Source organism: Bos taurus, chromosome 19, assembly GCF_002263795.3.
Source record: "Bos taurus isolate L1 Dominette 01449 registration number 42190680 breed Hereford chromosome 19, ARS-UCD2.0, whole genome shotgun sequence".
NCBI classification, from domain to species: domain Eukaryota; kingdom Metazoa; phylum Chordata; class Mammalia; order Artiodactyla; family Bovidae; genus Bos; species Bos taurus.
This window is the reverse complement of record NC_037346.1, coordinates 10,174,394-10,246,482: the sequence shown is the minus strand read 5'-3', so window position 1 is coordinate 10,246,482 and position 72,089 is coordinate 10,174,394. Positions and strand designations below refer to the sequence as shown.

The 72,089-nt window shown below is 38.7% G+C and overlaps 1 protein-coding gene across 3 annotated transcripts; it reads right to left on the bottom strand.

Moving 5' to 3' along the window:
• Positions 1-15,062: 15,062 nt before the first annotated feature.
• On the bottom strand, positions 15,063-65,770 carry GDPD1 (glycerophosphodiester phosphodiesterase domain containing 1). Of its 3 annotated transcripts, XR_003030725.2 has the most exons (11): positions 65,193-65,769; positions 48,911-48,953; positions 34,939-35,074; positions 32,591-32,636; positions 27,078-27,196; positions 26,472-26,561; positions 23,103-23,236; positions 19,195-19,254; positions 17,487-17,538; positions 16,160-16,387; positions 15,063-15,233 (listed from the first exon to the last, which is right to left on the bottom strand). XR_003030725.2 is itself a non-coding variant. In XM_024980440.2 (10 exons), exons 1-10 carry the CDS (start codon positions 65,332-65,334, stop codon positions 16,218-16,220), a joined length of 876 nt encoding a protein of 291 aa, XP_024836208.1. In that variant the 5' UTR covers positions 65,335-65,770; the 3' UTR covers positions 15,063-16,217. The 3 variants fall into 3 exon arrangements, 2 of the variants coding, with proteins under 2 accessions (XP_024836208.1, NP_001421984.1); XM_024980440.2 differs by having other exon boundaries at positions 15,063-16,269; positions 17,485-17,538; positions 65,193-65,770; NM_001435055.1 differs by having other exon boundaries at positions 15,066-16,387; positions 65,193-65,467.
• Between the last annotated feature and the right edge of the window lie 6,319 nt (positions 65,771-72,089).

Genomic DNA, 72,089 nt, shown 5'->3' with positions numbered 1-72,089 from the left:
CAGGGATGGGGGAGCCTAGTGGCCTGCCCTCTATGGGGTCGCACAGAGTCAGACATGACTGAAGCGACTTAGCAGTAGCAGAAAAAACCTAAATGTCCATTGACAGATGAATACCTAAAGAAGATGTGCCATAGATCACACAATGGAATACTACTCAGCCATAAAAGGAATGAAATTATGCCATTTGCAGCAACATGGATCGACCTGGAGATCATCATACTAAATGAAGTCAGAAAGAGAAAGACAAATTCTATGTGACATCCCTTATATGTGGAATCTCCAATATGACACAAATAAACTTACCTATCAAGTAGAAACAGACTCACAGACACAGTGGCTGCAGGGGAGGAGCAGAGGGATGGATTGGGAGTTTGGGATTAGTAGAAGCAAGCTGTTACATATAGAACGGATAAACCAAAAGGCCTTACTGTATAACTTAGGGAACTATATTCAACAACCTGTAATCAGCCATAATGGAAAAGAATATGAAAAAGAATATGTGTGTATATATATATATATATATATATATGAATCATTTTGCTCTGCACCAGAAATTAACACACTGTAAATCATCTATACTTCAATGAAATAAAAAATTTATTAAGTTACTTTACTGGAAAAAAAGAAAGTGCGGGGAAGCCTTGAAATTTTGCATTGAAGATATTCATTTATTAAGTTTCGGTTGTGCTGGGTCTTCGGCTTTCTCTAGTTGCAGCGAGCATGGGATTGTTCCGGTGCGCGGGCTTCTCACCATGGTGGCTTCTCTTGCTGGGAGCATAGACTTGGGTGCTCTGGCTCGGTCGTTGTGGTCCATGGGCTTAGTTGCTCTGAGGCATGTGGAATCTTCCAGGACGAAGAGCCTGTGTCCTCTGCATTGGCAGGTGGATTCTCAACCACTGGACCACCAGGGGAGTCTGAAAATCTGCATTTCTGACTAACTTCCCAGGTGAATCGGTCAGGGAATGAATAGGAAACATGCCTAGTCAAATTAGACTAGTCTGAGTATTGTTTAATGAGAGATAATTTACAAAGGTATGAGGAGACCGCAAGGATAGTAAAACGTCTGAGGACTAGTCATAGTGCTCTTACCACCCAAAGAATGAAGAAAGCTTGGAGCTGTTACTGGAACCTGAGAGGAAAGGGTTCTGGAGACAGAGCCATCATGAAGTAAGCTTGCCCTCAGACAAAGGACTCAGCCAGCCCAAATTGGTTTTATGGAAAGGAACCTGAGAGCAATACCATGCACTCTCTCTGCTCTGTCAGGTCTCATACTGGGGCTCCCCCCTGGCCAAGCAGGAAGGAGACTCCAGCTAGGCATAGGGATCCGGTAGCATTTTACCTGTAAGGTTTGACTTCTTCTGCTAGAAAAAATTAAAGCATATGTAATAAAATATTAACAGTTGTCAATCCTGGGTCTTAGATTCACAAATTTTTAATGTTAGTTTTTATTTTTATCTGAGATCTCTGAATTTCCCAGAAAAGTGGTGGTAGCTTTCCATCTGCTTCCATGTTGAATGGTTTTGGTCACTGATAGAACATCAATTATTGATTCCTATCTCCACATCACACTGTTTAAGTAACACTACTACATATAAAATAGATAACTAATAAAGACCTACTGTATAGCACAGGGAACTCTTCTTAATACTCTGTAATAACCTATATGGGAAAAGAATCTAAAAAAAGAGTAGATATATGAATAACAGTTTCACTTTCCTATACAGCAGAAACTAACACAACATTTTAAATCAACTATACTCCAATTAAAAAAAAATCAATACATACATTTGATGTATGGAAATTTTCTTTTCTGCAGCTTTTATTTGGAAATTTTACTTTTCGGAGGATCATAATACAACCTCCCCTTTATCTGGTTTTTGACATTTTTCTTAGCACTGAATAGTGAATTGAAGATAAATTAAAAAAATCAGAGTGGGTACAAAGGTTAAGATGGAGAAAGAAATGGAAGCCCACTCCAGTATTCTTGCCTGGAGAATCCCATGCACAGAAGAGTTTGGTGGGCTATAGTCCATGGGGTTGCAAAGGGTCGGACACAACGGAAGCGACTTAGCACGCACAAAAGTTAAGAAGACCCAATCACATCAGTTCTAGCTGACTTTATAAATTCCCCCAGTTTCAGTTTCATCTAAGAAATGGAGATTTGATATTGTAGTATCAACTACTCTACCAGATTATTGTGAGAAAACATGAGAATATAAAATGTATGTTAAAGTAAGTAAAATCTAAATAGTTATATAAATGTAACATATTATCAAAACTTTTGAACTCACTGTTACTTGAATCTTAATTTGAATTTAAATTTTTAAAAAGGCATTTGGTTGGGTTTTTTTTCCCCCTTCTCTAGCAACCTGTAGGCTTATTTGCTTTCAGCTGTCTATGTACATTTCCAAGTAAGTATCCTAGGAAACTGGGAGATACACAGCAGTTTCTGACAATCCGTGGCCAGACTTGATTTCCTGTTTCAGTCCCGCTAGTTGTGGCCAGCGGGGGCTACTCTGGGTCACGGTGCGCAGGCGTCTCATTGCGGCAGCTTCTCTTGCGGTGCACGAGCTCCGGGGTGCTAGGACTTCAGTAGTTGTGGTGTGTGGGCTCGCTAGCTCCGAAGCATGTGGGATTTTCCCGGACAAGGGATCGAACCCATGTCCCCTGCATTGGCAGGTGGATTCTTAACCACTGGACCACCAGGGAAGTACACTGCCCTCCCCCCACCCTCATACCTCCTGGTACCTTCATCTTGTACTTTAAGCCTCAGAAAATAAATTTCTGTCATGCAAGCCCGCCAGTCTGTGGTATTTTGCTATGGCAGCCTGAGCAGACTAATACACTACCTTTAGTTCTCCTATTTTCTACTAAGTGCAAAACTTCCCAGTGTTTTATACTCCCAGTCTACCTTGAAGTATGAGAAAAATACCTTTCCCTCCTCTTCTCTCAGCTCTTGATTAGCTGCTAACTAGACCGTGCACCAAAGAAGGCAAGAATTTTCTACACGGTTCACATGTATCCATCATCCAGGCTCCTTGCCTGCCAGGCGTTCATAAATACTTGTTGAATAAATTACAGCCTATTTAGTCTTGAAAAGGATCTTTGCTCACGTCTTCTCTCCAATATTTCTAGCCTGTCTCCACTAGCTGCTTCTGCTTTTCACACATTTATAAACCTCTTCATTCAGGACATATCTCGCTTGACACTGCTGCCTTTTCAAGTGTCTTGGTTCTCCAGTTTCTTTGCATACATGGCTCACCTTTACCACTTTCCCATTCAGCCCTCTTCATCCCTTTGCAATCTGGTATCTGTTCCATCAACTCTAGGAATGAATGAATCCCAGTTAGGGAGGCTCCTTTTAAACCAGATGCAGTCATCCTGTCCAGCCCTCGCCTTCCTAGACCTCAATGTTCTGATGGGGACATTGCTGATAACCACTTTCTTGTTTATGAATTTATTTTTTATGGCTGTGCTGGGTCTTTGTCGCTCTGTGGGCTTTTCTCTAGTTGTGGTGAGCAGGGGCACCTCTCTAGTTGTGTGAGGGCTTCTCACTGTGTTGCTTTCTCTCGTGGAGCACAAGCTCTAGGATGCACGGGCTCCAGGAGCTGCCACATGCGGGCTCAGTAGCTGCAGCTACCACTCTACAGCGCAGGCTCAAGAGTTGGCACACTTGCGGTTAGTGACCCTGCAGAACGTGAGATCTTCCCAGATCAGGGATTGAACCAGTACCTCCTGCATTGGCAGGTGGATTCTTTACCGCTGAACCACCGGGGAAGCCCACCACTTTCTTATTTTAAAAAATTATTTAGAAAAAATAAAAATAAAAAATTATTTAGGCCTTTTTTTTTTTTTTTTAAACTCCACCTCTCAGCTAACAGGATCTTAGTTCCATGACCAGGGATCCAGCTCAGGCTGTGAAAGTGTGGAGTCTTAACCACTGGACCACCAGGGAATTCCCAACACTTTCCTTCTTAACTTCTCTGCTTTCCTGTGGTTGAGGACACTGTGCTTGTCTACTTCTTATTTCTCAGTCCCCACTCTCTCTCTCTGAGCATACTCTAAGGCGTAACGCTCGCCTCCCTCTTTCCCCACTTACTTTCTTCAAGAGTTTTTTTTTTTTTTCCTAATTCAAGTTATCAACTCTTTTGTTAGTGACTCAAAAAAATGACAGCTGAATTCATTTCATGTCCAAGGCAGAATCTCAAGCCTCAAGTTAGCACTCAGAGTATCCCAAGAGCCCCATTATGTTTCTCTAATAGGAACACATTCCCATTTCCCAAGATGACTATGACAGAAAGCCTCCTATTTTCTCAAAACTTTTGTACCCCATTCTCCATTCTCAGTTTTAGCAAAGACCTTGGCTCACCTGACATCAAGAAATTAGAAACCATTGGATGAAAACTCTAATCTTCCCACCAACAAAGAACAAAGCTGGGCTTTTATTTGCACCTTCAATTTGCCCCTTCGTTCTTTCCATTTACGATGGAGGAAGTCTTTCCATGAAAAGCCAAAGCCAACCTCTTCACTCTGTTCTATCCCTCTCCTGTGTTTTGTTTGTTTATAGTTTTTGGCTGCGCTGGGTCTTCGTTGCTCCTGGGGCTTCTCTCTCGTTGTGGTGCACGTGCTTCTCATTGTGGTGGCTTCTCCTGTTATGCAGTGTGGACTCTGCTGGGTTTAGACATCTTGTGGTATGTGGGATCTTCCCAGACCAGGATCAAACTCAGGTACCCTGCATTGGCCGGTGGATTTTTAACACTTGGACCACCAGGGAAGCCCCTTCTCTCTCCTCTTCTTTTTATTCTTAGTACCCACCAAGCTTTTTCCCGCCTCAGGGCCTTTGCATGAGCTTTTCCATCTGCTCAAAGTGCTCTTCCTCCTGTTCTTTAATTGGTCCATTCCTCTTGCTTTAGATCTCAGAGTAATTGCTACCTTCTCAATGAGGGCTACCTTGACCATTTTACCTAGAATAAACTTGACTTGTTATTCCTTGTCTCAGTCCCTTGTTTATGTTCTTCATAATATTTGCTTCAGTTGAAATTAATTTTTGTTTTTATTCTCAAACTGAATGTAAGATCTATGAGTCTATATACTATTTCCATATATCTTGCTTACCATTATATTAATAGCTCCAGGTCTAATAAGTGACTGACCTATAGGAGTTGCTTGATAAATACCTACTGCATAAATATGTGATAATATTGATTTCCTACTTCCTCAGAAGAGGGAATTCAGTGATTGGAGGATAGGAAGGGGAAAGAGGAATTTCACTGTATTCCCTTTTGTACTCTATGAACCAGTGACTATATTATCTATTTGAAATAAATTGCATTAAAACCTGATAGCTCAGTTGGTAAAGAATCCACCTGCAGTGCAGGAGATCCCAGTTCAATTCCTGGGTCGGGCAGATCCACTGGAGAAGGGATAGGCTACCCACTCCAGTATTCTTGGGCTTCCCTTGTGTCTCAGCTGGTAAAGAATCAGTTCACAATGCAGGAAACCTGGGTTCAATCCCTGGGTTGGGACGATCCCCTAGAGAAGGGAAAGGCTACCCACGCCAGTATTCTGGCCTGGAGAATTCCATGGCCTATATAGTCCACAGGGTCGCAAAGAGTGGGACACAACTGAACGACTTTCACTTTCACTTTCAAAATTAGGAAAAAGAAAGAAGTTGTATTGTTCCAGTCTAGAGATGATGATGGCCTGTACGAAGATGGTGACAGCGGGTTGAAAAGAAGTAAATATATTTGATATCTAGGATCTCATGACTGTTTGGGTGTGAGGGAGTGAGCACTTCATGGGAAATAGATGGGGAAACAGTGGAAACAGTGTCAGACTTTATCTTTTTGGGCTCCAAAATCACTGCAGGTGGTGATTGCAGCCATGAAAGTAAAAGACGCTTACTCCTTGGAAGGAAAGTTATGACCAACCTAGATAGCATATTCAAAAGCAGAGACATTACTTTGCCAACAAAGGTCCGTCTAGTCAAGGCTATGGTTTTTCCAGTGGTCATGTATGGATGTGAGAGTTGGACTGTGAAGAAAGCTGAGTGCCGAAGAATTGATGCTTTTGAACTGTGGTGTTGGAGAAGACTCTTGAGAGTCCCTTGGACTGCAAGGAGATCCAACCAGTCCATTCTAAAGGAGATCAGCCCTGGGTGTTCTTTGGAAGGAATAATGCTAAAGCTGAAACTCCAGTACTTTGGCCACCTCATGCGAAGAGTTGACTCATTAGAAAAGAGTCTGATGCTGGGAGGGATTGGGGGCAGGAAGAGAAGGGGACGACAGAGGATGAGATGGCTGGATGGCATCACTGACTCGATGGACATGAGTTTGAGTGAACTCGGGAGTTGGTGATGGATAGGGAGGCCTGGCGTGCTGCAATTCATGGGGATGCAAAGAGTTGGACATGACTGAGCGACTGAACTGAACTGAGGGAGTGAGATATCCATATTAGTTCTTATATGATGAACATATAAGAATGTTCATCACAGCAGTATTTATAATATGAATAATTGGAAACAAATTTCCAACGACAGGGAAATAGTTCAGTAAATCATGGCACATCTACGTGTTTAAATGGCATTCTACTTTTTTAAAACAGAATTTATAACATGGAAAACTGTTCATGTGATATTAACCAGAAAAAAAAAAAAAAAAACACCTGGAAAGTACATATATGGTGTGATCAAGACCATGTGTAATCCCCCAAGGCAGGACTGCCCTGGTGGTCCAGTGGCTAAGACTCTGTGTTCCCAATGCAGGGCACCCAGGTTTGATCCCTGGTCAGGGAACTAGATCGTACATGGCACAACTGAGAGTTTGCATGCAGCAACTAAAAAGATCCCATGTGCTGCAACTAAGACCCAGTGTAGCCAAATAGGTAAAAAATAAATATTAATAAAGAAACTTCCCAAATTATGTACTGTGAAAAAAAATCAAAGAAAATAAAGCAAAAAGTTAATTTAAAAAATGTTTCTGAGTTGTGGAATTATGAATTTTTAAAAAAGGTCCAGATAATTTCTGGATCATATCCAAAGCAAAGCCATCCTCCCTCTTTCCTGATTTGTTGGAAAGAAGTGGTTAAGCAGACAATCTGGATTTTTTGGCAGTTAAATGTTTCTCTCCTCAAGAATTTGGAGAAGAGTCATCTGCTAAGGCCTGAACATCAAACAATTCTATATTAGCTAGAAAGGGTTTTTTTTTTTTAAATTATTTTAAAAATAATTGCCTTAAAATTATTTTAAAAATAAAACAGTGGTTAAAACTCTATGCTTGCAATGTAGGGGCACAGATTCAATCCCTGGTGGGGAATTAAGATCCTGCATGTCCAGGCACAGCCAAAAAAAAAAAAAAAGTTAATCTCAGTTATAGAAAAATTAGAAGATTTAGACAAGTAAAAATAAGTCACTCGTAATTCCATCACCATAAAACCACGACTAACACTTGGGTAGCTATCATTGACTTTTTAAATGGATATATATAAATATTTTTTGATCACAGAGTATATGGTCTTATGATTTAGTCTTTTTACTCAATAATATCTTACATCAGTAGATATAGGACATCAATATTTTAATAATATCATTTGGATTTACCATAATTTATGCAACCAGTCCCTTCATGTTACATATTTAAGTTGTTTCTGATTTTTCACTATGTATGTGTTCCTTTGGGTACTTATCCTGTTATTTTCATAGTATATTCCTAGCAGTGGAATTTTGGAATGAAAGGATATATCTAAAGATACTGTCAAATTGATCCTCAAAGTTTTCTGCAATTTATATTCCCACCTTCAGTTCATGAGTGCCTGTTTTCACAGGCTTTCACTCCTGCCCTTGTAAGAGTCAGAAATTGGTATCTCACTCAACGTTATCTTAATTTACAGGTTTTTGACGAGGTGAAACTTTTTTTTTGTTTGCTGATGGTTTATATTTGTGAATTACCTGTTCATATCCCCAACTCACTGACTGTTCTTGAAAAGTTTTTGACCATAAAGGACCATAAATCCTTGAGGAACTGATTGAAAAGGGCTTAGAATGAGGAAAGAAGAGAAGGAGGTTCTACTTAAGGCTGAAGAGAGAAAGATCTTCAATCAAAGATTATAGAAGCAAACAAAAAAAATTTTTTTGTAGGAAACTTCTTTTTATAAGTCAAAATTTATGTGAAACTCACATAGGAAACAGAAAACAAGTGGAACAACACTTGTGAAACCTGCTCAGCTATACTTGCTCAGTCCCGTGTTAGCATAATCATCCCAGCAGAAGGGCTTCAAGAAACGAAAAACTAGTCCATGCATATTTGTTTCCAAATATCTGCACACATTTCTCCAGATTATGAGACTCAAAAGATTTTAGAAACACAAAGTGAAACAGTGATTAGACTCAGATGGTTTGAAGTCAGACTGCATGGGTTTGAGTATCAGATTGGACTCTGATTAGCACTGTGAATTGGACAGGCATTTAGACTCCACTCCTTTTTAAAAAGGACAAAATAATACCACCCACCTTGTAGGACTGACACAGGAATTTTAATGGGATGATATACATACAATCAGATCAGATCAGTCACTCAGTCGTGTCCGACTCTTTGCAACCCCATGAATCGTGGCATGCCAGGCCTCCCTGTCCATCACCAACTCCCGGAGTTCACTGAGACTCACATCCATCGAGTCAGTGATGCCATCCAGCCATCTCATCCTCTGTCGTCCCCTTTTCCTCTTGCCCCTAATCCCTCCCAGCATCAGAGTCTTTTCCAATGAGTCAATTCTTTGCATGAGGTGGCCAAAGTACTGGAGTTTCAGCTTTAGCATCATTCCTTCCAAAGAAATCCCAGGGCTGATCTCCTTCAGAACGGACTGGTTGGATCTCCTTGCAGTCCAAGGGACGCTCAAGCATCTTCTCCAACACCACAGTTCAAAAGCATCAATTCTTCGGTGCTCAGCCTTCTTTACAGTCCAACTCTCACATCCATACATGACCACAGGAAAAAAAACAGCCTTGACTAGATGAACCTTTGTTGGCAAAGTAATGTTTCTGCTTTTGAATATGCTCTCTAGGTTGGTCATAACTTTCCTTCCAAGGAGTAGGTGTCTTTTAATTTCATGGCTGCAGTCACCATCTGCAGTGATTTTGGAGCCCCCCAAAATAAAGTCTGACACTGTTTCCACTGTTTCCCCATCTATTTCCCATGAGGTGATGGGACCGGATGCCATGATCTTCGTTTTCTGAATGTTGAGCTTGAAGCCAACTTTTTCACTCTCCACTTTCACTTTCATCAAGAGGCTTTTGAGTTCCTCTTCACTTTCTGCCATAAGGGTGGTGTCATCTGCATATCTGAGGTTATTGATCTTTCTCACGGCAATCTTGATTCCAGCTTGTGTTTCTTCCAGCCCAGCGTTTCTCATGATGTACTCTGCAGAGAAGTTAAATAAACAGGGTGACAATATACAGCCTTGACGTACTCCTTTTCCTATTTGGAACCAGTCTGTTGTTCCATGTCCAGTTCTAACTGTTGCTTCCTGACCTGCATACAAATTTCTCAAGAGGCAGATGTTCTGGTATTCCCATCTCTTTCAGAATTTTCCACAGTTTATTGTGATCCACACAGTCAAAGGCTTTGGCATAGTCAATAAACCAGAAATAGGCGTTTTTCTGAAACTCTTTTGCTTTTTCCATGATCCAGCAGATGTTGGCAATTTGATCTCTGGTTCCTCTGCCTTTTCTAAAACCAGCTTGAACATCAGGAAGTTCACGGTTCACATATTGCTGAAGCCTGGCTTGGAGAATTTTGAGCATTACTTGACTAGCGTGTGAGATGAGTGCAATTGTGCGGTAGTTTGAGCATTCTTTGGCATTGCCTTTCTTTGGGATTGGAATAAAAACGGACCTTTTCCAGTCCTGTGGCCACTGCTGAGTTTTCCAAATTTGATGGCATACTGAGTGCAGCACTTTCACAGCATCATCTTTCAGGATTTGGAATAGCTCAACTGGAATTCCATCACCTCCACTAGCTTTGTTCGTAGTGATGCTTTCTAAGGCCCACTTGACTTCACATTCCAGGATGTTTGGCTCTAGGTCAGTGATCACATCATCGTGATTATCTGGGTCGTGAAGATCTCTTTTGTACAGTTCTTCTGTGTATTCTTGCCATCTCTTCTTAATATCTTCTGCTTCTGTTAGGTCCATACCATTTCTGTCCTTTATCGAGCCCATCTTTGCATGAAATGTTCCTTTGGTATCTCCAATTTTCTTGAAGATATCTCTAGTCTTTCCCATTCTGTTGTTTTCCTCTGTTTCTTTGCATTGATCGCTGAAGAAGGCTTTCTTATCTCTTCTTGCTATTCTTTGGAACTCTGCATTCAGATGCTTATATCTTTCCTTTTCTCCTTTGCTTTTCGCTTCTCTTCTTTTCACAGCTATTTGTAAGGCCTCCCCAGACAGCCATTTTGCTTTTTTGCATTTCTTTTCCATGGGGATGGTCTTGATCCCTGTCTCCTGTACAGTGTCACGAACCTCATTCCATAGTTCATCAGGCACTCTATCTATCAGATCTAGGCCCTTAAATCTATTTCTCACTTCCACTGTATAATCATAAGGGATTTGATTTAGGTCATACCTGAATGGTCTAGTGGTTTTCCCTACTTTCTTCACTTTAAGTCTGAATTTGGCAATAAGGAGTTCATGGTCCAAGCCACAGTTAGCTCCTGGTCTTGTTTTTGCTGACTGTACAGAGCTTCTCCATCTTTGGCTGCAAAGAATATAATCAATCTGATTTCAGTGTTGACCATCTGGTGATGTCCATGTATAGAGTCTTCTCTTGTGTTGTTGGAAGAGGGTGTTTGTTATGACCAGTGCATTTTCTGACAGAATGTGGTCCACTGGAGAAGGGAATGGCAAACCACTTCAGTATTCTTGCCTTGAGAACCCCATGAACAGTATGAAAAGGCAAAATGATAGGATACTGAAAGAGAAACTCCCCAGGTCAGTAGGTGCCCAATATGCTACTGGAGATCAGTGGAGAAATAACTCCAGAAAGAATGAAGGGATGGAGCCACAGCAAAAAGAATACCCAGCTGTGGATGTGACTGGTGATAGAAGCAAGGTCCGATGCTGTAAAGAGCAGTATTGCACAGGAACCTGGAATGTCAGGTCCATGAATCAAGGCAAATTGGAAGCGGTCAAACAAGAGATGGCAAGAGTGAATGTCGACATTCTAGGAATCAGCGAACTGAAATGGACTGGAATGGGTGAATTTAACTCAGATGACCATTGTATCTACTACTGTGGGCAGGAATCCCTCAGAAGAAATGGAGTAGCCATCATGGTCAACAAGAGAGTCCAAAATGCAGTACTTGGATGCAATCTCAAAAACAACAGAATGATCTCTGTTTGTTTCCAAAGCAAACCATTCAATATCACAGTAATCCAAGTCTATGCCCCAACCAGTAACTCTGAAGAAGCTGAAGTTGAACGGTTCTATGAAGACCTACAAGACCTTTTAGAACTAACACCCCAAAAAGATGTCCTTTTCATTACAGGGGACTGGAATGCAAAAGTAGGAAGTCAAGAAACACCTGGAGTAACAGGCAAATTTGGCCTTGGAATACGGAATGAAGCAGGGCAAAGACTAATAGAGAGTTTTGCCAAGAAAAATGCACTGGTCATAACAAACACCCTCTTCCAACAACACAAGAGAAGACTCTATACATACAATAAGAAGGAAAAAATAACTAGTAGACAAACAAGACCAATGTATTTGTATTATTTTTCATAAGCAATGAGTTAAAATTATGGCTGTTTTTTAGAACATTTATTTATTTATTGTGGTAAAAGTCACATAATATAAAACATGAGACCATCATACAGAGTGAAGTAAGTCAGAAAAAGATATATTGTATATTAACGCATATAGGCTGGATCTAGAAAAATGGTACAGATGAACCTATTTGCAAAGCAGAAATAGAGACATAGATGTAGAGAACAAACGTTTGGATACCAAGTTGGCGGGGGGGTGGGGGGTGTGGATTGGGAGACTGATATTGACCTATGTACACTACTATGCCTGTTTTGCTAAGAGTTCTCTATCAAAAGAAAACTTTTTGATAGTTTTGAAAGAAAAGGACATGAATGAGTGGGAAAGAATGTTATCATTCAACCTCACTATAGAATGAATCATGCTATTCACAATGCAGGCAGCCTCTGGTGGCATAGCAACCTATTCAAATTGCAAGCAGAATACCGAGAAGGAACTATGTAAAATCACATCTAAAGTGCTAAAATGTACAGTACCTAAAATGTACACAAAACCCTAAATCTATTCTTCCAGACCTATCCTTTCATCTTTAAGGCTAATATGCCGAAATTCAAATGATTTTCTGTCATTTCAGAGAGTATCCAAAACATACCATTTTTACCACCCAGTGGCTTCCCCTGTCTCCAAGTTCCCCATTTTCCTGCAGCTTTGGAGTCAGTAGTGAACTTCCCCTTCTCCTTTTAAACTCACCTAGTCACCAACTCATGCGAAGAGTTGACTCATTGGAAAAGACTCTGATGCTGGGAAGGATTGGGGGCAAGAGGAGAAGGGGATGACAGAGGATGAGATGGCTGGATGGCATCACTGACTCGATGGACATGAGTCTCAGTGAACTCCGGGAGTTGGTGATGGACAGGGAGGCCTGGCGTGCTGCGATTCATGGGGTCGCAAAGAGTCGGACACGACTGAGCGACTGATGTGATCTGAGTCACCAACTCTTACTACTTCTTCCCTTTCAGAGATGTGTAGATGCATTGTTTCTTTACTTACGTGGCCACCCCTTTCATCTGGACCCTTATTACTTGATTCCTGGATTGCTGCAAGTTTCCATCCGGTGAACTACTGCCAAAATAATTTTTATGCAATCTCATGTTAATTGGATCCGTATAGCCTTCTGACCTGGTGTCTGGACCATTATCTGGTCTCGGCTTATGTTATTTCAGATTATAGGATGACCCAACTCTTCAAACATTATCCTGTCAGTGACATACAAAAGAGGCAGGAAAGCTAAACATCACTTTAGCTTTATGAATTGTCTTGGTATGCTCCCAGCATCCTGAACTCTTTGCCTCCTTGACCTCTGTAGTCCTGATCTTGTTTTGGTGCCTGGCCTCTGACTGCTATTTACATTTTCCTTGTGGTACTGAAATGATAATGTTATATTACTGCCCAGCCATTTCAGTTCTTAACGTCTTAAGTTTAGCCACCTACTTGACACACAACTTTCAATTCACAATGAATTCTTCAAACTCGTATTCATGGCTCTCTCTCCTTAACTGAAAAGGAAATTTTTACTTTTATCCATGGTGGATCTTTTTTTTTTTTAAGCTTTCCAGGGCCACCATGTTGTACAACTCAAAGCAGAATCATTCATAATGTATTTTGTGTTAATGGTTTCTCATACTAGAACACACTACTGTAGTGGGAATTTCTAATAATGTACACTCACAGCCTTGAGAAATTTCATAGAAATGGCACCTGAAAAATCAGCATATATCAAGAAACTGTGTTGATGATGTATCAACAATGATGAAAAACATTTTTCATGTTTTTCTTAGAATAATAGCCTTCTTACAGACCCCAAGGCCAGACCCAGAAGGGAGTATGACTGGAGTCACGAAAGCATGGACCTTGGAACAGCGGGTCGGCTTTAGGTATGTACACCGCCTACACACTTGCTGACTGTTCCTGAGACTATCCCACGAGGGAATGGCCTGGGGTGAAAACAAGATCTGGACTATGTCAGTGCAGTGTCTTGGGAAAGATAGATCAAGGAAAGTTTTGTACTCTGCAGTCAGGAGTAACAGCTGGACTCAGAGTGGACTCTGCACCTCAGTCCAACAGAGGCTGCAGGCCCCCTGACCCATTGCACCAGATTTCGTGTTCTGCTCTCATTCTCGTCGCTCGCGGCTGGATGCTTAGGGCAACACACTACGATTAATATTTTGTCTTTTCCTAACCCATTGCAGCGATTTTATCTCTACAGTTGTGGTGACTAGATGGCCACCTATAGCCAAGGCCCCACCCCAATTTCTAGAACCTGTCCTGGCCAGAAAGGGGCGGTTGAACATCTCTGGTACTCAGTACCAACTTAACCTTCTAATTAGTCCAACGTTATACTCTGTTCTTTCAGTCCTATTAAATGAGGTTTTTTCCAAGCTCTGGATCCTAGTTCTGCTAACTTGTGTCCTGTTTTACCTGATAACATGCCTCAGACCTAGTCCTACAGAGAAGCTCTTGCTACTTCAAAGTAAAATTTCCTCAAACCAACCTGCCAACTGTTGTCCACTGGCATGTATTTAGGATTCTGTTGGTATGCTGGACTAGACCTATAGCAGGCCTATCAAATCTAGTGCCACCGTTATCCCAGCAAAAGGATCTAATCACATCTTTGACCACCTCTCTGGCCTTCATGCTGTGTGCCATGCCTAGCAGTACGTCGCATTAGGAAAGGATATTTAACATCTTTTAAAATGTGATGCCCCAATCAGAAAAGCAATATTCAGATATTATCTGATGACAAATGTGAACTCTGTTGTTATAGACTATACTTTTATTAAGTGAATTGAAGTCACCTTGACTATAAAATCATCAAACTTTTAAAACATGATTTTCTGAACATCTTTACTATAGTGGGTACTTTCTCTTTTACTGATTGACACAAAATATATGCTGGTCCTATAATATGAACTGCATCATAACTGAATCACAACAAAGCAAATTTGGAACAGGGAAACTGTAAAAAAGAATTATATCAATGATGATCAAAAGCATCTCTAGCAACTATAATCATACATTATATAAGTGAAAGTGAAAATGACAGATTTAATGGATTACCTGCCCAAGTTATTTATTCAAATGCCAAGAGGCAATTTACCATAAAAGTGTTTCCATATTTTATTTTCCTTATATGAGCGAGAAGTCTCAGTGTGTTTACTTATATTATCAATTTACCACCTCATTAAATTCTGGAAAAAAATTATAAAGCATATTTGGAATTATAACGGCAAAAAAGAAAACACCAATAAATTCTTTTGTTCTTGAAATTTTTATTTCAGTTTAAACAAAAAAGAAATGTTACTTATGTCATCCAGGGACAGGTGGGACAGTATGATTATCCTTCATAACTGTTAGCTGGCAAAGTCCAAATGAGAGGTGGAATCTAGGTCTAAGATGCTTATTGTTCCAGGTTATATTTACCTTCCAAAGAGACAATGAAAATAAGTCAAAAAGATGATAAACAGATTTACATGAAGTCACACTAGAAAATCTGAGAAAGTGATGTCTAATGCTTTGAGAAATTCTATTCCCACTTAATACTCAGAAGAATAAATTCTTAAAGATCAGGAGCAAGTGGTTTATCCTATAAGTATTAGACACAATGATATGCACTTTCATCAGTTTGTTCTGATTATTAGGACTCAAGATGTTATTTAAAATCTAGATGTAGGCCCAGACAGTTGGTCATTGCTAACAATGGAAAATGTACATTTCGTTAGAGAAAACAAAAATCTGACTATTAGCATCTTAATTTACAATTATTAAGTCCAATTTTAATTTTTACCAAAAAAAAGAAATACAGCAGCAATTGTTACACACCTGAAAAAGATTCCAAATAGAATGTCCCTATTGACAACAATCAAGAAATTCGAATTCAGTCTACAGATTTTATTTCTGATCATTTAACAAACTTTCAGTTATTTCTTTGAGTCTGCCTCTGTTAACAATGTACAACTTGTCAGATAATTACATCACTGATTTCCAAGCTCTCTTTCCACAACATTTTTCCCCTGTAACTAAGGTGTACCTAGAAATAATGAGACAACCTGAAGAGCTGTAATGACCCTCAATAATTCTGTCTTACTAACTAGTTGATCTTATTCCAGTGAAGGCTAATTTCAAATTTATCCAACAGCCTTTGATTTCAGAATTACTTATGATAGTAGAATACTGCATCAAATACAGAAATCTTGATCAATAATCTTCTACTTACATCTCATAAACAATTATCTTTCTAAACAAACTATTTAAAAATGTAAAATATGCAATATTGTTTAAAATAAATATACAATATATAGTTTCTACATTCTCGGACAGGCTTAAAAATGAGGTAATAAACACTTAACTGATTAAACCTTTTACCATTCTGGAAATGGCTTAGGGAAATAATGAAAACATTTTTTCTTAGGTCTTTTCATGTTTTCTTCGAATGCTTCTGAGTACATCCTTTTCTAGTCTGAAAAATTATGTAAAAAATCCTTAAGCTTTGTTGGATAGTCTGTCATCACCCCAGTTGCTCCCAAATCAAAGGCTCTTTTGTATTCCTGCTCTTCATTTAATACCCAAACGTACACCTGAAAATTAGAAAAATGAGAAGTATAAGAAGAAATGTTAAAACAGCAAATTATCTTTATGTTAGCATGCATCCACTACAATCTCAGTACACTTAGAAACAACCTTTTAATAACGTGCAACTTAAAGTTTTTCTGGTAAGTGGTCTGAGGTGACCTCTAAAAATGGTCCGCCAATCATTTAACCCAGAAAACTCCACAAAATCATGTAAATCAAGAGGTTCAAATCTTCACGCTCCCTTTAAGAACACTTGTGAAACTGCCCAGCCCATTAAGGGTATGCATATCTGGAAAACCACCAAGTATTTGAAGGATGTCACTTTACAGAAGCAACATGCGTGCCATTCCATCATTACAATGGTGGAGGTGCTGGGTATGCGCAGGCCAAACAGCGGGGCTGGACACTGGGTCAGGGGCCCAAAAAGACTGCTGCATTTTTACTGCACATGCGCAAAAATGCAGAGAGTCACGCTGAACTTAAAGGCTTAGATGTGGACTCTGGATGTAGATGGATTCTCTGGTCACTGAGCAATTCTGGTGAGCAAATCTCCCAAGGCGTGGGTAGGACTTACAGAGCTCATGGTCAGATCAGCCCAGACATGAGCTCTCCCTGCCCCACTGAGATGACCCTTACTGAAAAAGAACAGGTGATTGTTCCTAACCCAGAAGAGGAGCTTGTACAGAAGAAAAAGATACCCAGGGAAAAACTGAAGAAATAAATAACTTATGGCCTCGGAATAAATGCTGCAAAAGAAAGAAAGAAAGAAAGAAAGCAGCAGCAGCAGCAAATAAAAGCCAAAAACAAAAAACTCTGCAATTTTAAGAAATCATTGAGCCCTTTAAACAAATCCCACTTTGCTCACTAAATATGACTATCCCACCCTCTGGCTTCAGTTCTCACCTACCTATAGGTGAACTCTAGCTACTGAAACACCAATACTATCTTGTTAACTATAAGGCAGAGCTTAAGGTCTTCATATGAGAACCAGTAAAAGCAGCAGAGTTAGGACCAAATCAAGTTAGTCAGAAGTTACTGCCCTCTAAACTTGTGTTGAACTGGTAAACTATGCTCTTTCTAGAATGCATCATTACAAAAACTTACCTGAATCCCTCGGGCAGTGAGGTGGTCAAACAGAGCTTTTCTCATTAGTAAACTAGAAAAGAAAAGCATAAAAGATTTAGGTACTCAGTCCTAAGGAAGGACTACAATTAGTCCTCAATTCTAATTCAGTCAGTTTAGAGTTTCTAATCCCTACTTGGATTTAATCCTGATGTTTCAGCTCTAGAAGCAAGGGACGGCCTCAAGCAGTAATAGCTGTTGTGGATGGGTTTATATCTTAACTGCTGGATCTCCTTTCTGCTCTTTGCTGCCACTCTTCCTGAAGCAGCTCAATGGAGACCAGGCTTCCTCACTTCTCCTGCTGGCGCCGTACTGAGTGAGAAAGAACTAGGGAGTCTGTGTTCTAACTTCCCAAATCAAAATAAGGCAGTGAACGTGGGTCAAATTCTATACAGTCACAGTCCATTTACAAAGTGAATTAGTCTTTTGTGAGTTATCTTAGAAACGTAATGTTCATTAATTACGCTATCCTTTATAAAGAAAAAAACGTTTTTTTTTTTTCAGCTCCAAATAACTTAAAAAGTGAACTTTTAGAATACAAGTCACTTGAGCAAGATGAAAGCTTTTTGTACTGAAAAGTTATACATATTATTTCTATTCTGTTTAGTCTATTAGAATGATTAAGTAGCAGAAATGAAAAACCATATGCATTTAACACCAGCTAAAATGCATCCTTGGGGATTTCCTGGTGGTCCATGTTTAGGGGGCATAGGTTCAATCCCTGGTTGGGGAACTAAGATCCTGCATGCCATGTGGCAGGGCCAAAAAACAAAACAAAACAAAACAGCATCTTTAAAAACTACAAATGACATCAGGAATAAAGCAAAAAAGAATAAACCCTGTGGCACAGAGAAAAGATAAAACTAGTTTTCAAACTCTGAAAGAGGAGCTAAGGAAAAAAAATGCTTGTGATTTACGACTATTATTTAAGCATTCAAGGCATTCAAGGTTCCACTTTCTTTTTCCTTTGGCCGTGTTGGGTCTTAGCTGTGGCCTGTAGGGTTTTTTAGTTGTGACCCCTTAGTTGCGGCTTGTGGGATCTGGTGCCCTGACCAGGCATGAGCCCAGTCCCTCTGTGCTGCAAAGGAGCATGGAGTCTTAGCCGCTGGACCAAGGTTCCAGTGTATTTTATTTGTTTTCAAGGTTCTATTTTAAAGCAATATGGAGGTAGGTTTTACCTAAAATTACACTCAACATGTCTTAGACTTTAAGGCATTTTCTCTAAAGTAGATGCCCACTGTACAGGTGGGGCTTCCATCCTGCTGTTAAGTCTCAGTGTAGCTCTTCCTTAGAAATGCGCCATTAGTCAATCTACACTCTTACATGTGTTGTGTTGCTGTACACGCTTCTTTTCACCATGTTGTTGAGTGCAGGCTAGTGGAAACAGTGAGTAAGTAGCAGGGGACGGGTATACATCCCAGGTCTGCTACTGACACGCCACGTATATCATTTAACTTTGGGTAGCCAGGTGCTCAGTTTTCTCCTGAGTTTGATGAGATTATCTTTCAATTCCTCCTAAGGTTTCATGACTAGTAATTAAGCTAGTTCTAAATGATTTATACACATCCATTTGTACAATGTTCAACTCATCCTGGTTACAAATTACACATAGAGAGTCTGCTCTAGATTATAAGCATCATATTTAAGAGTTAAAACAATAATATGTATATCAAGAAACTAAAATTCTTACATATCAGAAAGCCAGATGAGAAACTTCTGACTTCTGGACATGGTGTGTGGTTCTTTCAGCCTGAGGGAAAATAAAATTTAAATTAGAAACACAGGAATATATCAGTGTGATAAAACAAGTTCAAGAACAAAAATCAGTGCCTTGATTGTACTTGGTATATGCTTCAGTTCAGTGCAGTGGCTCAGTCGTGTCTGACTCTGCGACCCCATGGACTGCAGCACTCCAGCCTTCCCTGTCCACCACCAACTCACGGAGTTTACTCAAACTCACGTCCATCGAGTTGGTAATGCCATCCAACCATCTCATCCTCTGTCGTCCCTTTCTCCCGCCATCCATCCTTCCCAGCATCAGGGTCTTTTCCAATGAGTCAGTCTTCGCATCAGATGGCCAAAGGACTGGAGTTTCAGCTTCAGCATCAGTCCTTCCAATGAATATTCAGAACTGATTTCCTTTAGGATGGACTGGTTGGATCTCCTTACAGTGCAAGAGACTCTCAAGAGTCTTCTCCAACACCACAGCTCAAACGGATCAATTCTTTGGCATCAGCTTTCTTTATAGTCCAACTCTCACATCCATACATGACTACTGGAAAAACCATAGCTTTGACTAGACAGACCTTTGTTGGCAAAGCAATGTCTCTGCTTTTTAATATACTGTCTAGGTTGGTCATAACTTCTCTTCTAAGGAGCAAGCGTCTTTTAATTTCATGGCTGTATCTGAGTTAGTCACCCATTCCAGTCCATTTTAGTTCACTGAGTCCTAAAATGTTGATGTTCACTCTGGCCATCTCCTATTTGACCACTTCCAATTTTTCTTGATTCATGGACCTAACATTCCATGTTCCTATGCAACATTGCTCTTTACAGCATCAGACCTTGCTTTCATCACCAGTCACATCCACAACTGGGTGTTGTTTTTGCTTTGGCTCCGTCTCTTCATTCTTCCTGGAGTTATTTCTCCACTGATCTCCAGTAGCATATTGGGCACCTACCGACCTGGGGAGTTCATCTTTCAGTGTCCTATCTTAAAATCTGGGAAAGGACAAAATTAAATTAGAACAAAGCCCATTTGGATTCTCTATTTTCATGATTTCAGGCTAACTTTTTGCTACACTCTTCAAAGTTTAAAATTTAAAAGTTATCTTTCTGGAGATCCCGGGTACCCAGAACCCATGTTTCTTCCTTTTTTGGTGAGGCCTCTTTCTCTTGCCTTTGCTGTAATTCTGTATGCAGTAGATGTAAACACATAGCCAAACTTCACTATGTACTAAAAGATATTTGGGGTTAAAAATGAGATTAAAAAAAAAACCCCTAAAAACACTTTTTTCCTTTCACTTTCAATGTTTGAAGACCTAGGTGCATCCTTTTAAGACATGTTTCCTACTGAAAGAGTACACTTGACTTTCAGACCTACAATGAGTTCCTTCAGCCTCTCTGATGCTGAGAGCATCAGCTGTGTCATTAACTTTGGGCTGTGCCCAGAGGCTTCTCTGACTAGTTAAGTCTTTCTACTGTGAAGACTGTTCAGCCTCTTTTGGAGTTATAGTGCACAGTGATTTTCATTCTCCCCAGATCTTGATTCTTGTTTCCTTTCTAACTCCTTTTATCTACACTCTTAGGATTATTCTGAGTCTCCCAACTTAAATTCTTTTTTTTTAATTTATTATTTATTTTAAAATTTATCTTTAAATTTTTGGCTGTGCTGGGTCTTCATCGCTGTGCACAGGCTTTCTCCAGTTGCTGCAAGCAGGGACTACTCTCTAGTTGTGGCACGCGGCCTTCTCGTTGCAGTGGCTCCTCTTGTTGCAGAGCACAGGGCTCTAGGTATGCAGGCTTCTCGTTGCGGTGGCTCCTCTTCTTGCAGAGCACAGGGCTCTAGGTATGCAGGCTTCTCGTTGCGGTGGCTCCTCTTGTTGCAGAGCACAGGGCTCTAGGTATGCGGGCTTCTCTTTGTAGTATGCGGGCTTCTCGTTGCAGTGGCTCCTCTTGTTGCAGAGCACAGGGCTCTAGGCATGCGGGCTTCTCATTGCAGTGGCTCCTCTTGTTGCAGAGCACAGGGCTCTAGGTATGCAGGCTTCTCGTTGCAGTGGCTCCTCTTGTTGCAGAGCACAGGGCTCTAGCTATGCGGGCTTCTCGTTGCAGTGGCTCCTCTTGTTGCAGAGCACAGGGCTCTAGGCATGCGGGCTTCTCATTGCAGTAGCTCCTCTTGTTGCAGAGCACAGGGCTCTAGGTATGCAGGCTTCTCGTTGCAGTGGCTCCTCTTGTTGCAGAGCGCAGGGCTCTAGGCATGCGGGCTTCTCGTTGCAGTGGCTCCTCTTGTTGCAGAGCACAGGGCTCTAGGCATGCGGGCTTCTCGTTGCAGTGGCTCCTCTTGTTGCAGAGCGCAGGGCTCTAGGCATGCGGGCTTCAGCAGTTATGACACGTGGGCCCAGTAGTCGTGGTTCATGGGCTTAGCTGCTCCTTGGAATGTTGGAATCTTCCCCACCCAGGATCAAATCCATGTCCCCTGCCTTGGCAGACGGGTTCTTAACCACTGGACCACCAATGGAGTCCTTAAATTAATTTTTTCTCTTTTCAGTTTTTATTTGAAACTTTCTAAATAAACTCCTTGTATTCTCCTAACTCTACCTGAGGTAAAAAGTTCTAATCGCAATTTCAGGAATCCCAAGAATTAAAAAACTTGAAATATTAATTACCTCATTAAACACAAACTATTACGTTGCCTTAGGAAGTATTCACTGTCTTTCATTAAAAAAATATACAAACAATATTCTACCACTGTCTTAATCCATAATCACTTTTTAAAGAAAAAAATTAATCCTATGAAATCTGTTCACATCTGTAATTTAATAACATTTCCTTCTAAAAGGAACACCTGCAGATGATCTCGAGAGCACAACAGGCCATTCTAGACCAGAGGAAAGCGAAGTAGTTTAGGGATAAATGGCTAGGAACTGTTTTAATTTAGCAAATGAAAATAGTTTATTTGTAGACAAGAAGCAATTTCTGTTGTTTCATCTAAGAAACAGCTACAGAAATTGCTAATAAATACTATTGTAATCAGGAATAGATAAAATAAGCATACACATAACTAACAAACTCAAACTGGAAGACAAGCATGAAACACAGATGCTGAGTACAAGAGTGCTGACCAACTGCTTTTTCTTACTGATATTTTCTAATGATTGCTGTATGTTCAGCTTGATTTTTTATAGTTCTGTGGGGATGAAAAAAGTTCTCATGCAGGTGAAACCACATTTAAATGATCTCCCCAGAAGCTCCAGAGAAATTTACAGCTAGGAATGACATTCTAAGCATGTGAGATGAAGATCTTTGTTAAATAAAAATGATAAAGATAATTTAACGATAAAAGCTATCATTTATTGAGGGCTTATTTTTTGCCAGGCAATGCTCTAAGTGTTTTATACATTTTTACCTTCGTATTAACAGTAAATTAGTGTGTAAAAAGCAAGGCTTTATACCCAGTAGAGAAGTTACACAATTATGAAGTATCCGAGAATCCCTTGGACTACAAGGAGATCAAACCAGTCAATCTTAAGGAAATCAGTCCTGAATATTCTTTGGAAGGACTGATGCTGAAGCTGAAGCTTCAATCCTTTGGTCACCTGATGGGACGAACTGACTCACTGGAAAAGACCCAGATGCTGGGAAAGGTTGAAGGCGGGAGGAAAAGGGGACAACAGAGGATGAGATGGTTGGATGGCATACCAACTCGATCGACATGAGTTTGCGCAAGCTCTGGGAGTTGGTGATGGACACTGAGTCGGTGATGCCATCCAAACACCTCATCCCTCTGTCGTCCCCTTCTCCTCCCATCTTCAATCTTTCTAAGTCTTTGTCTTAGTTTTCCAGTAATTGCTAACTGATGAAAACAGGGTAATCACTTACTTCAATATGATAGAAGGCATTGGGATTTCAAAAAACTGTTCTCGAATGGGCACAAAGGGCAAGAGGCCAGTGAAGAACAGGCCAAGAACGAGCAGCACACGTTGTAAACTGAAGAGTATAGGAATTTCCGAATTCTAAAAGACACAAACAATATCAGAGGATTATTGCACAACCTTCAAAATTTCCCAAGACTGTATCTTGACATCTGTTTAAAGTATTCCCTAAATCATCAACATCCACTTCCAAATACACCACACTTAGAAATGACTGGTCCTCGACAAATGGGTCAGGATCTATGCTGGAGTCCTACAGTATAAACCGATACTCAAGTTTCTCCATTCTCCACTCTCCGCTTCTGCAGCACCAGTCCTGTCTGTTGGTGCTAGTCTTTATCACCAGAGATTAAACATATCAGATTTAATGGAACGAGATAAAGAAATAATGATATGAAATATTCAGTAACCTTCTACATACTCAATAACTATACGTATTTTTAAAATAGGATATGATACAGATATATGTTAATAGTGTTACAAATATTCACGTTTTCATCTTGCAAAACTGAAACTCCATACTAATATTAAACAAATCCCCATATTCCCCTCCCCCAGATCCCCCATGTCTATCTTTAAAACAAATAAAAATTTTAATACATTTGAATGTTTCTGTATAAAATATATTGAAAAAAATCATGCAAAAACATATTTTATTTAATATTCAGTCACTTAAAAATATATATTTATCAGCTACTTAGCTGTGATACAGGGGATGTTTTTTGTGGCATGCGGGATCCAGTTCTCTGACCAGAGACTAAACCCAGACCCCTGCAGTGGGAGTATGGCGTCTTAGCCACTGGACTACCACCAGGGAAGTCTCCATCCACTCTTTTTTAGATTTCTTTCCCATTTAGGTCATCACAGAGCACTGAGTAGAGTTCCCTGTGCTATACAGTAGGTTCTTCTTAGTTACCTATCTTATACATAGTAGCAAATATATGTCAGTCCCAGTCTCCCAATTCATTCCACCATCCTCCCCTTCTTTTATATTTTTAGCTTCTAGCATCTGGGAATTAAAGAGCTAATATGAAATTCTTATACATCGTAATTTAAGAATTATAAAAGATGCATGAATTACATAAGCATGTTCATAGTACAAATGACAATTATTGTTGAGACATTCTTCCTTAGGTGTTTGAAAATTACTGCTGAAATCTTGGGAGTTTTTAAATTCTAAAATGACAGAAGCCCAGAGATGTCTAGAAAAATACGTGAATCAAGGGGAATGTTCTGTGATTCTGGGCCAAAAGTGAACATGTTATTTTGAAATAATTATAAACTCACAGGAAGTTGTAAGATTATACTAGAGTCCCATTTATTCTTAACTCAGCTGCCCCATCTGTAACCAGATGTACCAAAACCAGGAATTGACAGTGATATATTACTGTTAGACTGTCCACCTTACTCACTTTTCAGCGTTTTTAAAACTTGTGTTCATTTGTGCATGTGTATAGTCAGATGCAGCTGTAATCCATGTATAGATATGTGTAATCACCACCAGTCAAGACACAGAACTGCTCCATCACAACAGAGAATTCCCTCCTGCTACCTCCTTAATTAAAAAATTTCATGTGCACCATTTTCACTTTACTGAGATAAATGCCCAAGAGTAAGATTGATGATTATATGCTAAATGTATGTTTGGTTTTCTAAGAAACTACTCATTTAATTAAGAGTGGCTATTTTATTTTACATTCCCACTAGCAATGCATGTGAGATGCAGTTTCTCCTCATCTTCTCCAGCATTTGCTATTATCACTGTTTTTAATTTGAAAAAAAAAATTGAAAAAAATGATGTAAAAAGGGGCTTCTTTGGTGGCTCAGATGGAGAGGAATCTGTCTGCCATACAGGAGACGCAGGTTCAATCCCTGGGTTGGGAGGATCCCCTGGAGAAGGCAACAGCAACCACTCCAGTATTTTTGCCTTGAGAATCCCATGGACAGAGGAGCCTGGCCAGTTACAGTCCATAGGGTCGCAGAGTCAGATACGACTGAGCAACTAACACACACACACAAAGATCAGCAGGTCATGAAGTCTCCAGTATATTATCTTGCTTTTGTCTCAGTTCTATATTCTTGGGGATCTGAAGTCACTCAGCCCATTGATTATTCTGTTCTGTCCTTTTGTACACAGATAAATAAAACTTATTACTTGCCTTAATGAGAACCTCATTACTTTTGATTGTACTTTTAATTATAATGGTGCTGATTTTGGATCTATGCTTTCCTTCTTTGCCAGGAAGGAAGGCCTTTTCAAAAGAATTTTTTGTATTTCAGAACTGTACCTTGTGTTATGATATTCCTACTGCATCATCACTTGTATTCTGAAAGAGAATCTTCAATGCTTAAGATTTTTTAACTGTTTGTATTTCAAATCCTCTTAGCTGACTATGAGCTAAATTTTCTTGTAGAGGCTTAGTATACCATTTCAAAATACATCCAATTTTTATAGATATATTTTCTTCAAACAGAAGCATTTCAATTGGTGGATGGCTGTAATTCAAAATACTACCTGATAATCTTTTCATACTGTCCATCCTAAAGGAAATCAGTCCTGAATATTCATTGGAAGGACTGATGTTGAAGCTGAAATTCCAATACTTTAGCCACCTGATGAGAAGAGCTGACTCATTTGAAAAGACCCTGATGCTGCGAAAGATTGAAGGAGAAGGGGACGACAGAGGATGAGATGGTTGGATGGCATCACCGACTCAATGGACATGAGTTTGAGTAAACTCTGGGAGTTGGTGGTGGACAGGGAGGCCTGGTGTGCTGTAGTCCATGGGGTTGCAAAGAGTCAGACACGAGTGAGCGACTGAACTGAACTGGATTGAACCTGATAACCATGATTTAACTCTATTTGGGAAGTAATGTAAAGAAAAGCTTGAGTTGTAAAGTTGAAGGACTAAATACTTTCCTTCATTCAAAATTATGCAAAAAAATTTTGCTTACCTAACAAAAACCAGACACTAAAAGACACACATATATACATAATAAAATGAATAACATGTTGGCAAACAACTAATATTATCATGTGAAAATAATAATTCTGTGAGCCAGTCCAATCATAGTGAACTTAATTGCAAGGTCCATTATCTACTAAACCTTCTATCTATAAATTCATTATGTCTATTAGTAAACTTCTGGTTAGCTGCTTCCATCCAATACTATCTGTCTTTGTAACAAGGCTATATGAAATAAGATATTTTAAAAAAATTATGGCTATAATTACTTAACTTTTATAGACATATAACAACAACAAAGATCATTCTGTATCTTTTTTTTTTCATTCTGTATTGTTTTTGAAGCTTACCTCTTTGTAGCACTTTTCTACAATTTCATAGCTGGCGTTACCCCACACTGTTATGTGTTCTCGTCTGTACTGCTTCACCAATTCCGAAACCTACATGTGAAAATTCAAAATTTTATTCATGTGACTCTTTGTAAATCCACTTACGTGATTTTACTTATAAAATGGATTACAACTATCTGCTGGTGCATAGTATAAAATTTTGAAAGAACTGATCATTAAATTCAGATTATTTCATAAAGTACAAGAAATTACATCTACCACTATATGATTTATCTAATAGAATACAACTGTTTAGTAACTGGACATAAACTAAGTACAAATGAAACAAGTGAAACTGGAAGAAGTTAATTACATAAATGCCACAGCCATGGGGGTTCACAGGAGCTCACGCTTATCTCAGTGACTGAGACATGACAAGTCACTCTGAAAACAGGCTTTCCTACAGTAGAGTGATCTCTTCTACCAGGGTAGTATTTAAAACAATGCTGGTCCCTAGAGTATCACATTTCCTTGAACATTATCAATCTATGCAGGCACCTGCACTAGCCGTATTTAGTTCGTGAAATCGGATTGCAACACGCTCAGAGGAGGCAATGCCTTAAGTACCTTCTTAATCAGCAAATTGTTGTTGACTTTGATATCGATGTTAATGGGAGTGTTAGGAAAGGCCTCAAAAACTTCCTTCAGTAATGGAATTCGGTTATCTTTTCCTTCACATTGGCATGCTGAGAAAGCAAGATTTTTAAATGTATTTTTAAAAGATCACTTTTTTGATGATTAGAAAGTTAAGAGTATGCAGTCATAACAGGACATTTACAAAATGATGCAAAGTATAAAGAAGAAAAGAAAAATCATCTAGAAATCCAACAAGTTAGATACAACCACTGAGACCATTTGGTGTACTTTCTCTCCTCTTTTTTCCCTATACATAATCTAATGATGTTATAATATAGTGTCCCTTCAGGTTTTAACTTGATCTTTTCACATAAGTAAAAATAAATGCTAGTATACTGTATTTATAATTACGATGAAAAGTTTTCCATTATACTTTTTGAGATAACTGTAGATTCACATGTAGTTTTAAGAAACAATATAGAGATTTATGCAGGGTTTACCCAGATTTCCCAATGGTAACCTTTAGCAAAACTGTAGTATGATATCATAACCATGATATTTACATTGATAGAATCCACGGATCCTATCCTGCAGTTATTATTTTAAATAAATTTAAGGGTTTAAAATTTAACCAGTCTCCTTGAAGGATAACATAATCTGTCACTCCAAAATATGCCATTTTGGCATAAGGAATCTTCTGAAGCAGAGGCAATTGAGAAGAAGCAGATACAAGAAAAGTTCTCTATGCCCATCCTCCATCTGCCTAAAAACAAGACTAAATTGTGCAAAAAATAAGCAACAACCCTCGACCCTTATCAGCACCAAAGGACTCGATATAACAAACTACTGATTAGTCTTTATCTTCCATCAACCCCCCATATTTACCCTCCCACCATTTGCCACTCTAGACATTCAAAGTCCTTTTTTCCTTTGTCTTATCACTTCTCTGAAAATTTACTGGATTTTGTTTGCTTGTTTAAGATGCTATATAAACTCAAGTTCTAGCCATACCTTTGAGTATTCATCCCTGAGTTTCCTCCATGACACATACACATTAGTAAACTTCTGTTTTTCTCATGTTAATCTTTTTTGTTACAGAGTCTAGATGAGAAACTAAAAGAATAGAAGAAAAAAATTCTTCCTCCCCTAGACCTTACTACTGGAAACTGAGGTTGTTTCTAAAGTTTTGCTATGATATCATCAGTAAATTTTTCAGACTGTGAATAATATGGTTAGGCAAGGGAAATGCATACTAATTCAGTAATGGGTTGAAGAATTATATCAATGCAGTTATTCAAAGAAAACTGAGTCACAAAAAATTAGAAGAGGATTTTTAATCATTCTTTTTATTTTCTGAGGGTTATTTTATTCTTTCCTTAGTTCCATTTGCTCTAATTACTTATATAATATACTATACATACTATATAACTATTATAAAATTTCCCCTTCCATCTGAAACTTCAATTCCACTAATGCATGAATAACAAAATTGTCAAAGATCCTTTATTTCATCCTTATTGTACAGCAAACCAAAACAAACAAGCATATCAAAAAAAGTAATTTGAGTCTAAGTTCTAAAACTTTTTAAAACACAGGCTCGTGTGAAAAGCAGCATGGGAATGGGAAAATTAAAAAAAAGAAAAAATATGTTATCATTTGTCTATTCTGTGTTCTATTCTTACTGCCTTTTTACTATGCCTTATAATTCAGATGGGGCCCTGGTTCATTCTGATGGGACTGTTAATCATTTGGCTTTGTCTCCCAGACACAGAGAAAGCACATAACCTTTCAAGCATAAAAATATGGACCACAGGAGATGTTGCCTAAAACGGATCCTGTACTTTTGAACTTATCAGAGGTCCATTTTTATGTGAAGAAGATGTGCTTGAGAACAAAGCTAACATGATGAAAATGGAATAAAGAAATGGAAATAAGACACAGACAAATTATTGCTTGAGCAACTGGAATCATTTATGTTTGAAGGCATATAACCTCTAGACTTTTTAGTTATGAGAAAACAATAAATTATTCTTGTAAACTTCTCTTAAACTATTTTCAGATGGATTTCTAGTACTGATAACTCAAAGAGTTTGGACTTAGACTACAGAACTGAACTATAAAAATTAATTATGTTAATATACAAAAATTTAGCTATAGTTTTTATCTAACCAGCCACCTTCCTTCCCTAGGAAAATTGCATCTGCTGCATTCTAAATTGTTCTGATTGGGTTGTCAAAAACAGGCCTTCTCCCCACTCACTCTCACAAGTAGGCAAATGACCTAGGTCTGCCCAATCATAACAGCCTGTCCAATCATAACAGCCTGTCCCTTTATCCACATGACTAGTTCAAGATGGACACATGATCCAAGTCTAGCCAATCAGTGCCTTTCTCTAGAACCTTTCATAAGTAAGGTCACAGTACAGGCAGGGGTCACAGTACAGGCAGGATGTGAATTTATAGTTGTCAGTGATCACATTCCTGCCACATGCCCCAAATCCATCTATAGTAAAAGAAGACCCAAGAGAAGCAGAACAATGGAATAAAGCAAAAGAGTCCTTTTATGTGCCCAAGGATCCCATAATGTTTAATTATGATCCTCTCTAGGATATGGTCCTATAAACTGGTCTCTGTTACTTATAATTTAAAAAGTCTGAACGTGATGTACTATTTGTACAGTCCAATATGGCAGCCACTGGCCACATGGGGCTATTTAAATTAAGATGAAATAGGGAACTTCCCTGGTGGCCCAGTGGTTAAAAATTCTGCCGTTTTATTACAGGTGGCGTGGGTTCGGGAACTAAGATTCCCCCATGCTGCATGGTGTGGCAATAAATAAATAAATAACATGAAATAAAATTTAAAATTCAGTTACTTGGGTATACTAACCACATTTCAAGTATTCAACAGTCACATGTGGCTATTGACTATTGTATCATACAGTACAAATGTAGGACATTTCTATCAGTATAGAAAGCTATATTTAGGCAACGCCATTCTAGCTAAATTTTTGTTAGCTTATTCAATGTGGAAAAATTAATTTTGCAGTCGAAAGAATTACCATAGACAATAGCTATTCACACCTAAGTAAGATGTACGCAAGGTTCAACTTGGAAAAAGGTCAGACAAAACTAACTTTGGAAAAGCAACATGACACATTACACAATAAGAATAATGTTGAATCAAATAGTGGGAGGGAAACAAGGAAATGAAAACGTGCTAAGAGAATGTGTGCTAACGTGATATGAAGATATTTAAATTAGATGACTCAGTCAGCACAGAATAAAGAGTTGGAGGAAGAAGTGTGTACCCAATATTGTTCAGGCAGAGAATAACTAGCGGGGCAATACTACCAAAAGGGAAAGAGGAAAATAACATGAAAACATGAACACTACATTCAGAGTGTACCATAGGACGTGCTGGTGGATGGAACACATGAAATGGCTCTGGAGCATACTAGAACTTTCAAACAGATCACTACAGTCAAATCTAGATCCAAACTACGTAATTTTTATGGAAAAGAGGTTATTTTCAAGTAAGCATGACAGATAAAAATAAACCCTTTAGTTAACACATTTTCATGTTCCTTCTTTAAGTTTACTTTTTAATGTAGCCTGTGGTACATCAAAGCACCTGTAAAAAGAAAACACTCAATTCTTCCTCACCTAAGTTGTGAACCACAAAGCAAGCAAGAGGCCTAAAATCTGTATTCCTCTGAGAGTTGATTCCCTCTCTCCCTTTTGCTTTCTCTCCCTTCCTCCAGTACTTGAAGAAAACAACAGTTCCAGCAGGGGAACAGAAGAGGAAAAAAACTGAACAACTTTCTGCCTAATCTGAGTCAAGTTTTTACACTACCATATATGTCTGTTTCAAATACAAAAAACCTCACGTGTGAGGCACAGCCTTTAAGCTAATTATGATATTACTTGAATACAATATGAATGAAGGATAATTATTGTTAATCATTAAATCTGAGAGTACATGGCATTGCTACTAACATGCGATTTGAAGAGACTCTGTAGCTACAGGGGCAGTATAGATAGCTGAACACTGGCCTGGTAAGGAGAAGACCTAGTTTCAAGTCCCAGGTCTGTCATTTTCTTGTTATATGACCTTAATCAAGGAAATTTACACATTTAGGATTCAGTTTACTTTCTGTAACAAGAGGAGACAGGGTTAGATGATTTCAAAGGTCTCTTCCCATTCAAAAGTTTTATGACTTATTTGGGATATATAAAACCAGGGGAACAAATTTTTTTTTTTCTTAAAGCATCTTATAAACTTTGTGAGGCTTTGGCTTTGCTCTCTACAAAGGAAAACTTGGGAAAAACTTCACTTAGGAAATTTTCTTAACTTTTCCAAGTCCACAACTGACACCAGTACTGAACAGCTCTGCAAGTTATAATCCTACTAATTATAAGAATGAAAGGTGTTTCATCAAATCAGCAAAAGCTTAATGATACTTACTTGGAAGGCCAAGTCAAAAAACCCCCCACAAACATCACATTGAAACGTCCTGTAGAGACAGCCCATGCAAACAGGTTTCTGATTTTTATTTGGCTCTCTAAGGTTTCTTCACGGGGTCGCAAAGAGTTGGACATGACTTAGTGACTGAACAACAGCAACAACAAGGTTTCTCAATCAAGGAGAAATTATACTGGCCAATTTTAAGTTTAGCTCACAGAGTGGTTACAGGTCTTCTTGAAAATTAGTATCAACAAGATCCTTGACATTTAACCAAGGTTTCAACTATATGTAAGCTTTACCAAGGACCATGACAAGAACATCATGCAGTTTTCCTGAGTTACATGTGAGTCAACTCAAAACATGAGGTTGGATTGTCAAGGGAAGGGCGCTCAGCACCTGTAACTCGAGGTGGTGTGTTTTCCATCCTAATGTAACTAACACATCGGACCAAGGGACATGTCTCTTTGTGGGAAATGTTCCCTCAAAAGAAAAAAAACAACAACTATGTTGCTGATTAGAAAATGAAGATGACTAGGAAATGGACGGTTTATTCGACTAACGGAATTCTTTTACTGATTTAAAATATGGAGTAGCTAAATAACATAGAATGAAAAAATTACAGAATCGGCAAGGATCTGAAAGGGGTCCCTTTAATTTCTTTTCATTCTTCTTATTTATGATGGATTATTTACTACAAGTTATAGTAATATTCTAGAATTTGAAGCTTTAGAAGTGCAAAGTATCCCTAATAATATATGAGTTTCTCATAATTAATATTCAGACTTAAATGAACTAAATTTAGATAGAATGAGTCATTAATAAATCTTTGGGCATCATCATCTCAGGTTTAGATATCCATCAAGATTTCAGATTTGTAGGCCTGTACAAACAAGCTTTGAGGGAAGACTTTTAGTTAACACTTCTTATCATAAATTATTACACATGTATTTCTAATTCTCAGCATAAATGAATACACTTAGTATATTCATAAATGAATATGCTAGTGTAAGCATTTTGTCTGCAAATGTAAATTATTACCTTTTTGAAATGAGACATCCAGTTTGCCAAGGTAAGGTGGGAGTTCCTTTAAAAGATATGATTGAAAAAAGTTAACTCTCAAAAAATAAAACGTATTTTAGCATCTTACATTAAGACATAAAGATTTGCTTCTTTGAAAAAGACAAAAATGAAATCTACAAATGTTTATATAGTAAACTCTTTAGCAGAATAGCCCCGGCAGCAAATTGACCGTATAATTACTGACTTTCGTGACTTACAGGAAATCTGTACTGATACAAACCATTTGTCAATAATAAATACACAAAGATCTCAGTAGAAAAATATCAGCAACAGACAATTCAAAGGGAAAAAAAATCATAAAGAAAAAATCTTCAAACTCATTAATAAGGAAATGCTAATTAAAATTTAATCTAGCAAATCAGGAAATTCTTTGTTTAATTATAGTGCCCCAAATGGTAAAGGTGTGGCAAAATGGAAATTCTTGTAATATCAGATAGAAAAAGTCTTTTAAACACTTTAAAAATCCAAGCTGGCAACAGCAACTTTCCATATATATTAAGAAACTATCAGGGATTCCCTGGTGCTCCCACTGGTTAGGACTCTGTGTTTCTGCCTCGAGGTCCTGGGTTCAATCACTGGTCAGGGAACTAGGATCTCACAAGTCACATGGCCAAAAAAACCCATAACTACAATATTCCTAATTTTTTATCCAATAATTTCCCTGCTGAAAGTTAATTTGTGTGTGTGCGTTAGTCGCCCAGTCATGTCTGACTCTCTGCAACCCCATGTACTATAGCCTGTCAGGCTCCTCTGTCCATGGAATTCTCCAGGCAAGTATACTAGAGTGGGTTGCCATTTCCTTCTCCAGGGGATCTTCCCAATCCGGGATCAAACCCAGGTCTCCTGCATTATAGGAGATTCTTTACTCTCTGAGCTGCCAGGGAAGCCTGAGAACTAATTTGGTGAAATAAATTTTTTATTAAAAAAATTTTTTTAAATGTGGACTATTTTTAAAGTCTTTATTGATTTGTTACAATATCGGTTCAATATTAGTTTTTTTGGCTGCCAAGGCATGTAGGATGCCAGCTTTCCAATCAGGGATTGAACCCACACTCTCTGCATTGGAAGCTGAAGTCTTAACCACTGGACCACCAGCGAAATACCAGGAAATAATTTTAAATATACAGAAAATTTTATCTTTACAAAACTTTATCTTTACATGCATATAAATAGATGTTCAGGGCAATGTTATTCCTAATGGTGAAAGTAGAACTAATTCAAATACCCAACAAATTGGAATGGTTAAAAATAACAATATATCCACTCAGTATAATAACTTCAGTCATTTGAAATGTTTATGAAAAATAAGCATAGAATCTGAAAAGGCTAAATACTGTATGATTCCAACTATATGATACTTTGGAAAAAACAAAACTATGGAGACAATAAAAAGACCAGTCATTGTCAGGGGCTGGGGAGCAGGAAGGATGAATAGCTAGAATACAGAGAATTTTTAGGACAGGGAAACTATGCTGTATAACATTATATTAGTGGATACAAGTTATTTTCATGTATGTCATATCAACGCCTGCAGAATATGCAACATGGAGAGTGAATCCTAATGCAAGCTATGAACTCTGGGTGGTGACGATGTGTCAGTGTAACAAATGCGCCACTATGGAGCAAGATGCTGATAGTCGAGGGAGGCTGTACCTATGCTAGGTCAGGAAGGATTTGGGAAATCTCTACATATTCTGATTAGTTTTGTGCGGATGTAACTGTTCTAAAGAATAAAAGTCTATTAAAAAAAAGGAAAAAAATGTACGTCATGCCATAATGTTAAAGTGTTTAAAAATACAATATAAATAATATACAATGAGAACACAACCATGTAAAAAACATTCAGAGTATATACAAAGATAGCTTCCTGTCGACAGAAGTTTTCTTCAGGTGGTAGAATTAAGCTTTGTTTTTCTTCCATTTATCAGTTTACTATAATAAGCATATAAACTACTAAAATCAGATTTTTAAAGGGTTTTTTCCTATTCCCGAAGACTAAAACTAGTTCATATATATAATCTGAATCAAATAAATTGTAGAATATTTGCAACAAGTTGAACTTCAGTAGCTTTACATTTGAGGACTTTGGTAATTTCGTTGAAATATTTATTAAAGTAAGTCTTCACAAATGTATGTAATGAATACAAAGTCTCACTGGAAGTCAGAATAGTTTTTTAAGTTTCCTTTGACATTCATTAATCTTTAACTTTTTTTCTTATTTACTGAAGTGCTATCTGGCACTTAGTGTTTTTAAAAATCTTATTAAAATACCTATTAGTTATTAGTTTATCATGCATTTAACTTACACAGTACTTGAGATCAGAGATGTTTACATTGATCCCTGTTGATCTCTTTAGGTTCTCATCATGTGACACTACAACTTGCTCATCTTTTGTGATATGGCAGTCCAATTCCAACATATCAGTTCCAATTGTAACTGCGCTGAAGAAATACAAAGAAAAATAATGACATTCTGAAACATAAGCAAACATTTAAGTTACGTACATTAGATGAAAAAGATCAGAGTGACATCAAAATAGCAGAAAACCCCATAATACTAAAATTTCTCAAGACTATTATTTATTATGAATAACTGATATGAAAATATTCTAAGTGAACTTAGAATAAATAAGAGACTGATGTTGCCTCCTTTCCATAACAAGCAATCCCTAATTTTGGCAACCCAAAATAAAGAAAAGGCTTCCCTGGTGGCTCAGTGGTAAAGAACCTGCCTGCCAATGCAGGAGATGGATGTTTGATCCCTGGGTTGGGAAGATTCCATGGAGAAGGAAATGGCAACCCACTCCAGTATTTTTGACTGGGAAATCCCATGGACAGAGGAGCCTGGTGAGCTATAGTTCATGGGGTCTCAAAAAAGTTGGACACGACTTAGTGACTAAACAACAACACAAATATAAAGGAAAGGACAGTGGACCAGAAGTTGAGATTTGGGTACCAGTTCCTACTTCGCTATGAACTTGCTGTGTAACTTTGGGTGAGTAAATGTCCCTCTCTGGGCCTATATTTCCACATCTATAAAATGAAAGCTTAAAGAACAAAAAAGGATGCCCACTTCAGCCACTTGAATTCAGCACAGGATCAGAAACTCTATCGGGGAAATTAAGCAAGAAAAAAAAAAAGCACCAAAACTGGAAAAGAAGAAGTAAATTTATCACTATCTGCAGATGACAAAGTCTCATATGTAGATACAAAGGTTCCACACACTACTGTCAGAACGAAAAAAACCCAGTAAATTTCAATACAAAACAAAAACACAAAAATCATTTTTATTTCTGTACACTAAGAATGAAAATCTGAAAAAGAAATCGTGAAACAATTTCATTTACAACAGCATCAAAAAGAATACAAATTTAGGAATTAACTAAAGAGGTGAAGTTATGACCAACCTAGATAGCATATTCAAAAGCAGAGATATTACTTTGCCAACAAAGGTCCGTCTAGTCAAGGCTATGGTTTTTCCTGTGGTCATGTATGGATGTGAGAGTTGGACTATAAAGAAAGCTGAGCGCCGAAGAATTGATGCTTTTGAACTGTGGTGTTGGAGAAGACTCTTGAGAGTCCCTTGGACTGCAAGGAGATCCAACCAGTCCATTCTAAAGGAGATCAGCCCTGGGATTTCTTTGGAAGGAATGATGCTAAAGCTGAAACTTCAGTACTTTGGCCACCTCATGCGAAAAGTTGACTCATTGGAAAAGACTCTGATGCTGGGAGGGATTGGGGGCAGGAGGAAAAGGGGACGACAGAGGATGAGATGGCTGGATGGCATCACCGACTCGATGGACGTGAGTTTGAGTGAACTCCGGGAGTTGGTGATGGACAGGGAAGCCTGGTGTGCTGCGATTTGTGGGGTCACAAAGAGTCGGACACGACCGAGCGACTGAACTGAACTGAGCTGAAAGAGGCGAAAAGCTTGTACAATGAAAACTACAAAACACTGTTGAAAGAAATTAAAGAAGATATAAATAAACACACAGACACCCCATGTTCATAGACTGGAACACTTAATATTGTTAAGATACAAATAGTATATTGATCTACAGATTTAATGCAACTCCTATCAAAATTTCAATGATTTTTTTTGCAGAAATAGAAAATCCATCCTAAAATTCATAGCTCAAGGAAGCTCAAATAGCCAAAACAATCTTGAAAAAGAACAAAGCTGGAAGACTCAAACTTTCTAATTTCAAACTTAACTACAAAGATTCAAAACAATGTGGTACTGGCATAGAGACAACATACAGACCAAGAGAAGACAGAGTCTAGAGATCTTCGCAGATATGGCCAAATGATTTTTGACAAGGATGCAAAGACTATTCAATAGGGAAAGGGCAGTCATTTCAACAAATGGTGTTGAGAAAACTGGATATTTAAATGTGAAAGAATGAATTTGAATTCTTACCTAAAACCATATCCAAAAATAAACTCAAAATGAATCAAAGATCTAACTGTAAGACCTAAAGTGGAAAAAAAAAAAAAAAAAAAACTCAGAAGAAAACATACAGGAAAAGCTTCGTTGAATTGGACTTGGCAATGACTTATTGGATATGACACCAAAAGCACAGGCAACAAAATTAAAAATAGACAAACTGAGCTTCTTCAAAATTTTAAAAGTTTGTGCATCAAAGGACATTAATAGACAACTCACATCAAAAGGCAACTCACAGAATGGGAAAATCACCTATCTATCTGATAAAGAATTAACATCTACAATACACACAAAACTCCTAAAATGAAACAACAAGAAAAACAATCAGAGTAAAAAATGAGTAGACATTCTGCAAAGAAGATGTGTCAATAAGCACATGAAAAGATGCTCAATATCACTAATCATTAGAGAAATGTAATCAAAATACTTCACTCCCATTCAGTTCAGTTCAGTCACTCAGTTGTGTCCAACTCTTTGCGACCCCATGAACCGCAGCACGCCAGGCCTCCCTGTCCGTCACCAACTCCTGGAGTCCATCCAAACCTATGTCCATTGTGTCCGTGATGCCATCCAACCATCTCATCCTCTGTCGTCCCCTTCTCCTCCCGCCCTCAATCTTTCCCAGCATCAGGGTCTTTTCAAATGAGTCATCTCTTCTCATCAGGTGGCCAAGGTACTGGAGTTTCAGTTTCAACATCAGTCCCTCCAATGAACACCCAGGACTGATCTCCTTTAGGATGGACTGGTTGGATCTCCTTGCAGTCCAAGGCATTCTCAAGAGTCTTCTCCAACACCACAGCTCAAAAGCATCAATTCTTCTGCGCTCAGCTTTCTTTATAGGCCAACTCTCACATCCATACATGACCACTGGAAAAATCATAGCCTTGACTAGATGGACCTTTGTTGACAAAATAATGTCTCTGCTTTTTAATATGCTGTCTAGATTGGTCATAACTTTCCTTCCAAGGAGTAAGCGTCTTTTAATTTCATGGCTGCAATCACCATCTGCAGTGATTTTGGAGCCCCAAAAAATAAAGTCAACCACTGTTTCCACTGTTTCCCCATCTATTTCCCATGAAGAGATGGGACCAGAGGCCATGATCTTCATTTTCTGAATGTTGAGCTTTAAGCCAACTTTTTCACTCTCCTTTTTTACTTTCATCAGGAGTCTCTTTAGTTCTTCTTCACTTTCTACCGTAAGGGTGGTGTCATCTGCATATCTGAGGTTATGGATATTTCTCCCGGCAATCTTGATTCCAGCTTGTGGTTCTTCCAGCCCAGCATTTCTCATGATGTACTCTGCATATAAGTTAAATAAGCAGGGTGACAATATACAGCCTTGATGTACTCCTTTTCCTATTCACTCCCATTCAAACAGCTATTAATAAAAAAGAAAAGAGGGAAGGACGTAAGAGAAGAAAAGAAAAACAAATGCCACAATATCGACAATCCTTGCAGACATTATGCTAGGTGAACAAAAGCAAAACTACAAATATTTTTTGATTCTTCTTATACAAGGTACCTAGGACAGTTTATTTAACAAACTATATCAGTGGTTATTTCAAATGCTAAAAGATGATGTTCTTAAAGTGCTACACTCAATGGCCAGAAAATTTGGAAAACTCAGCAATAACTACAGGACTGGGAAAGGTCAGTTTTCATTCCAATCCCAATGAAGGGCAATGCCAAAGAATGTTCAAACTACCACAGTTGCACTCATTTCACATGCTAGCAAGCTAACGCTCAAAATCCTTCAAGCTAGGTTTCAGCAGTATGTGAACCAAGACCTTCCAGACGTACAAGCTGGGTTTAGAAAAGGCAGAGGAACCAAAGATCAAATTTCCAACATCCATGGGATCATAGACAAAACAAGGAAATTCCAGAAAAACATCTGCTTCAATGACTATGTTAAAGCCTTTGACTGTGTGGATCATGATAAATTGTGGAAAATTCTTGAAGAGATGGGAATCTCAGACCATCTTGCTTGTCTCCTGAAGCCTGTATTCAGGTCAAGAAGCATCAGTTAGACCTGGACATGGAACAACGGACTGGTTCAAAATTGGGAAAGGAGTATGTCAAGGCTGTATACTGTCACCCTGCTTATTTAACTTATATTGAGAGTGTATCATGTGAAATGCCAGACTGGATGACTCACAAAAGCTGGAATCAAGACTGCTGGGAGAAATATCAGTAACCCAGGGAGGCAGATGACACCACCCTAATGACAAAAAGCAAAAAGGAACTAAAGAGCTTCTTGATGAAGGTGCAAGAGGACAGTGAAGAAGTTGGCTTAAAACTGAACATTCAAAAACAAAAATCATGGCATCCGATCACATCGCTTCATGGCAAATAGATGGGGGGAAAAATGCAAACAGTGACAGACTTTATTTTCTTGGGCTCCAAAATCACTGAGGACAGTGACTGCAGCCAGGAAATTAAGACGCCCGCTTCTTGGAAGAAAAGCTATGACAAACCTAAACAGCATATTGCAAAGCAGAGAAATCACTTTGTTGACAAAGCTCTATATAGTCAAAGTTATGGCTTCTCTGGTAGTCATGTGCAGATGTGAGAGCTGGACCATAAAGAAGGCTGAGTGCTGAAAAAATGATGCTTACAAACTGTGGTGCTGGAGAAGACTCTTGAGAGTCCCTTGGACTGCAAGGAGATCAAACCAGTCAATCCTAAGGGAAATCAACCCTGAATATTCATTGGAAGGACTGATGCTAAAGTGAAGCTCTGATACTTTAGGCACCTGATGCAAAGAACTGACTCACTGGAAAAGACCCTGATGCTGGGAAAGATTGAGAGCAAGAGGAGAAGGGGGCGAAAGAGGATGAGATGGTTGGATGGCATCACTGACTCAGTGGTCATGAGTTTGAGCAAACTCTGAGAGACAGTGAAGGACAGGGAAGCCTGGCATGCTGCAGTCCATGGGTTCTCAAAGAATCAGACACGACTGAGCAATTGAACAACAATGGTGGTTACCAGGGCTGTGGGGCGAGGAGGTTGGGGAATTATTTAACAGGTACAGAGTTTTATTTATTTATTTATTTATTTTTTCATGTGAAATAGTTTTATTTTATTTTATTTTATTTTTAAACTTTACAATATTGTATTAGTTTTGCCCAACATCGAAATGAATCTGCCTCATGTATACCCGTGCTCCCCATCCTGAACCCTCCTCCCTCCTCCCTCCCCATACCCTCCCTCTGGGCCATCCCAGTGCGCCAGCCCCAAGCATCCAGCATCGTGCATCGAACCTGGACTGGCGACTCGTCTCATACATGATATTACACATGTTTCAATGCCATTCTCCCAAATCTCCCCACCCTCTCCCTCTCCCACAGAGTCCACAAGACTGATCTATACATCAGTGTCTCTTTTGCTGTCTCGTACACAGGGTTATTGTTACCATCTTTCTAAATTCCATATATATGCGTTAGTAGAGTTTTAATATGATATGATTAAAAAGTTCTGGAGACAAAAGCCACAAACTTCTAGATATAAGATAAAATACATACTAGGGATGTAATGGATAACATAATGAATACAGCTAACTGTTGTGATGATATACAGCAAAACTGTTGAGAGTAAATCCTAAGAGTTCTTTTCACAAGGAGAATTTTTTCCTTTATTCTTTTTATTGTATCGATAAGAGAGGGTGAAGGTTAGCTGAATCTATTGTGGTAGTCATTTCACAATATATGTAAATTAAACCACTATGCTTTATGCTTTAAACTTATACAGTGATTGTATGTCAATTATTTCTAAAAAAAAAAAAACGAAAAAAAATTTTGTAGAAATGGATAGTGGTGATGGTTGTATAACAATGTGATATACTTAATGCCACTGAACTGTACACTTAAAAATGGTTAAGATGGCAACTTTTACGTTATGTACATTTTACCATGATAAAACAAAAATATTTTAATTGTCTTTCAAAAAAGAAAAAACTTGAAAAGATCAGAACAGATAATTGCTAAGGTTTCTTTCCCCCTAAGATCTTATGACTGATACAGAAGGTATATCACAGTGGTTAAGAGAACAAACATTGAAAAGAAAAAAAAAAAGGTAAACATGTGAGGTAATGGATGTGTTAATTAACTTGGTGAGAATCCTTTCACAATGTATACACTCTTATCATTCATTACATTGTGACATTCTGAATACATTAACATGTTGTCAATTATACTTCAATAAAGCTGGGGGAAAAAAAAAAGGCACAGACATGGGAGCCTGCATTCAAATCCTGGCTCTGCCACTTACTTGGGCAGTTGTTTAGCTTCTCTAAGTTTCTTTGCAAAGCAGTGATGACATTAGCTCTCTACACCTCCTTCCCACCTTGCTCCTATACTCCAAGCAGCCCCATGCTCTAAATATTTCTTTTGCCTGCAATGTCTTTCATAGAAAAACAACATACAATAAAATAACAGTGGTGCTGGAGAAGACTCTTGAGAGTCCCTTAGACCGCAAGGAGATTGAACCAGTCTATCCTAAGGGAAATCAACCCTGAATATTCATTGAACAGGCACTTCTCGAGTGAGAATTTCGAACTGGCCAATAAGTTTATGAACAGGTGTTCAACATAAAAATTCCACAGGGAAACAAATTAAAACCACAATGAGACAGCACTATATACCCAACAGAATACCTAAAATTAAAAGGAACGATAATAAGTTAGCAAGACAGTGGTGCAACTGGAACTCTCATACATTGCTGATGGGAGTCTAAGTTGGTAAAATCCTTTGAAAAATATCCACCTACCTTATGACGCCTCTGGAGAAGACAATAGCAATCCACTCCAGTGTTCTTGCCTGGAGAATTCTATAGACAGGGAGGCCTGCTGGGCTATAGTCCATGGGGTTGCAAGGAGTTGGACACGACTGAGCGACTTAACACACACACACCCTATGACACAGCAATTCAACTTCTGCTAAGTGTGTATCTTCTAAGAGAGATGAACTCATTTGACCATTAAAAAACATGTACAAGATTATTTCACACCTCATGGATGAATTTTACAGATGTAAATGGAAAGAAAGAAAAGCCAAAGTCAAAAGTATAAATACTGTATGATTACATTTATGTTATCAGGAACAGAAAAAAGTCAATCGATTGTAATAGAAATTAAAATAATGGTTATCTAGTGGAAAGGAGTTCAGACTGGGAGAGGCCACAAGGGTGCCCTCAGAGGTGCTAGAAATGTTCTATACTTTTATTTGGGTGGTGATTACAAGGGTGTGTATATGTATATTAAAATTATTTGGGTTTGTGCATATTACCAAATGTATATTATACACACTACAGTAACAGTTTAAATAACAGTTTTTAAAAAAGATTTATTTATTTGGCTGTGCCGGGTCTTATTAATACCTGGAGCTTGTGGAATCTAGTTTCCCCACCAGGGACTGAACCTGGGCCTCCTGCTCTGGGAGCAGGGAGTCTTAACCACTGGACCACCAGGGAAGTCCCACAATAACAGTTTTTGTAAAAGTCTTTCTTCTTCCCCTTGTCTGCTAACTCTTACTTGTTCTTTAGGTGTAAACTAAGAAACTAGCACTTCAGGACACCTTCTCTAATCCTTCCCTGTCCCCCGCATCCCAGACTGGATTTTGTACCCTATTCACCAATTATTTGCCAAACTGCCAGGACTTCCTGTACCACCTGTGTTTACTACGTCAGAGTACCTACCGCACTCTTTTGAATATACCTATTTATCTTCCCCTACTTGCCCAATTAGACAGAAAGGGTTTCTGGACCATGGCTCATTTACTGTTGCATTCCTAGTGCCTTGGCACAGGGCTGCTCACAGCATGTACTGAATTAATAAATGAAGAGAGACAGCTCTCAGTATATGTAAAAAGCCTACACAGCACTTTATGAATCAACTACCACAGATGACATTTTCAAGATAAAAAAGAAAGTAAACGTAGGTGGGGCAGGGAGAGAGTTTTAAGAAAAAAGAAACCTCTCCCTTCTTTAAAATTCAAGAATGGAAAGAGTAAGAGCTGAGTGAGCAGAGTGAGGAAGCAGGAAGGAAAAAACATAAAAGTAGGTAAATTACAGTTTGTATAATATATTCCCATCCATTTAAATTGTTTCCCAGTGTTTGTGCCTAAGGTCATGTCACTACAACTGGATACTAAATTCCTAGTGAGGAAGGGAATTTGTTCCATATTTTCCAATGTTCACAATGTTGGGTATGTTGCAGGTAATCACACATTTCTAAACGAGCAGAATGAAGCTATGTAAATGTTCATCAGTGATGATCCATCATTGTTGTTCAGTTGCCTAGTTGTGTCCGACTCTTCGTGACCCCATGGACTGCAGCAGGCCCGCCTCCCTGTCCCTCACCATCTCCCAGAGTATGCCCACGTTCATGTTCATTGCATTGCTGATGCCGTCCAGCCACCTCATCCTCTGACGCCCTCTTCTCCTTCTACCCTCAATCTTTCCCAGCATCAAGGACCTTTCCAATGAGTTGTCTGTTAGCATCAGATGGCCAAAATACTGCAGCCTCAGCTTTAGCATCGGTCAATAGTGATGATCCAAAGCCACAATGAATTGTTTAGTTGCTAACTCATGTCTGACTCTTTCTGCAACCCTATGGGCTGTAGCCCGCCAGGCTCCTCTGTCCATGGGATTTCCCAAACAAGAATACTGGAGTGTATTGCCATTTCTTTCTCCAGGGAAATCTTCCCAACCCAGGGATCAAACCCGTATCTCTTGCGTCTCCTGCACTGTCAGGCGGATTCTTTATCACAGAGCCACCTTGGAAGCCCTAGTGAACACCATACGTCAAAGAATAAAGCATTCACATGGAAGAGCATTGTGGATATCTAAATGAAAAAAAAGTAGGCATGGTATGATCCCTCTGATGTAAAATAAAGTGTGTGTGTGTATGTATACACTTTATATGCCTGACAAAATTTATCTTTGGAGCCAACTACTTGAGAACTGTCTTACTTGATCTACCTCTGATAATCCAACCCCATCAGCATCCCACTCCAAAAGAACTAATGGTCACTTGCTGCCATGTGCCAAAGTCTCACACTGCTCCCCTACTTCTTAAATAATCTTCCCTTTTAGTGCTCTGATTATCACCAGCTGCTAAGAGAAAAACAAACCTGGCTCATTAATATAATTCTTACCAAGACAGTAAATAACTGTTAACCGTTTGTGTCCTCTTCTAAAGAACATCCACCTTTGAAAAGACTGCAATTGTGTGTTTGCTAGAACCACAGATGTGTAAAAATAAAATCTAAAAATAGGCAAAAATAGGTTTTAGGTTGGTAAATGTATTTTTCTATATTTTAAATTTTCCTTAAATATTGTTATACTGTATATAGCTTTTAGTTTTTGTTTTTTTTTTTTAAGAATAAAAGGGGACTTCCCTAGTGGTGCAATGGATGGGAATCTGCCTGCCAGGGTAAAAACAGGGGTTATCTATATTATCCTGTATTTAAATCTATATTTCCCTGTATTTAAAAATACCTATACATATTACCTAAGAAATTTTTCTAAGTATGAAGTTTGCCTTTAGCTGAAATGTTAGCTGTTTTTAGAAATGTTTAGGAATTATACAAAAAATATTTTTTATGATTACCTCTTATTGCTGCTGCTAAGTCACTGCAGTCGTGTCCGACTCTGTGTGACCCCATAGACGGCAGCCCACCAGGCTCCGCCGTCCCTGGGATTCTCCAGGCAAGAACACCGGAGTGGGCTGCCATTTCCTTCTCCAATGCATGAAAGTGAAAAGTGAAAGTGAAGTCACTCAAGTCGTGCCCGACCCTCAGCGACCCCATGGACTGCAGCCTACCAGGCTCCTCTATCCACGGGATTTTCCAGGCAGGAGTACAGCTAATAATCAAAATTTAGAATAGTAAGTGTATGTAGGACAATCTGTAAATTATTCTAATAAAGTCATCTCAAATTCAATACACAAATAGCTAGAACACAGCGAGAAAAGAAAACTATTTTTTAAAATCACTTTAGCCTTCAAACTTTCCCACAAATAACAATATGTATCTACTTCAACTGAAACACCAGACATTTTATAGCTGAATTTCTTTTTTTTTTTTTTTTCCATGCCCAGCACACACACAGCGTGGGTTGGGCTGTCCAGGGACAGAGGGACGATGTTCCGGAAGGCCATGGCACAGCCCTCTGGGCTGACTACCCCCACCCGGCACGGTAACCTCTGACAACCCCAGCTGAATTTCTGATAAGCTGATGACAAACACAGAAAAAAGTTAGGGAAGGCAAGATTTCAATATTTCTGGAAAAAGAAAAGAAAAACTCTAGCTCTAAAAGAAGAAGTGAAATTACTTCAAACTCCACAAAAACTATGTGTCAAAACTTACAACAGACTCTACGTTAAAGAATTCATTTGAATCTCATGTATTCCTCAAAACATTGAGGTTATATTATTTCCACTTCAGAGATGAGATAATTAGTATTGTATTAATTAGACATTGTAAAAAATTTTACCATGAGAATCAGGTCACTGATTAATTACTTTGATTGTCTGCCAACTTACGCTTCCAGCTATTGCTAATACAATTTGCTTCTTTCTTTTACCATTCATATTAATACCACAGGGATCAAACTGTCCTGTGGGTATTCACAACAGCAGCCTGGTTTAATAACCTAGTTTTATTAGCTCTTAAGAACCACACTTTACATACTCAAGGGTTTACTGGCTCTGTGTGTGTGACTGTATGTGTGTGTCTATCTTTGTAGTACAATTTTTTGGTTTTCGGTTCCATGCTTATTATAAATGGGGTTCTGCCTCTAACTTCTGTTAATAGTCAGCTTTGTTCCTGAGTGCTCCATTCCATATATCATTCAGTAATTGACTAGGGAGAGCCTATTAGTACCAGAGCTAGATCTAGGGACTGAGATCAATAAGGAAAATTCTTATTCTCAAAGAATCCCAGAAGAGCCATATTCATAACTTAAGAAAGAAAGAAAGTGAAGTCACTCAGTTGTGTCCGACCCTTTGTGACTCCATGGACTGTGGCCTGTCAGGCTCCTCCGTCCATGGAATTTTCAAGGCAAGGATATGGAGTGGGTTGCCATTTCCTCCTCCAATTCCTAACTTAAGGTGTCTGTAAGATAATTTTCAAATTTATTTATTTACCTATTTTTTGGCTGCACTGGGTCTCCATTGCTGCATGTGGCTTTCACTAGCTGTGGCAAATGGGCTCAGTGTTATGGCATGTGGGCTTGGTTGCCCTGTGGCATGTGGAATCTTCCTGGACCGGGGATCGAATCTGTGTCCCCTGCACTGGCGGGCAGATTCTTAACCACTGGACCACCAGGGAAGTCCATGAAATTATTTTACAAGCCAGATTAAATAACTTTTTACAAACTGTGAAATATAATTATTTCTCTTTGTCAGTACTAATTACTTTAGCCCTACTATAACATAATAAATACATAATGAATTAATTTTCCATATACTCTTAAGGTCCTTTCAGTTTTCTAGATGTAGCTTGTCCATATAACCTCAAGTTTTAACCTCAAACATTTCATATTTTTAAAATGAGCTTCTTCTTCTCCACCAAATGATAGCTTTTCTAGTCCTGATATCTTTTCAATTTTCTGATTAATTTTAACCAGGCTTCCCATACCAACTATTTATACTTTCTTTAATATCATCTTTACCTCCATGTCATAATATACATGCTTTTTCAGTATACACAGATATCAATATATAAATAAGATTTAAATATATGTAACAAGTAAGATCTAAGTTTTAGCTGCTCATTGTATTTTCACTATTTCTTCTTCAACTACTTATCCTATCAAGGATAAACCATACTTAAGCACAGTGTCTGTCTTTTGCCAATTATGGATTATAACTGTTAATTTTTTTCGTATACAATACTTTGAAAATAGTATGCGTAAACAGCTTTTTCTTGTTATTCATGAAGTAGGTATATTTAAGAAAACCTTTCTAAGTGTCCTAGTGGTTAAATAAATAAATATTTATAAATGAAAGTACAATTATAAAAAGTACTTACTGACAATATACTGATGCATTAGACAAAAGAAACAAAAACCCAAATCATTACTACCACCACCACCATCAAAAATATTTTAAGTTTAAAATTAAAGCCTATTTGGTTTAGGTTTTATATAAATTCCAAAGTCAATTAGCAAACAGCCATACAATAAAAGAGTTAAACAGCCTTAATATATGGAAGAGGTGCTTTCTTCTTTTAAAGTACCAGAAAAACCTCCAAAAAACTAGAGTTATAGAAAGCTACCACATGATAGAGAAGGCTGTGGTACTTTTCAATAGTTACTGCTTGAACAAAACAATATAAAAACAAACTGCTTGAAGACAGGAAATGAAATGTTGTATCCAGCAGGTAAAAATCATCTAAATTAGACATTCTTTGAATATAAAAAAATTTTTCAGGGGATCAAAATCTTCAAAGATAAAAAAAATATTTAGGTACCATCCTTAGAAATAATGTATTATACAAATGCATCATCCTTAGAAATAGTTTATTATACAACTCAGTGTCTTAATTTCATAAGTAAGAGTGGCTGGTAAAGATTTAGCAATAATACATGGAGAAAAACTTACAAAATAACATACTTTTACATACAGAATGCTAAAACCACTCAGTCATGAGCAGTTTCTCCCCCAAGTAAAAATATATCACCACATCACAGGCAAAAAGTATCTGATAAATGATAGTCAATGTAGGTGTGTGTGGGTGTGTATATGTGTGTGTGTGAATCACAGTGAAAATTGTTCACATAAAATTAAACATATATTTTGTTACAGGAGCTAGCTACATAATCTCAGTAGAGAAGATAAAGTAATTTACATTATTCTGCTTCACCATCAGTGACAGGAGGAAAGAATTTGCATTTTAGAGCTGTAAGAGATTTGAGATTACAGTCAAAAGGCATCATATTTTAGAGGAGGAAGAATAAGCAATGCCAAATATAGAAGGATAGGATTTAGACAAAATGACTATGGAAAAGCAGTACCTCGGGACCTGAAAACAGGAAAAAAACTCTCAAGTGTCTTTGGATGATGAGAAATAGAACTAAACCTTAAGCCAAGTTATCCTGATTTATTAGCCCCAATTGTGTACATAAAAATAGTTGAAAATTATATAAGAAAATATTTTCCTTAGTAAATATGCATAGTAATGTTTTTCATGGGGGTTAACTTACCAAGTTTCCTATCTTATTTTTCAGGGAAAAGAAAACAGTGTTCTCAGCATTACCACAGACTGATGATAAGCAATTACTTTAAGACCAAGAACAAGGTAGCAATCCGCTTTCGTTCTTGTCTCTCCTGCTGCTTCTCTGTGAGGTGCTCTAAAAGACCTCCATGGGAAATATGAATAATTCAAAAACTGGAAAAAATAATTTACCTTTTTAAAAAAAAAAAAATCAATTACTCCTAAGGCTTCAAAGAAGAAAGACCAGATAACAGGTCGAGGTCTGTGGAAGAATTACTGAGTAGACACATAACCCTACACATAAACAAGAGCCAATGTAACAGTGTTTTCCTCTTCTCTTTCTCTCTGAGACTAATTAGCATTATGCACAGTATGCGCCTTGTTACAAACGTCTTCTTTCAGCTCTGGCACTATAGTGCCAACACGCACATCTAGTTTTTCAGTTAAGCAGAAGACAAACGCTTGTTAGAACACTTCAGACTAACTAACTAAAAGAAAAAAAGATTTTAATAAAACAGAAATAACTATCACAAGCAGATGCTACATGTATACTATCCTTACTCTGTGAATCATCACTTTAATGATAAACTGTAAAAGAATGCCTTTTTATGTACTTACTGTTGAAAGGCTGCCATTGTATTCTCCAAATTTTCTCCAGCACCTGTGAAAACATTAAATTGAAGCTAATTTGAATGTTTTATTTTCCCCCCAATTCACCTTATATATTTCAAGTAAATCATACATTTGGTACATATGAGGTAGATACTACAAGTGTTTTAAAGAAGGTAATGGCATTTTGCATTGTTTTTAGGGGCACCAGAAGAATCAGGGCTTCTCAGGTGGTTCGGTGGTAAAGAATCCACCTTGGTTAAGAATCCACCTGCCAATGCAGGAGATGCAGGTTTGATCCCTAGGTCGGGAAGATACCCTGGAGGAGGAAATGGCAACCCACTCCAGTATTCTTGCCTGGGAAATGCCATGGACAGAGGAGCCTGACCGGTTACAGTCCATGGGGTCGCAAAGAGTCAGACACGACCGAGTGACTGAGCACAGCACAGCACTGCACAGGAAGAATCAAAGATCAAAACACAGTCACAGCAAGCAGTGGGGTTAGAAGAACCTAAGTGATTTTTAAGTGCGTTAAACAGTACATTAAAAATATCCATCCTTAAAATGAATTAATTTTTAAAATACACATCATAACTAATGGCATTGGATTCAATGAAATAGCGAATATTCAATAAAACTAAAAATTATTGCATTGTTATTCCTACTCCCATCATTATAGTAACTGGTGCTTCCACTTACTGAAGTAATAAGTAATACTGAAATTACAAAAAAAAGACACAGATAAGAAGTATCTAATTGCCTCTTTTAGCTAATACTATATACTAGGTAGACTCAATTAGCATAAAATATGCAAGCCATAAGTTTTTAGATATTTTAAAACTAAAAGATTTTGGTATTACTAAATGATTAATGGAATGCACAGGAAAAATACTTTGGAAATATTTTCCCAAATATTTTGGAAATTTTTTTTTCCAAACAGTTTTTTCTCAACAAAAATAAGCACTTCAAGTTTATGGTACTGTTCAAGTAACAGCATTACAATGTTTTATATACAATAACATTTGAACATAGTTGCAAGGGTATTCAATTTTTCTTCTTTTATATTGTTAGATTATATTTTTATCATAATCTAATTAACAGTGAACAGAAACATAAAGTATGAAGAAGTAAATATATTAACCTAATGTTCTAAAAATGCTATCAATTTGGCAGAGAGAAAGGGACACCCTTGTGAAAAAAGCCTCTTCGACTTTAGGTTCACTTTTGTAGAGTCGATGTATAACAAAAGACTGATGAAGCAAATATAGAGAATAAAGTTTTTTTTCCAAAGTAAGTGGTCTTTTTTAGGTTAACTGATTTTTAAAAGTCCAGTCAGTGCCTATCTTAGTCAAAAACTATGGAAATATGTTATACACAGGTAATACTCAAGAACAAAGCACTCAAGAATACCACCAAAAAGAAAAAAGTACTCAAATGGTTATTCGTAGATGAGGTTAGACTACTGACTGCCTGTTGTGACAGAAAGCAAGCAAGTTAATAGGACCCGGAGGCCAATTTGAAAAAGCTCTCACTGTCCAAACCTGAGACAATGTTAAAATCAAAATGATGACAGTAACAGACTTTAAACCACTGAACAAAACAGGATATTCTGAACCCGTTTTAATAAATGGACTTAAAGTCTGATAAGGAATGGGGTGTTTATGTAGTTCTAAAGTATTTTCCTACAAAAATACTAATTACAAAGAGAAAAAGAGTAATAACTTCACAATGTAAGTCTGGCATCTCCCACTTTCACTAAGTGATCAAAGTCATCATCATTAGTTCTTTCAAGCTGACTTCTGTGTCCTTTTAATTTCCTTGCCTTTGAGTACAATAAACAATCAGTATGGGAATTCCCTGGTGGTCCAGTGGCTAAGACACTGAGATTTCACTGCCGAGGGTACAGAACTAAGTTTCTACAAGCTGCGCACCGCAGCTTAAAAAAAAAAATTAACAAATCAAATTAATATCAGTTATTTCCAGCAGCTGAGGTCAGAATACAAAAGATTTCTTTTCTAATGTACACTATTCTAGCCTTACAAACCCTCCACAATGACTGTGTATTACTTTTTTGGTCAATTTTTAAAAATTTATTTATTTTTAATTGAAGGATAATTGCTTTACAATATGGTGTTGGTTTCTGCCATACATCAACATGAATCAGCCATAGGCATACATCTGTTCCCTTCCCTCTTGAACCTCTGAGAGACTCAAAGCCTTAAACACATGCCATATCCCTCCAAAATTCTCTTCACCATAGCATCCCAATCTTCATCCTAGAATGAACTCACTTCCCAACTCCTCCATGAAGCATTTTTTTTTACTCACTCAAGATTACAATAACTCTTTATTACAGTCAAGAGTTCATCCTTATATATTCAATGGAATATTACTCAGCCATAAAAAGAATGAAATAATGCCATTTGCAGCAACATGGATGGGTCCAGAGATTGTTACACTGAGTGAAGTCAGAGAAAGACAAATATCATATGTCATTGCTTATATGTGGAATCTAATAAAGGGGTACAAATGAACTTATTTACAAAACAGAAATAGAGTTATATATGTAGAAAATAAACTTATGGTTACCAGGGGATTTGGGGGGGTTTAAATTGGAAGACTTAAATATACACACTGTGTGTGTATGTTAGTTGCTTAGATGTGTCCGACTCTTTGCGACCCCATGGACTGTAGCCTGCCAGGCTCTTTGTCCATGGAATTCTTCAGGCAAGAATCCTAGAGTGGGTTGCCATTTCCTTCTCAAAATATACATACTACTACATATAAAATAGATAACTAATAAGGACTTGCTGTAGAGCTTAATAAGGACTTGCTGTAGAGCTTAGGGAACTCTATGCAATACTCTGTAATACTCTATATGGGAAAAGGATCTAAAAAAGAGTGGATATATGTATATGCATAACTGATTCACTTTACTGTACAACTGATACAACACTGTAAATCAACTATACTCCAAAAAATTTTTTTTAAAAAAAGAGTTAATGCCTTAAACTAGCATTTCTTAACCATTTTGGTCTCAGGACTCTTACTGAATACCTCAAAGAGCTTTTGATTATGTGGGTTATATCCATGAGAAAAGACCCTGACGCTGGGAAAGATTGAGGGCAGGAGGAGGAGGAGGTGAGAGAGGATGAGGTGGTTGGATGGTATCACTGACTTGATGGACATGAGTTTGAGCAAGCTCTGGGAGATGGTGAAGGACAGGGAAGCCTGGTGTGCTGCAGTCCATGGGGGTCTCAAAGAGTTGGACACGAATGAGCAACTGAACAACAAATCCATTAATAGCTACATATTAGAAACTGACTTCCAAATTAAAAAAATTTATTTGAAAATAACAATAAACCCATTATATGTTAATATAACATTTTATGAAAAATAACTGCCAAAAACATTTAAGGAGTGGAATTTGTTTTACACTTTTGCAAATCTCTTTAATGTCTGACAATAGAAGGCAGCTAGATTCTCATATCTGCTTCAAACATACATATCAACCTTCACATAGATAGGTGGAAAAGAAAGCTTCTTCTTCGATACTGTACCGAAATTCAACAAATAGTAGATTCTTAAAAGTTGGCTGTAACACGGAATCTGAACCATATCACTGACTTTTTCCATTACATGAAAATCAATTAGTCCGTCTTGAACTTTGAATGGATCTTTCACCCATGCATGGTTTTATAATAAAATGCACTGGTTTTTGGAAAATATTGATTTACTGAATCATGCTGATCTTCTAAATACTGACTGACACATTTCATTATACAATATTTTTTTTATTCAATATTTTTTAAACATCACATTTATTAATAACTTATATCAGGAAAATCAAATTGGAAAGCTACTAAGCTCACTGTGGATGATATATTTTTCAAAAGTCTAATTCTTGCTTAAAAGCCCAAATGTAATCATTTAACAGAAGGCAGCTAGATTATTTTTCTTCTAATGGAAGACTCACTTTATTAATTTTCAAGAACACAACTGTCCAGTAGTCAAGTCTAAATAACCAGTGTGTCAGTTTTTTAAGTATAAATGTTTGGCGGGGTCGAGGGGGAAGGCTAATTCAGCTCAGAATTCAATCAACTTCACAAGTGCTTTTCCTCAAGACAATCATGTACATACTTTAGTATGCAGCAAAAGTGTTTGTGTAATCCCACACACACAAAAACATTTGTCACAGGATACTAAAAGTTACATATATATACTCATGGGTTGAACTTCAATGAAATTAATAACTTTCTAATTCATCAAAGATATTCTTATGTGAAACTGCCTGAGTGCAGGATGCTGAGGAATATAATGGCTACTAGTACATTTTGTACCAGTATTTTCATCTGTCCTAAAGCAACAGCAGTTTTACGCACTACGCCAATGTCACTAAGGTGAAAAAGGAAGAAACGCCTTATAAAAATAGTGTTGACCTTGCAGGCCCATGAAAGGTTCTGGGGACTCCCAGAATTCCACAGACCACACTTTGAAAACCGCGGTCTTAAACCGTCAACAATGAGATAAGTCAGAGGAGTGGTCCCCTGTGGCGATGGAGGAGGGTAGACGGGGAAGGGGTTCTTATGGGATTCTAGAAATGTTATGTACTTTGATCTGAGTAATGGCTACTTGGATGTACACATACATTAAAAAAAATGAAGCTGTACACTTAAGGTTAGGGCTATTGTCGCTGTTGTTCAGTCGCTAGGTCGTGACTCTTTGCGACCCCATGGACTGCAGCACGCCAGGCTTTCCTGTCCTCCGAGATCTCGCGGAGTTTGCTCAAGTTCATGTCATTGAGTTGGTGATGCTATCTAACCACCTCACCCTCCCTCGCCCTTTTCTCCTTTTGCCTTCAATCTTTCCTAGTATCGGGGTCTTTTCCACTGAGCTGGCTCTTTGCCATCAGGTGGCCAAAGTACTGGAGTTTCAGCTTAGTGCTACTACATGTATGCCATTCCTAAAATTTTCTTAAGAGCTTTTATTAAAATTTCTTTTCTTTAATTGGAGGATAACTGTTTTACAATGTTGGGCTTGTTTGTGCCGTACAACTTGAATCCATCGTAATTATAAACATATCCCCCTCCTTGGGAGCCCCCCTCCCCCATCCTACCCCACTCCTCTAGGTCATCACAGAGTGCCAGACTGGGCTCCTTGTGTTATACAGCTGCTTCCCACTAATTATCTATTTTACCCATGAATATGTATATATGTCAATACTACTTTCTCAATTCATTCTTCTGTCTCCTTCCCACGCTGTGTAAAAAGCTTTTATTTCTAAATCGTAATTTTAAAAAATTCTAGTACATCCACCTGAACTCTGACAAGGCTTTTTGAAGGCAATTATCTTTTTAAATATTTATTTATTTGGCTGTACCAGGTCTTACTTGCAGCATGAACAATCTTCAATTGTGGCATGCAGGGTCTTATTCCCTGACCAGCGAGTGAATCCACAGAAAAAGGCAGCTTTCATTCCAATCCCAAAGAACGGCAATGCCTAAGAATGTTCAAACTATCTTACAACTGCACTCATTTCACATGCTAGCAAGGTAGTGCTCAAAATCCTTCAAGCTAGGCTTCAGAAGTACATGAACCGAGAACTTTTGGATGTACAAGCTGCCTTTAGAAAAGGCAGAGGAAACAGAGATCAAATTGCCAACATTCGCTGGATCATAGAGAAAGCAAGGGAATTCCAGAAAAACATCTACTTCTGTTTCCAAATTGATCCATCACTTTGTGGCAAATGGAAAGGGAAAAAGCAGAAAAAGTGACATTTTATTTTCTTGGGCTCCAAAAGCACTGTGTACAGTGACTGCAGCCATGACATTAAAAGACTAATGCTCCTTGGAAGGAAATCTAAGACAAACCTAGACAGCTTGTTAAAAAAGCAGAGACCTTGGCTTCTGGTTCAAGACGGCCAAGGAGAAGGACGTGCACTCATCTCCTCCTGCGAGAGCACCAAAATTGCAACAAGCTGTTGAACAACTACTGACAGGAGGATGCTGGAACCCACTAAAAAAAGACACCTCACGTCCAAAGGCAAAGAAGCCGCAGCAAGACAGTAGGAGGGGCACAATCACAATTAAATCAAATCTCATACCCGCAGGGTGGGTGACCCACAGACTGCAGAACAATGATACGAAAGACGTTCTCGCACTATTATGAAGGTTCTGAACTCCACATCAGGCTTTCCAGCCTGAGGATCCGACAAAGGAACTGGGAATTCTCAGGGAATCTGGTCTTATGGGTCAGCGGGATTTGATTAGAGCTCTTCCAGGGGATGGAGGGAAACGGAGACTCCAGTCTTGGAGGGCACAAACAAAATTTTACACACACCAGGACCCAGAGGAGAGGAGCAGTGACCTCACAGGAGACTACCTGCTCATGTCGGGGGACCCCTGTGGAGGCATGGGTCAGCAGGGGCTCACCACAGGGACGGAGGCACTAGAAGGTCCCCCTTGGCCTTCTTGGACTTCACTATTAATCCTCCCATAGAGCCTGTAGACCCCAGGGCTGGGTCACCTCAGACCAAAAAACTATCAGGGAGGGAGGTAACTGGATTAAAGCTTTAGTGAGCAAGGCTCTGCCCACCTTGCTTTAAGAGCAAGACCCAGTTTTTCTCATGGCCAGACCCTCCCATCAAGAAGCTTACACAAGCCTCTTAGCCTCATGCATCAGAGGGCAGACAGAAGAAGCAAGAAGCACAGTCTCACAGCAGCTAAAACAAAAACTGTATTACAGAAAGTGAGTTAATCATGATGAAAAAGCAGAAAGTTATGTCCCAGATGAAGGGACAAGATAAAATCCCAGAAAAACAACTAAATGAAGTAGAGATAGGCAACCTTCCAGAAAAAGAATTCAGAATAATGATAGTGAAGATGATCCTGCTACTGCTACTGCTGCATGATCCAAGATCTCGGGAAAAGAATGGAGGCAAAGGTTGAGAGAGGCAAGAAATGCTTACCAAAGACCTAGAAGAACTGAAGAACAAACAGAAATGAATAATACACTAGAAGGAATCTACAGCAGAATAACTGAAGCAGAAGAATGGATAAATGACCTGGAAGACAGAATGGTGGAAACTGCCAGTGCCACACAAGAGGATATAAAAAAACAATGAAAGGAAATGAAGACAGACTGAGACCTCTGGGACAGCATTAAATGCACCAATATTCGCTTTATAGGGGTCTCAGAAGGAGAAGAGAGAAAGGACCTGAGAAAATATTTGAAGAGATAATAGCTAAGAACTCCCTGAACATGGAAAAGGAAATAGTCAACCAAGTCCAGGAAGCACAGAGTCCCAGGAAGGATAAACCCAAGGAGGAACACACCAAAACACATAATCAAACTGACAAAAATTAAAGACAGATAAAATATTGAAAACAACAGGGGAAAAACAACAAATAACATACAAGGGAACTCCAATCAGGCTAGCCAGAAGGGAAGGGCATGATATATTTACTGTGATGAAAGGGAAGAAATTACAATCAAGAATACTCTACGCAGCAAGACTCTCCTCCCGATTTGATGGAGAAATCCAAAGGTTTCCAGACAAACAAAAGTTAAGAGAATTCAAACCAGCTTTACAACAAATGCTAAGGGAACTTTTCTAGGCAGGAAGAACAAGAGAAGAAAAAGACCTACAGAACATAAAATAAACCCCAAACAATTAAGAAAAAAGTAATAGGTTCATACATTTCAATACCCACCTTAAATGTAAATGGATTAAATGCACCAACCAAAAGACACAGACTGACTGGGTGGATGAAAACGTGCATGTATGCACTTCCACTTATCACATCACTCTGCTTGATCCCCTCAAATTGTATGTAATTATTTTATATTGTTAAATTAATCATGTCTCCATTATGGCTTGCAATTGTAATTATCTTTTATTTTTTGTCTGGCTATTGATTGTAAAAACTGATAAACATCTTTTACTATTGTGATTATGTAACAATTAATATCCTGATTGGCCAACAGAAAAATAATAGAACTCTATATCACCAAAGCTAGGATCTAATAGAAAAACCTATAATCACTTTTTAAAATCCAGATACATATCAAAATTATCTTGAAATTTTTTGAAAAATACAAATGCTCACGAATTGCTTTTTTTCTCCAGAGCTCCACATGTTTCTAATGAGCAGTCACGTTTAAAAACAACTGGATTATATGATGATCTTTTACCTAGTTTGTTTCACTTTTTCTATTTCATATTCAGTGCTCCCATTTCATTTAGTTTATGTTCTCCAATTTCCCCATCTTTTTTTTTATATTCTTTCTCAAGCCTTTATCAGGTGTAGTAGAAAAGCTTTTGTATATATACATATATATGTATAATATATACATATATATTTTTTAACAAAAATAAAAAGCAGAGACCTTCATACAGGTTTCTCAGGAGGCAGGTAAGGTGGCCTAGTATACCCATCTCTTGAAGAATTTTCCAAAATTTGTTGTGATCCACACAAAGGCTTTAATGTAGTCAAGGAAGCAGATGTTTTTCTGGAATTCTCCTGCTTTTTCTATGATCCAACAGATGTTGGTAATTTGATCTCTGGTTCTTCTGCCTTTTCTAAATCCAGTTTGTACATCTGGAAGTTATTGGTTCATGCATTGCTGAAGCCTAGCTTGAAGGATTTTGATCATTACCTTGTTAGTGTGTGAAATGAGCACAACTGTACACTAGTTTGAACATTCTTTGGCATTGCCCATCTTTGGGATTAGAATGAAAACTGACCTTTTCTAGTCCTGTGACCACTGCTGAAATTTTCCAAATTTGCTGGCATATTGAGTGCAGCACTCAATATGTGTACTTTGTCAGCATCATCTTTTAGGATTTGAAATAGCTCAGCTGGAATTTCATCACCTCTACTAGCTTTGTTCATAGTAATGCTTCCAAAGGTCCACTTGACTTCACATTCCAGGATGTCTGGCTCTAGTCATTTGTGATCACACCATCATGGTTATCCGGGTCATGATAGACCTTTTCTGTACAGTTCTTTTCTGTATTCTTGCCACCTCTTCTTAATCTCTTCTGCTTCTGTTAGGTCCTTGACATTTCTATTTTCTGTTGTGGGCATCTTTGCATGAAATGTTCCCTTGTATCTCTAATTTTCTCAAAGAGATCACTAGTCTTTCCCATTCTATTGTTTTCCTCTATTTCTTTGCATTGATCACTGAAGAAGGCTTTCTTATCTCTCTTTGCTATTCTTTGGATTTAGATGGGTATATGTTTCCTTTTCTCCTTTGCCTTTCACTTCTCTTCTTTTTTCTGCTATTTGCCATTTTGCCTTCTTGCATTTCTTTTTCTTAGAGATAGTTTTGACCACTGCCTTCTTTACAATGTTACGAACCTCCGTCCATAGTTCTTCAGACACTCTATTGGATCTAATCCCTTGAATCTATTTGTCACTTTCACTGTATAATCATAAGGAATTTTATTTAGGTCATACCTGAATGGCCTCCTGGTTTTCCCTACTTTGTTCAGTTTAAGCCTGAATTTTGAAAAAGGAGTTCATGATGTGAGCCAGCTGAAGATGAAGAAGCTCTACGTAGTCCAGCAAAAACAAGACCTGGAGCTGACTGTGGCTGAAATCATGAGCTCCTTATAGCAAAAAAAAAACTTAAGTATGCAAACATTACTACTTAAGACCTCTGATCTACTTTACAAGTTTATGAAATAGCTGGTACTGAATAAAATATTAAAAAGGTGGTCAAGATATTAATAATTAAGAGAAGCTAGATACTGTGCTTAGTGCTCTCTACATTATTTCATTAAAATGCCCACAATCATGCCAAGCATTACTATCTCCAGAAATAAGATTAGGTGAGGTCACATAAGCCAACAAGGGGAACTGAGATTCAAGCATAAGCAGTATGACTTCAGATCCCACACTTTTTACTACTAACTATGCTGCAGTTTCTATGCTGGCAGTCATATATCTCTTTATTTCAGCTTTACAAATATATTATTAATGTTGTCCCTTATTTCCATATTCTTATACTTGCTTGCAAAGCTTGAAGATAAATCCCACAACGATAATACCCACAAATTACTTGTTAGATTCATATGGTGAAAGCCTGGGGAGTAACTAAGGGACTAATTTAAAAGTCTGCCACTCCTCTCTAAGGAATTATTTGGTGATAGCTCTTCTCTCATGAAATGGTTTGAATTTCTTCTCTTGCCAATTATCGTAACATCATTCATAAAGCACGCTTGCTATTAGTTTTTCTTTTCCTTCAATAAGCAGGGGATGTCTGGCTTAATATCTGATTTTGCAAATAACCACTCTACATGGAAACAAGTTTAATTTTTAATTAATTATGAAATGTAGTAGAGAATGAGAATATATTTTACATGCTCTTCTACTATAATTTGTTTATAATTTCTCTGCTCATGTCCTCCTGCCTCCCTCTTCACCAGTTCATATTTTCTATTTCTTTGAGAAACCATCACTTCCCAACACTATACAAAGCTATACCTTCCAATTCATTCAGTGTTAATTTTTCCTCTTATAGTGCTTCATAGTTACTTTGTGAGTGGTTAATATCTGTTAGGATAGGAAAAGTAAAGGAAACATTCTCTTTTGTATTTTTTGTTAGATGTAAATACAGAAAAGGAAAGAAATATCTGTTCAGTTTCCTTTTTTACCTCCCAAATGTTTTATATACCAGTAAACATTCAACAAGGTTTCCCTGGTAGCTCAGAGGTAAAGAATCTTCCTGCCAATTTAGGAGATGTGGGCTCGATCCCTGGATTGGGAAAATTCCCTGGAAAAGGAAATGGCAAACCATTCCATTATTCCTGCCTGGGAAATTTCATGGACAGAGGAGCCTGGTGGGCTATAATTCATGGGGTCGCAAAAGAGTCAGACACAACTTAGCAACTAAACAACAACAACATTCAGTAAACATTGTAGACCCGTTTAGACCTATTTTACAGTTAGCCTCCAATCACCACCATCAACATCTTTTGTATACATGCTATATGTGTGTGATGTTTATAAAACCAATGACAAACATGACCATGTGCTCCAGCCACAAAAGAACTTCCAAATTAAATATTTTCTGATACTGGAGAAGACAGTTTAGTGCAAATAAAACATTTTAATGTTGGAAGACATCATCCTATCTTAACTTAAAAAGGAGCTATTCAATAAATCAAGCAACAAAGTTGAGTTCCTTCACTTCTAAACTCACACATTAATTCAATATTTATAGTGCACCTTGGAAACAGTATATATGATTGCTGTAAGAGTATAAAGAGCTTTTAAGGACTGCTGCTGCTGCCAAGTCATTTCAGTTGTGTCCAACTCTGTGCGACCCCAGAAACGGCAGCCCACCAGGCTCCGCCATCCCTGGGATTCTCCAGGCAAGAACACTGGAGTGGGCTGCCATTTCCTTCTCCAATGCATGAAAGTGAAAAGTGAAAGTGAGGGCGCTCAGTCGTGTCCGACTCTTCGCGACCTCGTGGACTGCAGCCTACCAGGCTCCTCCGTCCATGGGATTTTTCAGGCAAGAGTACTGGAGTGGGTTGCCATTGCCTTCTCCATTTAAGGACTAGAGATGGTATATACAAAAGAACATTTCTCAATATGTGGGATCCCTGAACACTGCAGAATTCTTTTTTTAGGGAAAATATCAGCGAGATTTATATTTGCAGACATAAGAAAAAATTTAAACACATCAGTAGCACAGAAGGATGATATTCAAAGTATATATTGATACAGTGGCAGCACTTACCAACTAATCACCTCATGTGTGCTCTTTTCCATGTGTTTTTTGCTATCTATCTGATTATACTTTCACATTTTTCTGTAACGACATTCAATTTTTCCAAGTTTGTATATAGTTTAAGATATATGTATACAGTTTAATATATATGCACAGCCATTGCTGAAAATAACTGTACATTTTAGTCTACTTTATTAAGCAGGAAAATGTGTGCATGCTAAGTCACTTCAGTCATGTCCAACTCTTTGTTACCCTATGGATAGTAGCCTGCCGGGCTCCTCTATCCATGGGGATCCTTCAGCAAGCATACTGGAGTGGGTTACCGTTTCCTTCTCCAGGGGATCTTCCAGACCCAGGGATGGAACCCGCATCTCCTACACCTCCTGCATTGGCAGGTGTGTTCTTTACCACTAATGCCACCTGGGAAGATAAAGGATGAATGATTCCACTGTTAGCAAGATATCAGTAGGAACAAGCGAGTTGGGAAAAAAGTCTTCACTGACAAGTAAGGAAGATTTCCCTGAAAACAGGAATGCAGAGAAAACAGAGAAGCTGAAAAGAACTGATACCCTGCCGTGCAGAATATGTTTCAGGGTGCAACTGCAGAACGTTACTTCTAGTGACACTCTGAGACTCAAACAGATGCTTCAATTTCCTCCTTGAGGAATTAAAGTTTAGGACTCAGAAATAACCAGTGTCCATCAGCAATATTTACCCTCAAACTTATCACCTGCTAAATCAATCTGTGGCAAAATGCCCCGATTTGGGCAATACTTTGCCTTGTAACCATGGGTGAAAGATTAAAAGGTCAGGTGAGGATTTTATCAGTTGATTTTTTTTTTAAATTCTTTGCCATTGAACCCTAGTAAACCCTACTGCTTATTTTAATTGGTCCATAGAAATAGGTTAGGAAGTATGAGAAAGTTATTTCCCTGCTATCCTAACTCTAGTTAACTTAGTGGGCATCTGAAATAAGTATATACATAGTATGATTCCAAGGGTAGTAAAATATGTACTTAAAGGATATATTTAAAAATATATTTTAAAAGGGAATACTTCAAAATACGTACTTAAAATATGTACTTCAAAATGTTAACAAAGATTATGTCTACGGATAGTGAGTTTTAGGAACTACTTTTTCTTTTTTCATTTCTATTATTTTCCAAATTTTCCATTAATACAATGAACATGAATTACTTACGCAACTGTCAAAAATATTAAAATTCACAATGTCATTGAGAAACAATAAAAATAGCCTTTGAGAGTATGGCTTGCTCTTGATTTAATCCAAGGCGTACATCTTTGATCTTATTGGTATTTCATTAATACACTGCTGCTGCTAAGTTGCTTCAGTTGTGTCCGACTCTGTGCGACCCCATAGACGGCAGCCCACCAGACTCCTCCATCCCTGGGATTCTCCAGGCAAGAACACTGAAGTGGGTTCATCAATACACTGTAGTTACAAAAAGTGTTCTTTGGACAAATAGATTAGGAAACACACGGAAAGTACCCAGCACAAAGTAGATAATTAGCAGACAATAAGCTATTATTTTAAGTGTAGGTTACAATTTGTACTAGAGGCTAGAGACTCAAGCATTAATAAAATCTAAAATCGGCTCTTGAGGAACTCACAGTCTAATAAGGGAAGCAGATATCCTACCACAATATAATGCAATACAACCTACGTGTTACCTAGGTAAGAACAAAGCAGGCCTATACCATTTAATTTTTAAAACAAAGCATTTTCTACTTTCAAGGACAATCAATCAGCAAAAAGCCAAAGTGTTCATTAAAACTTTGAAAACATTAAGTACACTGGTGATCTCATTTTTTCCTCATTCAAGTCAAAGTTCTATTGCAAAATATGAATGTGACCCCATGTATCCATGCTTACATTTCTAAACAATTCTATGGCATTCAAAGTGCTTTCTGTACACCTAATCCTCATAACAACCCAAAGGGAAGCAAGGTAAATGGTTTACATTTATAGATAAGGAAACTAAAACTGAAGCTTATTCCCAAGGCTAACTAGTTATAGATCCAGAATCTGACTCAGGTGATAATGCTTTTATAGAGACATAACAGTATACAGTAACAGTTTTTTTAAGTTAAAGCAATTCAGGTGTATATACTTTATACACCTATCGTGATCAATGTTTCAATCTTGGAGTGGTTATACACCTGGGTTACATGAAATACGTTATCTGCAATGTTGATGATATGCATGGAGAAATATGCACAGATAGCACCACTTGCTATTATCAGTGTCCAAGAGAAAAATAAAAAGCAAGTAGAAGCTGACTGCTTCCTAGTCTATTATTTTCCAGAAACTTACTATCTTGAGTTCCAAAGTGGTTTTTAGTAAATATATTCTCTATCACTCTGGTTCAACTGTATTCTTTGATATACATACTCAACAAAAAATATATTAAGCACTATCACACAGGAACTTACTAAGTGCTTCAGGACTGTACATAGATTTCATATCCTACAGAGTTAACAATATTATTTCTTCTGAAATAAAATCTAGATCACCCACAATGACAGTTTAGAAAGCTTTTTAAGAAGATCTAGTTTTATTTTGTTTTGATTTGGGTTTTTAGTAAGCATACTTTTTTTTTTTTTAAATCAGTAAACACTGATTTACTGATTTAAAAGTCAGCAGGTAATGACTACTACCATTGAAAATACTTCTACAGGGACAACTCAAACACAAAAGTTGTATTTTGGCTTTACCTACAGTTTACTTCTGTATCTATTAAAATATAGGTAAACCAAATGAGAACTAACATGTCATTTAGCTGGTGATAGATCCCTTAAAATCTTTGATAGTTTTCATGAGTGGGAGACTAGCATAACCATTGAAGTCACTATTTAGTACTTTATCTTCTCTTTTGGCACACCACAGGGCATGCTGCTGCTGCTGCTGCTAAGTCGCTTCAGTCCACGCTCATTGCATTGGAAGTGCAAGTCCTAACCACTGGACCACCTGGGAAGTCCTACGTTTGTTTAACTGATAAAATTATACAGATTTTACAGCAGCGTGCAAATGTACTTCTGTGATATTTAAAACCTTATTCCTGGCCTGCAAGGAGATCCAATCAGTCCATCCTAAAGGAGATCAGTCCTGGGTGTTCATTGGAGGGACTGATGTTGAAGCTGAAGCTCCAATATTTTGGCCACCTGATGCGAAGAGCTGACTCATTTGAAAAGACCCTGATGCTGGGAAAGATTGAGGGCGGGAGGAGAATGGGACCACAGAGGATGAGATGGTTGGATGGCATCACCGACTCAATCGACAAGAGTTTGGGTAAACTCCGGGAGTTGGTGATGGACAGGGAGGCCTGGTGTGCTGCAGTTCATGGGGTTGCAAAGAGTTGGACACGACTGAGTGACTGAACTGACTGACTATTCCTGGCCCATTTTTATTAACAAAAGGAGTAATGGTACTAAATTAAATTTTTGACTGTAAACTCCTAGAATTTACCATTTCAAGTAAATTCCAAGCAATTTTAACCTAGTTTAACATTCAGCTCTAAAGAACAGCTAAAACTGAATGAAATAATCCAAACTTACAACATCTTATACATCATACTTGAAATGAAAATAAAAGCATATTATTACACAATAATGAAGAGGCAAAGATGTGGCCTGCTGTCTGAGAAATGAGAGGGGGAACTATCTAGGTTCCTTCTGGCAAGGCACTGTTTCAAAAGAAACTTCTTTGTTGTCTTCAAACAATAAGGTCCTGTCACAAAACCCAATCTTTTTTTTTTTTTTGGAAATCCACACGTCACTCCTGGGGTGCAAGGTGGGGTTGGGGAAAAAAAAAATAGGTGCGAGGTTTGAAGCCTTGGGAATCAGGACACCCCCGTTTCTTGTCCCAGTCCAGCTCAAGCTCTAACTGTGACCTTGGGAAGTGTCCCCGGCTCGGGAACTTGGATTCCCCCTCTTCTCAGTTACCCTGCTCAGGAGGAGGGATGGAGGGGTGGAGAACTGGGACCGGCCCCCAGGGACTGCGGATGCCCGGGCTGCACCACGCTCCACGTTCACGCAGCTCCTCGGCCCTGGAAAGCAGTTCGCCCCATCTTCCCACAAGCTCCGCCACTGGCTTGTCTCGGAACAAGTCTGTTCCCGGGTTCCCCCGGCAGGATGCCCGCGGATCGGCCCGGGGCTCCCCACTGGTGCCTCCGCTGCAGGGAAGCGACCCTGAGATTATCCTTCCCTTCGCCGAGAAGTCTCCCATCTACCGTTCATTCTCACCCCGGTCCTTCCTCCTTCGGAGAACCCCTGACTTCCCTGCCCCCAAGAGATTCCCACCTTGGCTCAGTTTCAAGACCCTCTCTTTCCTTCAGAAGACCTCCCCTTCACATTGTCTTTACCTCCAGGGGACCCTCAGTTCACACACGCCCATCCTTCCTCAGATTCACACGTATTTCCACCCGCCTGCCTTTTGCCGAGGAGCCTCAGCTCCAATCGCGGGACCGGGGGGTAGGGTGGGGGGAGCCTCCCCCACTTCCGCCATCTGGTTTTTGGGGACCCCTCTCACCTCCGCGGTGAGAGATGTGTTTACTGAGGAATCGTTGCTTCTTTCGCTGGTGCAGCAAGGTCGGGTATTTGAGCAACAAGAATGAAGTCACCAAGTACCCTCCCAGGGTGGAGAGGAGGTAAAAAGCCGCGGTGGACGACATCTCAGCCCCCGTGTGAGGAAGCCTCCCGCCGCCTGGCCCTCTGAACTCCGCTGATACGGTCGCAACGGCTGCGCCGGCGGCGGCGGCGGCTGCTGCTCGAGATCTGCTCGCCCCCAGCCGGCGCCCGCGGTGCAGCGCACTTGTCGGCGCCTGCCCACCGCGCACGCGCAGCCGGACTCGGGCAGCCGAGCAACAAAGGAGCCCCGGCACGCAGGCGCGCTCCGGTAGGAGCCTGCGGAGGTCCCAGCGCGGGCGTCTGTCACCTAGCTTTGTGGTCCGGCTCGCGGCCTTATAAAGGAGAAAGCTTGGAAACCCGCCAGTGCCTCTGCCGTCGTTCCCACACAAAAGGCTGTTCAAGGAGAGCCTTCAGGAAGGCCTGACGTAATTAGAAAGTCCACGTCAGAAAAGAATCACTCCGGGTCGCGTCGTTAGCCTCTGCTCGAGGAAATGCAAAGAACTCTTACCGCAGGAGGAGTTAAGGCTTATTAAAGCGAATAATAAACACACCCATTTGTCTAGCCAAGCGAGAACTTTCTCCGTTGTCGCACATATGCGAGGTGCCAGTTTATCAGTCAAATATTTGAGAGATGGCTCTTCGCACATTTCTCTGAAATTGCAAACTTCGTTCCTCGGACATGGTCGACAAATATTTGTGGACTTGTTCAAAAATAAGGAAACGTTGACAGTGTTACAGGTTATCACTTCAGTCTTGGGAAGACTGGAAACTAAATTCCCTTTCATTCTACACATTCCAAACTATAGTTCTAAGAGTCACATTTAAGTGCAAAAGAATTAACCCAGGGCTGAGGAAGAAAATTTGGTCATAAGAACAGATCTCCCACAGAAGTAGAAGGCAGAGTGATTATTTAAAATCATGTGACTCTGACCTGAAGCAAACTTCTGTTTTCTTATCTGAAAAATGAGGAACATTTTTACTAAATGATAACTTACAACTCTTTCTGTTAATAATGACTTCCAAAGATTCTTGTGTCCTTTAAGAGGAATTTAAATAAAATTTAATTTTATTTTATAAATTTAATAAAATTTAGAGGATTCTTGAAAACAAAGGCCTTCAGTAGATTTTAAAAAGTAGCAGAAAAAGACTTTTACATCAGTTCACCATCATAGTGAGGCAGGAGGTAGATGGGCCCCAGGCTAGGTATTTACAACTGGTCTCCTGTTTCTTGGGATGAAAAAAAGATGGGCTTCAGGCTGGACATTTAAAATTAGCCTCCAGTTTGCATTCCCTGAGACAGGAGATAGATGGGCTCCCATTTGCCCTCTGAAATGGAAGTAACATCACAAATAGAGTAAATAGCCAGGCTTTGTCTCCTGTGTCACCTTAATATAGTCATGACAGCAACAGAGAGGGGCTAAACCTTGTTTGAGTAAAGGGTCAGGACGTCATATATTTCCCATCCTTGGGGCAAGGGAGACATTTCACAGGTGGAGAAAGGCTCCTTGGGGGTCAAAAAGAAGAGGGCACCACCCCATAATATGTGACGCTAAGGCTCCCACATAGGACTCTGGGCTGGAATCCAACTTGGAAAAAAGTTGCATACACATGTTGGAGAGGGTGCTAGGGTAGGTCAGGTGTGGAAAAAGAAACCAGATAATTGGCCAAAGGTAAACAAAAAACCAGAACTGTCCTATAGAAATGACTTAGCCACCCCGGTACTGCCACTCCTCCCTGGGGAGGACACCCACACCTTTTCTCTCCAGGTGTGCATCTCTGCCTTGCTTCTATCTTAGCTGTTCCTGTGTGCTCTCCCATTTGTTGTTGTGCTGTCTCTGATAATATACTTTGTACTTGCATTTAAAGTTTTTGCCTCCGTGAGAAATGCATTTTTCACTGGGTACTAGAGCCAGTGAAATATATAGCTTCCGGCCTCTAGCCCTTGCTGGTTTGGTGGCTAGGATTTCTGGTTTTCATCCAGGCTACCCAGTTTCAATTCCTGGGCAGGGAATTAAGCTCTCACTTCATGCCACTGCTCACTACTGCTTCTCCGAGATTAATAGTAGTCTTATTTTTTGGTTTAACACCAGTATACCCAAAGAAATGATAAAGCCTTTATAGAAGAAAGAGAACTAAGTATAAAAAATTCCAAATACAAGCAAACTTAAAAACTTTTTAAGGAAATGTTTTGAAATATCACATTTCACATTTAAGCCCTTGATACATCTGAAATTGACTTTGATGAAAGTTGTGAAGTAGGAATTTAATTTTTTCCCCCATATGAATAACTAGGTGTCCTTACATCTGTTTGTTTCTGTGTTCTGTGAGCCAGTCCCTGGGCCCATACTACCTTGTCTTATTTAACGTAATCTTTATATATGTTATTGCAAGTTCCATTTTTTTTTTTTTTAATTTAAGGAAACTCACAAGTTGAAAACTACTGCTTTGTTAGGAATTAGGGAAAGTATCTGTTTCAGTCAGTTCAGTTGCTCAGTCGTGTCCAACTCTTTGCGACCCCATGAATCGCAGCATGCCAGGCCTCCCTGTTCATCTGTTGAGGGCTGTCAAATTATATCCTATAGATTTGCTGTGCTCATGTTTGTTTCCCTCTTCTAAAATGTCACTTGACAGCAATTTTCTTTAAATTTGATGACTATTTTATGATTAGTACAGACATATATATATATGATTAGGGCTTCCCAGGTGGCTCAATGGTAAAGAATCTGCCACCAAACAGGAGACTCAGGTTCAATCCCTGGGTCTGGAAGATCCCCTGGAAGAGGAAATGGCAACCCACTCCAGTATTCCTGCCTGGAAAATTGCATTGACAGAGGAGCCTGGCAGGTTACAGTCCATGGGGTCACAAAAGAGTCAGACATGATTTAGAGACTAAACAACAAGTATATGATAAATACTACCAGGGAAAAAAATATGTAACTAAGACTAACCTTCAACTATAGAGGTACCATTAGTCAGATAGAGCTTTGAACTTAGAACCCATAGACACAGCTATACCATTTACAAACTGAGTGACTTTGGGCATATCACTTAGTTTTGGCCTCAGTTTCACATTTATAAAACTTGAGATAATAACATCTAACCTCAAAGCAGTGTTTTGAGGATCTAAAGAAGTAAAATCAAAGTATTAAAAGTAACCTAGAGAGTTCCCTGGTGGCCTACTTGTTAGGATTCAATGCTTTCATTGCTGTGGCCCAGGTTCAATTCTGCAAGCTGCACAGCATAGCCAGTGTAAAAAAAAAAAATGTGTGTGTGTGTGTATATATATCCTATATAAGTAAAGTGTTATGTCAAAAGATAGAATTCTTTCCTTCTGTGGACTTAAAACAAATTCACAACATAAAAGTTGAGAGTTATGTTTTATTGGGGGTGGGGGATGGGGAGAAAGAATTTTAAGACTTCAAGCCCGGGAGATAACCCTGTGAGAATTGCTCTGAGGAGGGGAGGGTTGGAGCCAGGTTATATAGAAGTTTTGCCACAAAGGGCAGGTAGTCTGAACCTCAAAAGAAAACCAGATATTCCAAGTTAAGGAATTCAGTGCCTTTCTATATATGGGAACATGCAAGAGTCTGGCTCACTGAAATCATTTCTTTGATATGTACCTCAGCTATCTGGGGGCAGTATCCAGTGTCTTCCAAACATCCTGAGTTTCCTCAGGGCTCACCATAAGCAGTGGCTGCAGACTGATGGCTGCTAGATGGAGGTATTCTTTCCTTCCTTCATTCCCTCAGGGCTCACCAGCTCACCACCCACAGTGGCTACAACTGCCAATGACGGTAACATCCTTTGTTTATTGATATGGCAGGAAATACTCCATTTCTCACTTCTCTAAAACATTACCAACAAATTTGGGGACAGTATACAGAATTATTCAAAATAAATAACCAAGCCGGAGTACATATGCCTTATTGGAGGCCCAAAACTTCCAATGAAACATTAATGAAAGAACAAATGAAGTGTAACAGAAGAAAGGCATCTTTTAAAAATTGCACCAATATGATGAGAGAAGTCTTCCAAGACGAATGCCATATTTTGATGGGAATTTATAGGGGTGCCAAAATTAATAAGACATCTTTTAAACCAAGAAAGGAAATGAGCACAAGAAATCAAGTGTCATGGGGGAAAGGGTTGAAAAAGAAAAGAGTATCAGAAATCACTGGCCTGTTTCACTGAGACGAGAAAACTGCTACCTGGATAGGTTAAGCAGTTTGCCAAGACAATATAGCTACTGCTGATTGTTTAACAAGGTCACGAATCTTAACTCAGTTCAAGGGGCTGGATCTTCTAAAAGTATTGATCGTCTGAAAAATAAAAAGATTTGGAAAACAGTCTTGCCCTTTGAAGATAATATTAAGGAAATCCCCACTTAAAAAGTGTCTATTGAAGCATTTCAGAGGTAGCAGATCCAGGATGCAGTATAGTGAAAAGAACATTCATGCTAGTCAAATAACTCATTAACTTGTAATTTCAACCCCACCTACAGATGCATTGCCCAAATTATTAGTGTTCTACAAGCAGATGCAATTGACTAGGAACATATATCATTGAGACCAGAAGGCATTTACCCAAGTTCTAAGTTCAGTTCAGTTCAGTCGCTCAGTCGTGTCTGACTCTTTACGACCCCATGAATTGCAGCACGCCAGGCCTCCCTGTCCATCACCAACTCCCGGAGTTCACTCAGACTCACGTCCATCGAGTCAGTGATGCCATCCAGCCATCTCATCCTCTGTTGTCCCCTTCTCTTCCTGCGCCCAATCGCTCCCAGCATCAGAGTCTTTTCCAATGAGTCAACTCTTCGCATGAGGTGGCCAAAGTACTGGAGTTTCAGCTTTAGCATCATTCCTTCCAAAGAAATCCCAGGGCTGATCTCCTTCAGAATGGACTGGTTGGATCTCCTTGCAGTCCAAGGGACTCTCAGGAGTCTTCTCCAACACCACAGTTCAAAAGCATCAATTCTTCGGCACTCAGCTTTCTTCACAGTCCAAATCTCACGTCCATACATGACCACAGGAAAAACCATAGCCTTGACTAGACGGACCTTTGTTGGCAAAGTAATGTCTGTGCTTTTGAATACGCTATCTAGGTTGGTCTTAACTTTCCTTCCAAGGAGTAAGCGTCTTTTAATTTCATGGCTGCAGTCACCATCTGCAGTGATTTGGGAGCCCAAAAAAATAAAGTCTGACACTGTTTCCACTGTTTTCCCATCTATTTCCCATGAAGTGATGGGACCAGATGCCATGATCTTCGTTTTCTGAATGTTGAGCTTGAAGCCAACTTTTTCACTCTCCACTTTCACTTTCATCAAGAGGCTTTTTAGCTCCTCTTCACTTTCTGCCATAAGGGTGGTGTCATCTGCATATCTGAGGTTATTGATATTTCTCCCGGCAATCTTGATTCCAGCTTGTGCTTCTTCCAGTCCAGCGTTTCTCCTGATGTACTCTGCATATAAGTTAAATAAGCAGGGTGACAATATACAGCCTTGACGTACTTCTTTTCCTATTTGGAACCAGTCTGTTGTCCCATGTCCAGTTCTAACTGTTGCTTCCTGACCTGCATACAGAGTTCTCAAGAGGCAGGTCAGGTGTTCTGGTATTCCCATCTCTTTCAGAATTTTCCACAGTTTATTGTGATTCACCCAGTCAAAGGCTTTGGTATAGTCAATAAAGCAGAAATAGATGTTTTTCTGGAACTTTCTTGCTTTTTCCATGATCCAGCGGATGTTGGCAATTTGATCTCTGGTTCCTCTGCCTTTTCTAAAACCAGCTTGAACATCAGGAAGTTCACGGTTCACATATTGCTGAAGCCTGGCTTGGAGAATTTTGAGACTAGAGATCTCTTCAAGAAAATTAGAGATACCAAGGGAACATTTCATGCAAAGATGGGCTCGATAAAGGACAGAAATGGTATGGACCTAACAGAAGCAGAAGATATTAAGAAGAGGTGGCAAGAACACACAGAAGAACTGTACAAAAAAGATCTTCACGACCCAGATAATCACGATGATGTGATCACTGACCTAGAGCCAGACATCCTGGAATGTGAAGTCAAGTGGGCCTTAGAAAGCATCACTACGAACAAAGCTAGTGGAGGTGATGGAATTCCAGTTGGCTATTCCAAATCCTGAAAGATGATGCTGTTAAAGTGCTGCACTCAATATGCCAGTAAATTTGGAAAACTCAGCAGTGGCCACAGGACTGGAAAAGGTCCATTTTCATTCCAATCCCAAAGAAAGGCAATGCCAAAGAATGCTCAAACTACCCAAGTTCTAAAGGAACTGATAAATTAAAGTGTAATACTATTCTAAATAAGAAAACTGCTGAAACAAACAGCTAGTGTGCAAATGGCACACTGCCATTTGGATTCTCAACTCTGACAATGGGAATCTGATAGTACTAGGTTAGAGCATGGTTCAAATTTCTCCAGGGCAATTTAGCAATATACATCAAAATGTAAAATGTGTATATCCCTTGATGCATCAGTTCGAGGCCTAAGAGTTTACTCTGCCAAGAAAATTTCACAAGTATTAATAAAAGATGTGTGCACCATGGTATTCCATAGTTCATAGAAATTCTAAATTTAAAAGAACCTAAATAAAGGACAGATTATATAAATCTTGATAAGAGAAAACAATGCATCCATTAATAATACTTTCATTTATTGACAGGAAAAAAGTCTACCACACACTGTAGAGTGAAAAAAAAAAAGTAAATTATAGAACAAGATATATTCTGATTGCAATTATATAAAACTGAATACATATCCAGGGAATTCCCTGGCAGTC

Coding starts and splice junctions, on each gene's coding strand:
- GDPD1 (NM_001435055.1), bottom strand. CDS start 65,334: ATGTCGTCCACCGCGGCTTTTTACCTCCTCTCCACCCTGGGAGGGTAC. Junction 23,237..26,471: donor TAGAAAAGTGCTACAAAGAG/GTAAGCTTCAAA, acceptor TGTGTCTTTTAG/AATTCGGAAATTCCTATACT. Junction 17,539..19,194: donor CTCATCTGGCTTTCTGATAT/GTAAGAATTTTA, acceptor TTTCTTTTCTAG/TTTACTAATGAGAAAAGCTC.